At 34.1% G+C, this 71491-nt stretch overlaps 8 protein-coding genes and 2 pseudogenes across 9 annotated transcripts; 4 read left to right on the top strand and 6 right to left on the bottom strand.

Moving 5' to 3' along the window:
• The first annotated feature begins 6268 nt into the window (after positions 1 to 6268).
• On the top strand, positions 6269 to 10693 carry LOC141686554 (AT-rich interactive domain-containing protein 2-like). The gene is made up of 6 exons (XM_074491582.1): positions 6269 to 6334; positions 7533 to 8220; positions 8526 to 8548; positions 8600 to 8993; positions 9237 to 9261; positions 9590 to 10693. Exons 2-6 carry the CDS (start codon positions 7579 to 7581, stop codon positions 10399 to 10401), a joined length of 1896 nt encoding a protein of 631 aa, XP_074347683.1. The 5' UTR covers positions 6269 to 6334; positions 7533 to 7578; the 3' UTR covers positions 10402 to 10693.
• Positions 10694 to 13792: 3099 nt separating this feature from the next.
• Positions 13793 to 18335, top strand: LOC141686898 (uncharacterized). The gene is made up of 2 exons (XM_074491991.1): positions 13793 to 14076; positions 16644 to 18335. Exons 1-2 carry the CDS (start codon positions 13975 to 13977, stop codon positions 17883 to 17885), a joined length of 1344 nt encoding a protein of 447 aa, XP_074348092.1. The 5' UTR covers positions 13793 to 13974; the 3' UTR covers positions 17886 to 18335.
• A 731-nt stretch (positions 18336 to 19066) lies between these two features.
• On the bottom strand, positions 19067 to 21531 carry LOC141684675 (cytochrome P450 86A22-like). The gene is given in 3 exon segments (XM_074489755.1): positions 19067 to 20104; positions 20106 to 20609; positions 20611 to 21531. Coding segments are annotated over 3 exon segments (1566 nt in total). The 5' UTR covers positions 20839 to 21531; the 3' UTR covers positions 19067 to 19270.
• Positions 21532 to 21666: 135 nt separating this feature from the next.
• Positions 21667 to 24891, bottom strand: LOC141684676 (short-chain dehydrogenase TIC 32, chloroplastic-like). Its single transcript, XM_074489756.1, has 8 exons — positions 24656 to 24891; positions 23415 to 23646; positions 23241 to 23320; positions 22935 to 23088; positions 22588 to 22666; positions 22287 to 22371; positions 22140 to 22186; positions 21667 to 22018 (listed from the first exon to the last, which is right to left on the bottom strand). The coding sequence occupies exons 1-8, from the start codon at positions 24759 to 24761 to the stop codon at positions 21845 to 21847; spliced, it is 957 nt and encodes a 318-aa protein (XP_074345857.1). The 5' UTR covers positions 24762 to 24891; the 3' UTR covers positions 21667 to 21844.
• Positions 24892 to 25401: 510 nt separating this feature from the next.
• Positions 25402 to 27473, bottom strand: LOC141684678 (aquaporin PIP1-2-like; annotated as a pseudogene).
• A 285-nt stretch (positions 27474 to 27758) lies between these two features.
• On the bottom strand, positions 27759 to 29427 carry LOC141684677 (aquaporin PIP1-3-like; annotated as a pseudogene).
• Positions 29428 to 35100: 5673 nt separating this feature from the next.
• LOC141684674 (UDP-N-acetylmuramoyl-L-alanyl-D-glutamate--2,6-diaminopimelate ligase MurE homolog, chloroplastic) lies at positions 35101 to 40345 on the bottom strand. Its single transcript, XM_074489754.1, is given in 7 exon segments — positions 35101 to 35557; positions 36654 to 36818; positions 36980 to 37125; positions 37525 to 37700; positions 38003 to 38119; positions 38334 to 40014; positions 40016 to 40345. Coding segments are annotated over 6 exon segments (2316 nt in total). The 5' UTR covers positions 40193 to 40345; the 3' UTR covers positions 35101 to 35557; positions 36654 to 36799.
• Positions 40346 to 41945: 1600 nt separating this feature from the next.
• Positions 41946 to 45741, bottom strand: LOC141684246 (transcription factor EGL1-like). Its single transcript, XM_074489117.1, has 8 exons — positions 45349 to 45741; positions 44660 to 44914; positions 44245 to 44341; positions 44100 to 44114; positions 43962 to 44018; positions 43044 to 43862; positions 42493 to 42927; positions 41946 to 42259 (listed from the first exon to the last, which is right to left on the bottom strand). The coding sequence occupies exons 1-8, from the start codon at positions 45486 to 45488 to the stop codon at positions 42188 to 42190; spliced, it is 1890 nt and encodes a 629-aa protein (XP_074345218.1). The 5' UTR covers positions 45489 to 45741; the 3' UTR covers positions 41946 to 42187.
• A 4194-nt stretch (positions 45742 to 49935) lies between these two features.
• On the top strand, positions 49936 to 56605 carry LOC141684247 (uncharacterized). Of its 2 annotated transcripts, none has more exons than XM_074489118.1 (4): positions 49936 to 50332; positions 50429 to 50670; positions 55798 to 56186; positions 56276 to 56605. In XM_074489118.1, the coding sequence occupies exons 3-4, from the start codon at positions 55804 to 55806 to the stop codon at positions 56520 to 56522; spliced, it is 630 nt and encodes a 209-aa protein (XP_074345219.1). In that variant the 5' UTR covers positions 49936 to 50332; positions 50429 to 50670; positions 55798 to 55803; the 3' UTR covers positions 56523 to 56605. The 2 variants fall into 2 exon arrangements, with proteins under 2 accessions (XP_074345219.1, XP_074345220.1); XM_074489119.1 differs by having other exon boundaries at positions 49938 to 50332; positions 55798 to 56148.
• A 3901-nt stretch (positions 56606 to 60506) lies between these two features.
• LOC141684238 (kinesin-like protein KIN-14J) lies at positions 60507 to 68922 on the top strand. Its single transcript, XM_074489107.1, is given in 21 exon segments — positions 60507 to 60660; positions 61467 to 61513; positions 61830 to 61990; positions 62506 to 62630; positions 63357 to 63440; positions 63573 to 63650; positions 63746 to 63778; positions 63780 to 63839; positions 63930 to 63959; positions 64651 to 64992; positions 65077 to 65158; positions 65253 to 65348; positions 65435 to 65614; positions 65727 to 65833; positions 65951 to 66129; positions 66256 to 66420; positions 66527 to 66780; positions 66932 to 67095; positions 67397 to 68017; positions 68244 to 68342; positions 68581 to 68922. Coding segments are annotated over 17 exon segments (2697 nt in total). The 5' UTR covers positions 60507 to 60660; positions 61467 to 61513; positions 61830 to 61890; the 3' UTR covers positions 68015 to 68017; positions 68244 to 68342; positions 68581 to 68922.
• The last annotated feature ends 2569 nt before the right edge of the window (positions 68923 to 71491 follow it).

Raw genomic sequence — 71491 nt, forward strand, 5'->3', positions numbered from 1 at the left:
AATAATACCCCAAGAGGAAATATCAAGCATCTCAGAAGTTATAAAAAGAAAAAGGAAATGACATAATTAAAAAAAGCCATGACCGAATCTTTAATCTACCTTTTCTTAAATTTACATGTCTCCAATTCAATCATTTAACAAAACAGAGTCTCCACCTTACTTATCGTACTGTTCATTTTGCTTCGAGTACCCGATATGTAAATTTTTTAAAATTTTGCCGAGTCCGAATACGAACCCGTGTCCGACACCCATATCTGAGTCCGGATAACATAAGTCTCCACGTCATAACAAAATTTAAGGTGTTATTGGATCACGGGACTCCAACCCGTTAAACAACGGGGATGAGAACTGATTCTAAAACATTTTTGTACCAAAATTTAATTCTCTTTCCATTAATCGAACTGAATGTTATAATCCAAACTTCCCTTACCGAAATTTAATTCTCTTTCCGTTAACCGAACTGAAATGTTATAATCCAAACATCCCTTAAAGATTAACACAATTAAGAAAATTTATTGTGAATGGCTAATGATTTGTGTTTCATATCAATGTACCCCTTTATATTTCTTAGCAACGTATTAATCAACCACACAAACATTTGTATTTGCTACTCCATCTGTTTTTTTTATATGTCGTTTGACATTCTTACACACAATTTTAAGTCTTTTGACTGCATAGATAAAATAATATTTTTAAAAATTTTCTTTTTCTAAATTAAAGTTTTAGTTATATATTTTTATTCACAAAAAGAAAAAATTAAAAAATATTATTATAACTATGCAATCAAAGCACTTAAAAGTGTGTGTATAAAAGTCAAACGTCATATAATAAATCAATCACACAGACATTTGAGTAACTATTTGTGCATTATTGACAAGGAATGGTCATAGAATCGATCATCGAGGTAATCCAACTTAAAATGATTCCAGAGTCCAAACTATCACTTTTTGACCATAACAATACAGCTACATTATTAATCTCACACACACTAGTATTTTCAATATCATATCATTGAAGTAAAGAATTGATTGGATCCACGAATTATACAATAACACAATGAAGCTGCTTGATGTGGGGAAAATGAGAGATTCATTGAAAAAGTTGTCTCAACAATGCCATGGTCCATTCTAGAAAAATACGGCCCATTCGTCTTTTTACATGTAATAGCTTACTGCCCGTGCGATACACGGGTCTTGGTTAATATTTATATATTTCTAATTTTATTTTATATAATTTTATTAAAATTCTATATAAATAATTAAATACTAAATAATGATTATATAATTATAATTTCAAGTTAGGTTCAAATAGTATAAATAGTATATGATTGATGTGATCTTATTCATAAATAATAATGTAAATGTTTGTTATTGGTGAGCGAGATTCGAATCTGAAAACTTATATGTATCTTTATAAATAATATAAATGTTTGTTGTTAAGGAGATTTGAACCTGAGAATTTATATGTATTTTTATAAATAATAATATAAATGTTTGTTGTTGACGGGATTTGCACCTGAGAACTTGTGGAGTGTATTTTTTTAGTATGTGGATCTAATGGCTCTGATTATTTGATGAAGAAGATCTGACGGTCGTGATGCAGAGGGATAACCAAAATGAGAGCTCAACCAAACTACAAATTATACCCCATTCTGGTTATTATAGTATAGTATAGATATTAAAATGAATAAAAATGATAGTTTCATATTTTTTTTCTAAATAAAAGTATAAATTTAATATTTTAATTTAAGAAAGGATTTTTTTTTTTAAAAAAGAGTATGTGAAACTATGACTTTTATATATCTTAAAGTACGTGAAAAAGGATAAAAAGACATGTATTATGAAACGAAGAGAGTAATTAGTTTGACACAAGATATTCTTCGAAAAGATGCCCAAAATACATCAGTTTTCACCTTCAACTAACCAAAATGCCCAGATGCGTGCGAACCGCCCAAAATACCCACGGAATACGCATTTTAGGGATGCGTATTCAACCTTCTAAAATTTAATAAATGATACACATGTTCACCATGTATATTCACTTTTGCTTTTACAAAGGATACGCATATTTAACATGCGTATTCACAAAAAAATTGACTACGCATCCCCCACATGCGTATTCATTTGTTATATTTTTTAAAAATTGACTACACATCCCCACATGCGTATTTAGTGTGTATTTTGGACGGAATATCCCGTCAATAGGTATTTTGGGCAAATTTCCCGAAATGATGAATATTTTGATTTTTCACCCATATTCTTATACATTTTCATATTAAAGTCTAATTTTTAATTTTTTGATGGCGTCATAATAATATAGTCTTGATGTTTGATCAGACAAATCCTCTAATATTAATATTTACTAATGAGTGAAATAGCAATGTGAACTCGATTGTATCTAGGTAAAATACAATCAACTAATCCCAATAAGTATTTTCGAAATAGTTTCATTCAAATCAGTAATTTCAATGATCAAAACAACTTACTTAATACGTTAGTCAAAACAGTTAATTCAATTTACGATCACGGATAGTTAACCGTTAATTAGTAAAGAGGTCTATGATTTTCCGGTTATTAAAGTACTATTAATTTAATCGGCGCACGAATGTTATTGTTATGCAATTGGTCATCACTGAGAATACGAAAAAGAAGAAAGAATCTGAGTGTCACGATGATGAAACTTTTGTACTAAAGTGATCACAAATTATTAGGGACACAAGAACCCTAATGAGCCAAAAGATAGAAATAGTATAGTTTTTGCATTCCAAGCTTTGTTTGATTTGCCAACTCGTCTTTCTTTTGTGTATAGTTCGATCTTTTTATTCTACTTGTCTCCTCCGACCTATATAAAAGGCTTTCTTTGTATTACCGTCCATGTCAAGCTCAAGTCTTCGTTTGCTTTTTAGTTTTTACCCCTTTTTACCCCATCGTCAACGAATTATTGGTGTTGTGGTTGAACTCTTGTATGCTCTTGCGAGAGGTCAGAAATTTGATTCTTATAATGTGCGTGTGTTAAAATATGAGATATGATCCTGGTAACTCAGGTTTGACTTCCTCTTCCCAATATTTGATTCAGGTTTGACTCTCTCTTACCCCAATATTTTTAGTAATTATTGAATATATTGATATTGTATCTTGGTGAGCCCAATAAATGGGACGAGATCCTCACCGGATAATTGAAAAATCTGTATTATGGTGGGCCCATAAATGGGACGAGATCCCCACCTAATTGATCGGATGCTACACAAAAAAATGATAAAATATCTAGTAATTCACTTTTCAAACAAGAATAAACGGGTTTTGAGTGAGAGACAGAGGCAAGGGGCGGCCGGCTGGTGCGGCCGCCACCCCAAACTCTGGTATAATCATTAAATTAGTATTAAAATTTATAATTTTTTTTTACATATTTATATATTTAGTAGTAAAAAAAATTATTTTTAATTTTCGCCCCCTCAAAAATATATAATTTTTTGAATTTAGTATTAATATTAATGATATTTACAATAGTTATGACTTTAGATACAAAAATTAAAGTATATATTGTATATTAAAATTGTTAAAAATATTATTTATTAATTTATTTAATATATAATAAATTAAAAATATACATTAATTATTCTGGGAAAAAATTCGCCACCCCAAACATCGACCTCTGGCTCCGTCCCTGCGAGTGAGTGGGGATGTGAAGAACCGAGATATGATCTTCGTAAACTCAATTCCTAATACCTTGGATGCAGGAATGGTGCGCCTAGGACCCTCTATACTCGAAGTGTCACAAAAAATTTCACTCCTTTAAATAAACAAATATGAAGTTGGATGTTAAATATATGTTGGGGTCTCGTGAACTGATTTCGAGTAAGGTCTCTCCAATATCAGAGCCGTCATTGTAGTAACTAGCTCCTAATTATTTGGACCCATTATGCTCTTAGAAGAAACTAACGAAACATTGTACCAACTTCGAGTCACCTGGAGATTTTAGTTCAGTGTGTACAGTGAAGTATTTAATAAGTGCACCTAATTGTGATGAACTTGTGAATGATCGAAGTTGATTTATTTTATTGAGAAAATTGCACTTTGCATCCTATTATTTTGTTTCAAAAACAAATGTGTATAATAGTATTGGAAATTCAGTTTGCACCCCTCAACTTCAACCTGCCAATTCACTTCAACCTGCCAATTCAAAAAACACCTCTTCGACGGTTATTATTAAAAAAATAAGGGGTAGAATGAGAATTTCAGTAAAATATTAACTAAACCAATTTTTTATTTTTCAGATTATATTAAAAATTGAACTTATTATTATAGCTATAAAATAATATCTTTAATTTTTTGAATAATATTATATAGTAGGGTTTTGAATTTTAGTAATATTATTAATGCCAAAAATTATATAATTCAACCAAAATTAAATTCAAAATAAATTTTTTTATATATTTTATATATATTTAATTTAATGTAATTATTTCATTTTAAAGTGTTTGACGTCGTTATGATTTTAAAGTGCATTTAATGAAAATATTCTGATCAATATTAATATTTAATATACGAGAAATCATTTTTTTAAATATTTTAACTTATTTTTGAAATTCCAACTAAAATTTATTTACATTTTAAAATAAAGTTCCCTTTTTATCCCTTATTATTTTAATTATAATCTGCAAAATGGTGTATACTGAATTAGTACGTTGAAGTTGAGGGGTGCAAGTTGTATTTTCGAAAGTTCTGGTACAAAATTATTTTTTCAACTTTGTTTGAGGGTGCAAAGTGTATTTATCTCTATTTTATATTCAAAATCGGGATTTAACCTGATTTTTTTTGTAAGAATAGTTGGTATGTTCTTAAAAGGAACTAGCGAATTAGTGTAGCATAAACAGATTACACAAATGCAGTCAAATGATAAGGAATCGTTTTCTTGTATTCAAGTGTTGCAACTGCAAAGGAATTTTGAGGAAGTTCCTTCACAGATTATGTGATTCTCTAAAACTCGAAAATCAAATTTACTCGGTTACGTATTCAAAATGATTTCTCGAGTACTAGTTTTTAGCATCCGAGTATTCGCTCAAATCCGAGTCGATTCATCTCCACTTTTCAAGTACTTATTTGAGTATTGTCCGAATTGACCGAATTTTGGAACACTCGTAACCGTACACATTTAGGTTCTCTTTCTCAAATCATAAAAAGAGGCCGGAAGTTGAAAAAAAACACATTTTCAAGTTATGTTAAACGGGAATTTAGTCTTTGTGACGGGAAACAGTTATTGACTACGGATTTTGATAATCAAAAACTAATCGATTGGGATATTTATTTGTAATTTATCGGATAATTTTAAAAAATCATACATAAAATTGTTAATTTATTTAATTAATTAAATACTTTTGACCGATTTATTGATAATTTTAAAAATGGATTAATTTGTATAACAGAGAACTTCCATATATATTTTTTGCTAAACTTGAGTTGGGACTTGTGTGTCTAATACTCAACTCAAGTAGTTAAACATTTATTATCAAGTCAAATTTCACGTCTTTCTATATTTTTTGATCAGATGGTAAATTTTCTTGAATGAAGAATTTTTAGCATGTACAACCTAATAAAAAAAAAGAATTAAAAGTTTTTGAAAACATCACATTTTTTTTAATTTATTACGTGAACCCTAGGGTTTACCCAGTGCGCTCTGCGGGTTACCTACGATAAAAAAATACGCAATTTTCTTATTTTATTTGCAAATACATAATTTCACAACTAAATATAAAAATAAATAAATAATTAGAACATGAATCAAGTAATCACAACTGCAACATAAATTCGACTGTATATTTTCAAATGTTTTCGAGGGCAAGTAGTGAAGTTGCAAAAAGCTACTCCCTCGGTCCCAGCCAATTGTTATCGTTTCTGAGAGATTTTCCGACACGCATTTTAAGATGAATATATAATATAATTTTATAATTTTTATCTGAACAAAAATAGAATGCTTAAATTTTTGTTTAAAAAAGGATTTTTTTTTTAAAAAAATATATAAAATTATACTTTCTATTCATTTTAAAATACGTGTCGAACACTGTGTTAGAAATAATACTAACAATTAGGAGAGACGGAAGGTGTATTTAAAAAGAACAATATTTGTATCGAACAAAACACCTTACACGTTGTCTTTCTTAGGTGGGCCGAGTACACAATTTAGATTGGGCTCAAATTCTGTTTCTCGATCTTAACAACTAGCCCGTTATCAATTTCCCCTAAATTAACCCCAATTTTAGTGTGCCAACAATAATCACTATAGCGCTCACTCTTTTTTGGATTCAAAAACAGCTCCTTTCTGGGTTTGCATGCTACAGGTACTTTAATTTTTTTATAAACGTTACAACTGAATTTATATGTTAATTGCAATATCTCGAATAATAATAATACATGATCCAATTAAGTCCGTTTCGAGATTTCGTGTCACGTTCGGGAGAAGTCTGGTCCTGCTCTTAATGAATATGACAATATTTTAGAATAATATATTTGATCCAATTAAGTCCGAGTTGAAGTCTGGTGTCAAATGTGGTCTCGTGCTCCCGATATGACAATATTTTTTAGAATAATGTATATGATCCAATTAAGTCCGAGTTGAAGTCTCGTATTCAATTAAGTCCGAGTTGAAGTCTGGTGTCAAAGTGTGGTCTCGTGCTCCCGATATGACAATATTTTTAGAATAATGTATATGATCCAATTAAGTCCGAGTTGAAGTCTCGTGTCAAGTGTGGTCTCGTGCTCCCGATTTGACAATATTTTTAGAATGAGAATGTTTTCGAAACTAGGGTTTGGTAATTTGTAGTAAATGTAGGATTGATTAAGTGATTAAAGTCCCTGGATTATTGGGATATTTTGTTCTAAATTTTCTACTGCAGTACTTGCTTAATTTGTTCTATGTAGTTATTTAAGTCGATTTGTTAGTTCATTTTGCATGTGGTAATTATATTACCTAGTATGAGGTGGGGATTGCGATGCGAACTCGGAGGTGATCGAAACTTGTTCGTCGTATTATTGTAAGGGATTTAGTAATAATTAATGTGTGAGATTATAGTATGTGCATAGAAACATACCTAGGCTAAGATGATTTATTTTGGTAAGCCCGGTGGTGAAATCAGAAGAGGAATTGGAACTATGAAGTACCAAGGGCTTAAATACGCTAATAAATGATAAAATTATTGCTGATTTTTAAGATTAGTGTTAGTCAGGGCGCATATGCAAATTTAGACTGATTTTTTAAGAAAATTGAGTTTTATATAACTATTTTTGCTAAATTTTCAAGTTCACCGAGGCTTTAGCCTGAAATGATTTTGCCAGAAATAACTGAATCATGTAAGATGTGTTCTTAACTAGTGATACCATCTCAGTTACCTTTCCCCAACAAGGAGGGAAGTGTGGTCGTAATTCTATAGCAGATGCATTTTCCTATTTGGTATTTCCTTTGGTAGCATATTTGGTATTTGAATTGATTGTTTTGTTTTGATTTTTTTCCTCTTGTCGGCTTTCCTTTCACATTTCAAGAAAAAGTTATTCTCGAAGGAGGTTTAAGGAATAAATTTGAGGTGCAATGGCTGGATGGTCAAAATCAAAAGATGGCTTGGAGTTGAACAGTTGTGAAATTAATCGTGAGAGCGATATTATGTCGTGTGACAATTTTGATTATACTACCAAGGATAGTGTTTCCCATGACTGCAGTGATACCTTGAAAAGTTTATTTGATCAGGCTATTCCAATTTTTCTAAGGGAGATATCTGTAGGTAATTTTGCTAGACCTCTTCCGGCATTGTTGAGCAATGGGCAGCCAGTGAATTTGTTCCGGCTGTTCTGTGTAGTGAAAAGAAAAGGAGGTTTTTCTAACGTGTTAGAGAATGGTTTGTGGGATTCGGTTGCTGAGGAATGCGGGTTCAGTCCTGCACTAACATCATCCATTAGATTCGTGTATATTAAGTATCTTAAGGAGTTGGATGGATGGTTGCAGAAGGTGAATATGGATACGAGGTTGGATAATGGCGAGTACCAAATTTTCAAAAAATTAGCCCTGTTGATTGAGGAGTCAGAGGAGCTTAAGAGCCTGCATGTATGCAGTGATGAGGACAAGTGGAGGAACATGTATGCTGGTAAAGTTGAACATGAACTTGACACAACTGGAAAGCCTACTGATAATTATGGTGATAAGCATGGATCGCATCTGTCAGATGACAGAGGAAACGTTATATGAAGTGAATCATGCTGTAGAAAGTAGTATTGAATTTGAAAAAGACATATGTATACAACATGATAATAGTACTATGTTTTCAGCCAAACGGTTTGTTGATAACATAATCAGCTCTCAAAAGAATAAATTGTGTTCCGAGATTGAAGTCCATAAAGTGCAAGACAAAGTAAAGGCAAGTAGAAGCTATTATCCCGGCAAAAAGCTTGGTGTTCAGGATGATTACGATATCCTTTTGTCAGCTAGAAGTGTTGTTGATAAAGTAATTAGTTCAATGAAAAGTGAATTTTGTCCATTGCCAGAAGCAGACAATGTCCGGCAGAATGTAGCAAATACATATGGCAATGACAAAAAAATTCCTACTGACTCTCATCAGGTTGTTGTCAACCAAAAGAATAGTTGATAGAGTTGTGAATTCTGGAAACCAAGGAAATCATTTGTGGCCTTGGGAAGGCCTAAATGCAGTGCATGAAAGTGTGGGTAACACTAAAGTTGACTGTGGAAATATGCACATTCCAGATATAGCCAGTGTCGGGAACCCTGTTGTTTCTCGGAAGAGGAAAGGGGAATATATATCTTCCCTGGGAATGCTAAAGTGGATTACTCAAGTTGCGAAGAATTCTGATGATCCTGCAATTGGGCTACTACCCGAGCCTTCCAAGTGGACGAGTCATGGAAGTAACGAATACTGGGTGCAAGCTCTGTTAGCACGCGAGGCACTCTTAGTAAGAAGACCAATATATGCAGACCTTGAAGAATCTTCATTGCAGGTAAAATGAGTTTGTCTTTTAAGTCTCCATTGTTTCAAGAAACGTTACTCGAGACCACAGCTTTTTTTAATGGCATTGTGGTTGGGTTTTTTTATTGGATGAACCTGATATTTTTTTTTCAATGGGGGGACTAAGTAAAAATCTTTATATGTAATTAATAAGACCCAAATTCTGGTGGAATATAGTAAAACTATATTAAATTCAAAAGAAAAATTGACTGTAAAGTGTATATTGTTTTATCAGGAAGATTATCAGTCATTATTAAAATGTGAGGTTCTTATATAGATTTTATTATTTTTTACATGTCTTGTGAGTTGTGACTAATAGTAATTATGACTTTGATTATGGTCTTGCGATGTACACCATTAATTGAAGTTGATATTGTCACTGGATTTTTGTAAGGGGTCATTTATAGCTAGCTAGACAACTGAAATGCAAAGGCCAATCACACAAAATTTTATACTTGCTAGTTTCAGCTGTTATTATATCTTGCAATATAATTTTTGGAATAACTTGCAGAAGAAGCAGAAGATGCATCCTTCAATGTATGAGGATATAAATGTCATCCACGAATCCACAGAGAGAGTAAGATGTAGCAAAAGATTTCCTTTGTCAAAATTTCAGATGGATCAGGACTGCACCAATATCAATCCGTTGCAATCCTGGCCATGCTAGCCCAAGTAAACTTGCTAGTCCTAGCAGAGATGAAACATATAATGTTGGGAAAGAACTGCCATCTCCTAGGAGAGAAGGAATGCTAAGCAGGTGCGCATTGGATGTTTCACGAGAGGAGGCCCCAGTGTACCATGTTTCCATTGGTGTTTCTTTTCAAGCAGAAATTTCAGAATGGACAGATGTGGCTTCAGAGAGTGATTTCAAGTGGTTAGGCATTCAAATGTGGGCTTCTGACGATGAAGATAACAATACTGCGATAGAAAAGCATCCTATTGGCAAGGGAAGACAAATTACATGTGATTGTTCAGTTCCAGGTTCTTCTGCATGCATAAGGTTTCACATTGCCGAGAAGAGATTGGAACTAAAGCTGGCTTTGGGTGTGCGGCTGTTCTATCGTTGGAAATTCAATCGCATGGGCGAGGAAGTTTCACTATCCTGGACAGTAGAAGAAGAAAAGAGATTCAAGGCTATGGTGCTACAAGAATCTACTGGCCTCAACAATTTCTGGAACAATGCGTTCAAGCTCTTTCCTGGCAAAACAAGGGAGAATTTGGTAAGCTATTACTTCAATGTCTTTGTTCTCCGACGGAGAAGTTATCAGAACCGTGTCACACCAGAAACCATAGACAGCGACGATGACGAAACAGAATATGGATCTTTAGGCGATAGTGCCTATTTTGCAGGAAACCTTGCTATAGAGTATAATCCACCTAAATGCTCTGATATGGATTGAAGTATTAGGAATTTGTACACATTTAATTGCCTCTACGGATCTTCTCGATTCTGACTATAATTGCAGTTGATTTAAGTTTTTTATGTGAGCAGCAGCATCATGGCAGATGGTACTTGGTTTTGGAAACTGATTTTCCTGCTGGACTTACACTTTCAGACTTTCAGTTGGTATTGTTAATGCTTGTACCAATGTGCAGGTTTCTTTTAGAAGCATTGTGTTGGGTCTATTAGTCTATTTTCTGCTATCTCAACATTTAAATTGAACTGACTTGAAATGTATTAGGAGATTATGATCTTGGGTGTATATTTCCCTTTTATTTCATCCTAGGTTACTACTTTAGTCAATATAACTGTTTGTGTCAGCTGATCATAGCTGAAGCTTCAACATGGATATCTAAAGCTGAAAATGGTACACAGAATCGTGTTTGTGTCAGACACGAAAAGTACACGACATGAACTGTTAGGTCTATTTCTGAAGGACTCCAAGTCACTTGATTGCTATTATGATGATAAGGTATTCCTACAATTTGTCTGTACAAGAGGATTTTATTCATTTATTGAGATTGTCGGTGTCAATGACTCATGTTGGGACCTGAAAAAGATATTCGAGATCATTCATTTTATAGGCGCAATTGGGGATGATCATGTCCATCGACGGCATCGACATGGTCGACTCGACGGCATCGACCATGTCGACTCGACGGACTCTGAGAATGTTCGAGAGATTGTGTCAAGATGCTCAGCTCCATAATTTCACACAACATTCAGAGTATGAGGGAGTTCATAAGTTACCCAGATTTGATAAATTAGGTACCATGAGTGATGTGATTTTAGTGCCTAACCGTGAAAGTAGTTGAACAACAATGTTTTACCACAGGACACCAGGACAAGCATATTAATCTTTTATCGGCCTAAAGTGTTCTAAAAAATCCTAGATAAATTCCCGATTCAATTAATTAATTTCCGATTAATCCCCTAGAATTATTCGATCGATTTGATTTTTGAAATTCGATTAATTCTTACGATTTTTTTATTGGAGTATATATAATTATTTATTAAAATTAAAATATTATATTAATTTAAATATGAATAAGTATAGAAATTATAATATAATAAATACATATTTGATAATAAATAACTAATAAAATCATAATAATATATTAAATATAATTTAATATTATAATACATCCGATTTTCAGTTCGATTAATCGTTCTGATTAATCCCCGATTTTTAATTAATCCCAAATTGATAGTTCAACCGATCTTCCTCGATTTCCGATTTTCATAACACAGACCAAAGACCATTATTCGTGTCATTATTTCTTCACAATGCCTCTTTTTTAGTCTCATACTGCATTAAATATCCGAGAGTAAATAAAATGTACGCATAATATCTTGTACTGTACAAAAATCGAAATTTATAAGTGTCGATTATATTTACATATCTTTTGTCAGTTATTTTTTTTATTTTTCCAATTCGATGTATTAATCGTATCATAATTAAAGTGGTTAGGATGAAACTCGATGTATTAATCATACCGTAATTAAAATGATTCGGCTGATTTTTCAAATACTAAATAAAATAAAATATTTAAAAGTACAATTTTACCAAGTTATTATTTTTTGTCTAGAATTTGTATATAAATTTTATTTCTAACTTTATTTGCCCAAAACAATTTAGTACTAATAAATATTACTCCTTCTGTCCCATTAAATTCTATACGTTACTTTTCAATACTCATTTAAAACATAACTCTACAATATTTTTTTAATTTTTTTAAACCATACTTTATAAAAGCCTCGAAATACGTACAAATAGTAAACGTATAGAATCGAACGAGACGGAGGTAGTAGGATGGAACACACGTGTAATTGTTTGGGAGGTTAGTTCAGAGGGGCAGGTAAACTTGGTAGAAAGTGGGTCATTCATTCAGAAAGTAGTTAGATGATTCATAGATGCGCAACCGCACGTGCATTTTTGACAATAATTCTCCCAATTGTTTGTTATCATCATCCCTTCTTAGCCAACAAGACTCTTCTTATTTCATCATCAAAATTGTGTTGGACTAAATTGCCCTTAAGTTAATTCGGGGACACATTTATAAACGCTATGTTGATTCGACCTCAAGAAGTGTAAAGTTGATTTGGGGACACGTTTATAAACGCTATGTTTCAACTTTTTTAATAAATTTTGACGACAGTTAATTTATTCTTACCGAGTTTGGGATGAGCGAAAATTAAAGTCAAAACTTAGAACTTAAGATAATAAAATATAAAATCTGACCATTTGGCTATCTCATAACAATTTTTCAACTTTTCATGCCTTGATTTTTTATTAAAAAAATTATATATTATATATATATATATATAACACATGAAAACCGGTTTTCAACATTTTTAAAACATTATTTTTACATTAAAAATCAAACTCAAATTTAAACAAATAAAATCAAATTTAACGTCAACAAAATTTTCGAATTCATTTAAACGAATCGACCGACTCGAAAGTCGAGACTCGAGAGGCACCTGTATGGTAACGGTTGAGATCGGGTTTCGTAAGATCCAAATCCGATTCGTTATGTTTCGGTTCAGATCGGGTTCGGGCTCAGATCCGGGTCCGGATATTAAAAACAAAGATCCAAATCTGATCCAGTGGATTTTTTTCGGGTTTCAGATCGATTTCGGGATTAATTCAGATACTTAAAAATAAATTACTTAAAAATAAAGAAATTTATATTATTATACAAATATGTTAGGTAACACATTTTTTTCAATGTTAAGAATACAAAAATGATAGTGTATATATCGTCAATAAATGATTGGTGCGGTGGTCGAGATATTACTTTCCTAAATATATGTTACAGTTATGCTCACCCATGCGTGTGCGTTGTGTAACTAAAAAAATAGTACTATGTATATTTGAATAATTCAACTATTAGCTGTGAAATATAATAAATTTAATAATCGATAATTATTCCAACGTTCACTGTTATAACATTAAATTTAAATTTTTGATGTATACGAATCAGGTATTATTGTTATAAATTTATGTAAGATAAGAATATGTTATCTAGTTTTTTTCGGGTTTCGCGTTCGGATCGGGTTTGAAACAAATTTCCGGTTTCAGGGTCGGGTATCAATTCAGTATACCCATGATCCTATAGATCCAAACTCTTTCGCGTTTATAAATAAGTCCCAAATCTGGATCCAAATCCAAAAATTTGGATTCAGGTAAATTCAAACGGATCGAAACGGGTCGGGTATATGTCCGCTCAAGTAAAATTGTTATCCGGGGTCATGAGTCGTACAAGAAGGATACTCTTGTACTTTCACAATAAATATAACAGAATTTCCGTAATATTAAGCCCTGTAATGCACATAAAGTCATCGCCGTGCTCGACCTGCTCAAACTATAAAATACTCACAACACGTGTGTGTATATATCCGCACACACATAACCAGAAAAAAACACTCACAGAAGAAGAACAAACACATTTTATTGCACAAATATTATTCGAAATCGAAGTTATTTTTCGACGAACAAACGCCTAAATTCGAAAAAAAATCGAAAAAAATGAACAGAAGAAGCAATAATAACACATACGAAACTATAAACGCAGCTGCAAATGTGATCGCATCAGCTGAGAATCGCTCGCATCAATCTTCTCCAGTTCAGGTCAATCATATATATATATAATATTATCATTGTGTGTGTGTTATAATGAATTCTATGTTTATCTGTTTATGATCTGTTGTATATGTTTGTTTGTGTTCTTCGAATTCGTTTAATTGATTTTTTTTCATCGTGATTTTGGAAATTGTGTGTTAATTTGTGTTGTATTGTGTGTTAGGTGAAATTAAGTTGTGATTTGAGAAGTTTTAGTGAGTTTGAGTTTGCGGTTTTGTGTTGCGAAAATTTGTAATTAGGATGATAAGTTGAGTTTGCGGTTTTGTGTTGCGAAAATCTTGCAATTAGTAGATTGCTAGTTGAGTTTATAATCAATTAATGATGTATATTACGCAATTAGTAGGTTGCTAGGTGAGTATAAGAATTTGGATTCTGTTCAGTACTAAGGGAGAGAGGCGAGGTGGTGCGGATGTGTGTGTAATGTTATTTCCTGTGTTTTAGGCCTTTTTGTGAGGGACATGTTGTGTTTCGTTCGTTTGTGTTGACTAATTGTTTGTGGTGTGGTTTAGCATTGTTGAGGTTACTTGATATTTGTCGATGTTGATGTTAGTCTGAGCCTGAACCCCTCTTTGATTTTTGGATAGATCATTGATTCACAGAAACAAAACTTTTAAGGTAAAATGCTTATGTCTTATCTCTGAGCGTAGGAGTTATGCCTAATGAATAAGTCAGACACGCTACTGGCTCTTAAACTCATCCTACTGAATATTTCCAAATTTGGGTAACTGGGCTTATACCACTGCTGTATGATAGAATGTATTTCTAGTGAATGTGCGCATAGGTAGCAGAATGTTATAGTAGCTATTTCAAATGTAAATCATAATCTTTTTACGCACTCTAAATTTTGCCAAATGTTTGATATCTTAAATTACTTTGAACCATAAGGTAACCAAGTGACTTGTGCTGCAGTGTAACAAGGGACGTAAGGAGTATGTCACATCTTCAGATTAATAGTATATTAAATATACTCGTTTCTTAAGGTGTATACATCTGACTAAGAGATCTGAAATTAACCACCCCCAATATCCATAATTGGCCACTTTATCAAGCTTTGCAAAATCGTATCAGATTATCCTCATCAATATAGTAGTCCAAGTTGAATCCAATAAAAGCCCCATAAATAAGTATTTACATTTACATGGCTATAAACCCCCAATTTTATCGATAATATAACTCTTATTTTCACCATCCATTATGTCCTGCATCTCTCTCTACATCCCTTTCCTATCATAACACTGTGATTGAAAATATAATTTGAAAAATCAATTATAATATTTAGAAGCGCACATAAATATTTAATATCAGTAGGTTGGAATCATATATTAAAATTGATTTGATTAAACCAAAACTTCACCCTTATATTTAGTAGATTAAAGCTCTGTATCCTCTGAAGACTTGTAGAAAAGCTTATGCACTCCTCCCATCCAGTATCCAAGTATCATTCATTTTATTTCTGCAACCACGTCATAATAATGCTGAACAAGAAATTTAAATATTAATCTTTATTTCTTTGTTATTTAGGAGTATATTTGTATTTTTTTGGTTATTTAGGAGTAGATTTATTTGTAACTTACAGAGTATTATATTAGATGAATAGTTCATTATAAATATTCTAGATATGATAGAGATTAAGAAAATGATCTTTCCCCTTCATTATTAGGATATTAGTTGGTGCTTAAATTTTAATGATTAATTACGCCTATATAGGGAGTTGTAATCTTATATTACTGGAAGACTTTTGGTTGATAATTGAATTGAGATTCTTCCCTCTCATGTTTAAAAATCTTGTCCATGTCTCCTGTCAACTGGGCACTATTCATTGGATTGTCCACTGCTATCGTTCATGACACTGTTCATCAAGGTGTTATTTACCTGTGAAAAAAAAAAGAAATCCTCCATGGCGGCATGACCAGCATATCTCTTAATGCCAATTTGTAAATCAACCTACAATATCAGCCTATTATATCACATATTACCGGTCTCTAATTAGGCCTAATAAATGAAGCTTTACATATCACAGATTTACAGTTAAAACAAAAAATTGATGTGGGTAATTCTAGCCAGCATCTATTTGCCACTAAACTAATCCCAGTTAATAACTATTATGTAATAATTATATACCACTATATGTAATAAAGGGAGCACTTATGTAATTAATAAACCTACATCATTGAAACTTCGACTAATTTATCTTTACTAATACTCGTTAAAGAATTAACAATTTAATTCTTGATATAATGCTCCATATCAATTCTACTTCAATAATCTAATCATATTCATCAATAGATGTAGTAATTTCTTTTTTCTAATAGGAACCTTTTTTAAGGCTTCCTTAGGTGACCACAGTATATATGAGAGAGCATGTACAATTTTCACAGGGCCTCATACATCTCAATATGTAAACTAAAACTAGCTGGTGTTTTTTACGCCCACTTGTGTAGCTTCATTATGATCGGGAAAAAAATCACTCTCATTTTCGTCACATGCCTAGCTAAACCATAATACATGTGTATTCTATACGCATAGCTCTTACCACTATATTACCTTGAATGCAGAAAAAAAGATGGGGAAGCTGCTGGAGTTTATATTGGTGTTTCGGGTTTAACAAACAAAAGACACGGATCGGACATGCTGTTCTTGAACCAACAGCAAGAACAGAGGTTTCTGCAGAACAAAATTTACATCAAGCCCTATCTGTGATACTTCCGTTCGTTGCACCTCCATCCTCTCCTGCATCGTTCCTTCAGTCAGAACCTCCATCTACACTTCAATCCCCGGCTGGCTTGGTCTCTCATTCTGCCAATGTATATTCACCTGCTGGACCAGCCTCCATGTTTGCAGTTGGTCCCTATGCCAATGAGACCCAGTTAGTATCGCCCCCTGTATTCTCAACCTTTAATACCGAACCATCAACAGCTCCGTTTACTCCTCCCCCTGAATCTCTTCAGTTAACTACGCCTTCCTCACCTGAGGTGCCATTTGCTCAGCTTCTTGATCCTAAGCAACGAACTGGGGAAGGTAACAAAGTATATCCTTTACCTCAATATGAATTTCTGCCTTACCAGCTTCACCCTGGAAGCCCACTTGGCCAACTGGTCTCTCCCAGCTCAGGCATGTCAAATTCAGGGACCTCGTCCCCTTTTCCTGATTGCAATTCTACTCCTGGACGACCACACTTCCTTGATTTCCAGACTGACAACCCTTCTAAGTTCTTGAACCTTGCAAAGCTATCTCCACATAAATGGGGATCCCAGCAAGGATCTGGTTCTTTGACCCCGGATACTGTGGGTCCAAAATCCCATGACGGTTCTGTGCTTAAGTATCAGAACTCTGATATTTCTGCTCTCAAGAATACATCTAATGTGTCGAAAAATGATGAAACTGCAATTGATCATAGAGTTTCATTTGAGATCAATGCAGAAGTTGGTCGATGTGGGGGAAACAATCTAGTTGCATCCCCAAAGAAGGTTCTATCAGTGTTGGAACCTGTAGAGTGTATTCCTGAAGGAGAGGATGATTCAGAAGATCTAGCTAATGATAGTGAGTGTCATAATGGTGCAACATCTGATGAGACACAAAAGAGAGCTTGCCGAGATTGTGAGGATAGGGAGAAGCATCCATCAGTTACCCTTGGATCTTCCAGAGAATTCATCTTTGACAATGCAAAAGGTGGAAAATCTGAGAAACCAACTAGCATCGGTTCTGACTGGTGGGCAAATGAAAAGGTTATTGGTAAGGAGGCCATACCAAGTAAGAGCTGGGCCTTCTTTCCAGCAATGCATCCAAGTGTTAGCTAGCTGATGCATAGCAGATCCACATTCTCCAGTTAAGTGATTGAATTTGAATGTGCATATGAAAGGGATGAGGCTAAAGTGATATAAAAGATCTTGTGAATTTTGCGGTTTTGGATCACAGACTCGTATCCCAACCAACCTACCTGTTTATTGAGAAAATCTCCTCACTTCAAATCAGAACAGTCAGAAATGATATAATAGGCATAGAATAGAATACTCATCAGCTTCTCTATGTAGTGCAGACTATATCATACTAACTCCTGTCATTATACATGCCCATCTTGACTATGTTATGCAAGTATCGACACTCTCTAGATTGTATGTTATCACCTTGACTATAACTGGGCAGCTGAACGGTGTTTTTTACATAATCTTTTTGTTAGCTTGCAGTTGAAACAGGCAGGAAGTTACTTGTAGTGTGGATCTATTGTATGATCATTTTCAGCATTGATATATGTTCGTGTAAAACTGATGCTGCTTGTAGTTGTCATGTTTGTAAAATTACATTCCTTTAATTTTGTCGGAAAATTTGTACAGTTAGTGTTCAGGAGTGTTTTTGCACATACACTCTTGTCGGAGCTCCGGGGAGATTTGATTAGAACAGCTTGCTGTCCCAGTCCCGGAGTGTAATGGGTGAGACCAGATTCATAAAAGCTTTACCATTTCATTAATTTATTTTTCCTATGATCAGGCAAAATATTGCGTAATTTGGAGCTGAACACCGAAATTTGTTAATTTCAAAAATCCAGGTTTCTAACTGAACAAGTAGCATTATGCAGAGATTCCGGGTCCATAAATTAAGCAAGACAGTACTATCAGTTATTTTATAGAGATATATTACATATGTCGATAAGATCATAACCTAGTGATGAAAACTGAGATTATGTACAATAAATTACGCGATTTCTGCTCATTTATAATTTGTACCATTTGCGACTCATTTAAAATATACAGGTGTCGATGAGATCCTAACCTAGTGACGAAAACTGAGATCATGTTTACAATAAATCACGCGATGTCTGCTCATTTATAATTTGTACCATTTTGCGGCTCATTTATAATATAAAGAAAACACGTGTCTTCCTTTATATTGCATAAATAACAATTTTATAAGATTCAAGCGCAAAAATTATACACTTTACATGACCCTTTTAATCTTGTAACTGACAACTATTTACATATATGACATGTGCAATAGATATTAAAGCTAGAGTAGATATCAGTAACACATATGCACATATTTGTACACTATATGCTGAATTTATAGATACATGTAAATATATTATTTACAAGCGAGTCATATTGAAATGCGTGAAAAAATCAAAGGACCGTGCTTTTCGGGACGGAGGGAGTAAATAGATAGTAGAGGACGGATTCAAGCAGTGATCCTAAGCAATCTTGTTAACTATAGGAGTCAAGTCTCTTGGGTGCACATCAACTTTAAGACCATATTTCATGAACAATGTCAATGACATCTTCTGCTCCACACGGTGGCCAGGCGCCACCGTAAGGCGGTGGCGCAACAGCAAAGCAGCTGCAATTGACTTCATTTGTAGATACGCCAAGTCCTTACCTAAACATATTCTCGGCCCTGCATTAAACGAAACAAATTTAAACGGATCCTGCATTTCGAATTTTGTACCATCTTCGGTTAACCATCTCTCTGGTCGAAATTCGAGACAATCTTCTCCCCATATAAACTTCATTCTACCGGATGAGTATATTGAGTATGTGATTGATGAGCCAGCAGAAACAACTGTGCCATCAGGCAGAATGTCGTCGGCAATTACGTGTTTCGAGTCCTCGGGGACAGATGGATATAATCTGAGAGTCTCGGAGAGTGCTGCCTTGAGGTAGATCAATCTGTCAACTTCTTCAAATACTAGTGGCTCATCAAGCCACGTAGATATTTCCCTGCCACGTGTCTCCATCAGGACAGTACATATCTCCATCAAGATTTTTTCTTCTACTCTAGGATTCTTTGTTACCAGCCAGAAAAACCAACTCAGTGCCACGGATGATGTGTCACGTCCAGCTAGGATGAAGTTGAGTGCCACGTGTTGGAGAAATTGGTCAGAGTATGACTCCTTTTTCTTCATGAAACGAGACAGCAGGTCGTCGTGTGGGACCCCACCACCGCCATTTTGCTGACTAATCAGTTCAATCTTACGTGTAGTAATGACACTTGTCAAGTACTTGTCCACGTGTCCAACGCTCTCAGCTCAAGCTGACTTCCATTCCAAACTTGAGCCGTTTCTTCAGCTTCCAAATCATCTCAGGCAAGATAAATCGTTTCAACGTGGCTTCCGTGGCTCGATCAAAAGCCGAAGCAAAATGATTCTCGGGTAAGCCAGGAGAAAGAGTTTCAGGATCCTTACCAAAAGCCAAGCCACATATATTATCAAAAGTAAGCCTTAGCAATAAATCTTGAAGATCAACCGTCTTGCCTTCGAGCTGAGCAGTCTTAAGAATCGGACAAAACCTAAGCTTAATGGCTCGGCTAACCCACCGAGCCATAGCTTGGCGCAATGTCCTAGTGGTAAATTCCAGCGCAGCTGTCTTGCGCTGGAATTTCCACGTGTCACCGTCAGAATTAAAGATCCCTTCACCTAGCAAATCATGAAAAACACCTTGCCAATTAGGACCCTTTGGGTAATTATCAAACCTAACCTTTAATATATGCTCTAGGTTCTTAGGATCGCAAGTGACAGTCACGAGCCCTTGCTTTTCGCGCCAAGAATGGCACTGCAGCTATGCATGTCTGGTATGTGCCGCCACATGCTCGTAGGTTTTCAGCTATCCAATCATGCATTCTGTCGGAATTCTCAATCAAGCCTGGTAGACTACCCAATAATGGCCATACACGCGGACCTTTCAATGGCCTTATCATAGTCTTGAACCACATCAAATAAGCCGCTACTAGTGCAAACACCATCATGACTGTTGATGCATCCATTGAACACACTCCACAACTCACCGAAAAATTGTTGATCGGAAAAATTAAAATTTGATCAATGTAGGGTTTTAGAAAATTCAAAAGAGAAAAAGAATACAGGAAGAAGAGGTTGAAAGAATGAGTATAAAAAGAATACAGGAAGAAGAGATTGAAAAGCTTTTATATCATACGATTATATTTAATGACATCAGAGGTTGTTGGAAGAAAGCAAGCTTGCTATCTAACTAATTGCTGTAAACCACCACTCCCCCGATTATTTGTACTAAATATATACGGGTTCATGTACACGACAGACGATTGTTACAATATACCTTACTACGCATATTATCGCATGTCACTGATCTTCTTCCCTCTCCACCACAAAGATGTATATATAAGATATTCTCACCTAATTTGGCAGGAAAGAATGGTTGAGTGCAAAGGATGTAGCTACTAGCTAGCATTCAAAGAAGGGGGGAAGAAAATATAGTTGGGAAAATGGGAAGGAAAAAGGACATACATACTACCATATACGGTTGTTCTGAATGTCTAGATGGGTTGGTTAGAAGATGAATATAGTAATCAACAGTTTACCTTAGCTGGTTCCGCAGCCATGTTTGATATTGAAAATCGATGTGAATGTAAGAGGACCACGTTACTCTAATCACGCTTATTATTTTTTTTGTTCTTAGAATATTTTTATCCGCAGAAGTTTTGGCGAACAAATAATTTGTCGGTCAAGAGAGAAAGACGTTTTAGTTTAAATATATGCAATATAAAGAAAAATTCTACTATAGATTTCAGAAAAATTATTAGCATATTAATCAACTAATAAATTTGTACTCATAATTATACAGATAATTTGATAGTTATAATAATCACTCTAAAGAAAAATGTGCCAAATGGTTACATTTCTAAGAAAACACACACAAACACAATGTTATGGCACAGAGAAGTACATAGATGGTCAGATGATGGAGAAATTGCAAACAAATTCTAAACAGGTCAATATGTCATTTGAAGAAAACTACTTTCCTGCTGTCAAGTTCAAGCTGAAATCCCACAGTTTTTTGGCCAATTCCGGATCCTTAGCCATTGCGCTGGTGGCGCTGGGATCTGCTTTGTTACTGTCTATAAAGTATTCGCCACTAACCCCTTTAACTTGAGGATGCAATGCGACATAACATGTAGTTGCTGCTCCCTGTAGGAAACAAGAATCGGATTAGCTCGTGAAACATTTTTTTTATTCAAGCAAGATCACAAATTTAGATTTAAAATTAATAATAAAAATGTAAGTGCATATATAGAGATGGGAAAAAAACCTGGGCAACATTTTTGAGAAAGAACTGGCCAATGGTAAAGAACAACCCTGCAATAAAAGCAAGGAATCGAGCAGGTCAGTCATGCTACCACAAGAAGCATCTGAGAAGAGAGTAATATTTCAAAAAGGTAAAAATAAAAATACGTACAGCCGACAATGTTGAGGTTATTGGTAATATTGGTGGCAATAAGCCCAGGATGTAGTGAATTCGCAGTTATATTAACTCCATCTGCCTGTCAATTTTCAAAAAAGAAATTGAAATTGATTATCAGGTCATGGAAAGCACTATAAGATGACAGTCACTGGTATATAGCGCAATACTTCTTTGTGAATCTCGCTATTTAAATAACTGAACTACATCTCTGACTTGCAAATAAATGATACTCATTTGTCCTCCAAAACATATTTTTTCATGTTAATATCTCGATAATCAATAAAGTAAACATTACCTTTAAGCGCCTTGCTAGTTCATTAGTGTGCAATAAGTTACAAAGTTTTGATTGTCCATACGCAGCATTGCCATCGTAACTGAAAATTAAGCCAAAATATCAATGAAATGTAGATAGATAACAGTAACAACTGCAAGTCATCATCTCTAAGAAATCAATTAATGTCTATTGTCTAATTAATTTACAAGTGGGATAGATAAAAAGAGTGTCATTTGGTCAAGTATAATCTTGCCACCTGTTTTTAGAAGCCTCTTAGTTGTAATCATGCACATACTACACAGAATCACAATTCACAAACGATATTTGTCTTGTGTGTGCGCACACATTCTGAGTTTTGACATATGTACCTTGATTCCTCATTGATCTTATCAAAGCGAATCCCTTCTTTATAACCGCTCTTGTGTAGCACTGATGACAAATTAACAATTCTTCCTTCTATATTGCTTTCACGTGCTGTCTTTTTCATTGTCTCCAACATAAGATTTGTCAAATGGAACGGACCTGAGAAAAGGTCAAAAGAAAGTCCTTACATCGTTTTATACATTTAAGTATGTTCATAAGCAAAAGTGACAACCACTTAAACGAAACGGTGTGTGGGGGAGATTATCATATGAACGATTCTCTGGCCGCACGTTCATGACATAATTGCATACCCAAATGGTTGACTGCAAATTGCTGCTCTATGTTGTCTTTGGAGAGAGTGAACGGAGGTGCCATAATCCCAGCATTGTTACTTTTGACACCAAAACATGAGCAATTTAATTCAGGCAAGGAAAAAGAATTGGACACAATACTGCACTTAAAAAACCATCAAATAGGTATCTTACATGAGGATGTTCAGGGGAAGACCAGAGGAATTATATTCCGAGGCAAATTTGCTTACGGATGCCAGTGAGTTCAGATCTATTTCCATGACATCAATCTTAGCATCAGGGGCTTCTGCGAGTATTTGTTCTTTAACTTTGTTTCCAGCATTAACATTTCTCACTCCCATAACAATATGTACTCCACGCAAAGCAAGAGCACGTGCAGTTTCTATTCCAATACCATTTGATGCTCCTATTATTAAACATCGATATTTATAAGTACTTCTATCATACAACTTCTGCCAAGTTCTACATAGGTAAATTATGCCAGTCGCTTCAAAACATATTTCACTACATCCGTTTTACAGCATCCACTAATTTTTACTAAGTGAAGAACAATAAGTAAATTATGCCAGTCACTTCAAAATATGTTTCACTATATCAATTTGACATCTAAGAGCTAACAAACAAATTACAAAGACCTAACTAGTACTTCATATAACAGTAAATTATTAATGTGTATCGCAAAGAGATATATAAGAAGACAATTTTTGCTGAATCGATCTTGTTAAGCTTTTATAAAAGCTTCTAAAAGAGTGTAACAAAATAACGAGAGAAACCATTCCCGAAGAATTACATTCTTTTGATGCGCTTTATGTTAGGCTCTACTGTTGTTATGCTACCTAGTTTAACTCATCCATCAACTCAACAAGATGAACAATAAAGAAAGAATTTGAATTCTATCGCAAACTTTCTTAAGGCCAGCAACAGTTTTAGAGGGATCCTAACTCAGGCACACATGTTTCTACCAAGACTTCAACATTGCGAGAGAGGGTCTAACACCAGCTGGAGCACTATAGTTCCCAGTATTGGAACATCGACATATAGTGGCTTATCAATATTGGAACATCAACATCAATAATGGAGAGGGTTTAGCCATTTTGGGAACTTGCTAATAACTGGACCAGGGGAAGTTATTAGGCACTTACCTAAGATCATTTACATCATCATAGCTAAAGCTAACACAAGCAACATATCAAACACTATATGCAGATCACAAAGACAAGTCTACTAGTCAACAATCCAGTGCCATGACACAACAAGACTCTTACACTAAGTTACTCAAAACAAGCCCATCATTCATCAATAGATTAAAAAACAAAAGTCCCATATATATCTAAGTTACTAAAACAAACACAGTGCATACCAAAGATTAATAACTAGAAAAAATCATAAAAATAAATAAATATTTTTTTTAAGACCTGTAACAATTGCAGTAAGGCCAGTTCCATCAATTCCTTGAGTAACTTGCTGAGCAGTTGATTTACCAGAGAACCCTGATGGGCCTGCCCATCCAAATATCCACATTATATTTTGTTGTTGATCAAGATAAGCAGAGATAAGCAAAACCCAAGTCAAGAAATAAGTGAAGTGATGATCCCTAAAGCAAAACTGAAACAGTTACTACAAGTGATGCTCTGATGTAATGATATTTTAAGTCCAAAAGGTATGGCAACTTGGGCCAGCCAAAAGAGACCTAAAATATTAAACAATATTGTATGTGGATAGGTGTGTGAAATTATTATAGGCTACTTTTATTAAAGCAGGTGCCAAGTAATCTTTTATGTTTCGTTTGCCTTTAGTTATAATTAATTCGAAAATTAAAATCGCAAAATGTTGGAATTCCTGAAAACGTTCTCATTTTTTAATACCGGAAGATTCCAATAAATTTAAATGTTTCGAAATTTGTTTTCAAGTGTCGATCAAGTGTACCCATGCCGGCCCCTTTAGAGTGAAGAAAAGGGGATTGATTTCGCCCACTTTGAATACAAAGCGAAAAAACATTCAAATTTGTTCCTTGTCTCAAAAAATAATTGGTCCTTGAGAAGTCTCAAGCCCGTTAACTAGCCCGTTTTAGTTTGGGCTGCTGAGGTAACCCAACTTATGGGAAAAAGCCCATTTACAAGAAGCCCAGATAAAATGGACAATCATGCATAAACATGATGGAGAAATAAAAGAATGTCTTATTCATTAGGTTGCAACTTCAAGCTTAAATACAGCATAAACTGATAATGTGCATGCAAAATTAAATAGCTGAGAGATCAATCCTTCTTCATTACAATGGCAATTACAATGCACCGGGAAGAAAGACAAACGAGACGACTGAATAACGCGACATTTAGAAACCGAAACTTAAGATGTGCTCTTGAAAGGAATGGCTCTGATGACTATCTGGTGGTATGCAGCAGCAAGTGCAGCAGCCAATGAATGGACCAACCCAGAAGATCCACTGATACAAGAACAAAGAAGAAGTTAGTACTAGCTAAAATTCTACGAGTAGCGTGAATTTTTGAAAAAATCGACTAGTGCTTACGTGATCATCCCAAGCATGGCCTTTGTTGTAGATGATGGCAGCTCCAAGACTTCTGGCAGGATTGATTCCGGTCCCTGTGATGGGAATGGTGGCCAAATGAACCAAGAACACCGCGAATCCAATGGGAAGAGGGGCCAAAATCTGAGGCAGAGTTGTCAAATTATTTCATATGACACATTAGAATGCAACATAAACTACAGGCTATCTAACTATCTAAGTATGACAAACAGATGTTTACATTTGGAATAAGAGTTCTCCGTTGTCAAAACAAAGAATACTAATTCAGTAATTGATGTTTATAAGAAATGCTGAACGGTGCCAAAAGGCCTTGTTCTCGTCTTAACTTCTTGTACTAACATGACTCCAGATTTACGGATCTAATCACCCAAATTAGCATTAAAAACAACATGATAAGTAGAAACAGTTAAGTTAGCCGAATTGGAGTACATACAGGAACATGGGAATCTCTGGCACTTCTCTTAGCATCAGTAGCGGAAAAGACAGTGTAGACAAGAATGAAGGTGCCAACAATCTCAGCACCAAGGCCATCACCCTTGCTGTAGCCAGGGTTTACAACATTAGCCCCACCACCATTGAGCTCAAATTTCGATGATCCTTCAAATCCCTTGATAACACCAGCACCACAGATAGCACCAAGGCATTGCATCACAATGTAGAACAATGCCCTGGTCAAGGAAAGCTTCCTTGCTAGAAACAAACCAAATGTTACAGCTGGATTGATATGTCCCTCCTGTTAATTACAATCAAACAATACGAGGTTGAGGCCTCACTAAATTTTCCAAAACTAAATATTAAGCGGCTATATGATTGAATGAAATGAAAGAACAACATGAAATACCGTAAAATTACCTGAAATACCAGCAGTGCAGTAGACAAGGGCAAAGATCATACCACCAAAAGCCCATGCAATGCCTTGTATACCCACAGAAGCACATTTATTAGGTGCATTCGAAACGCCCATAACAGTCAAAACAGTGACATACAGAAACAAGAAAGTGGCTATGAACTCAGCAATGCCAGCCCTGTAAAAAGACCATGAAGTGAGTTCACCAGGCTCGTACAAAGGTGCTGGAGGTGGCTCTTTGTAGTCCTTATCTGTCTGTGCAGATATGCCTAGTGGTTGTCTCTCTGAGTACTTGTTAGCTCCAACTTTCACATCCTCTTCTTTACCCTCCATTGTTGTTCTACCTAAAGTTTTTTGTAACAAAAATTGAAGAAGAAGAAGAGGATGTGTTGTGAGTTCTTATAAACAGGGAATTTTATAGGCAAAAGTTGAGTTTCAGCCAGATCACTAAGTTGTTTAAAATGGAAATAAATCACTGATTCTTTTTGGGAGGAAGTGGCACAAATGTGGTCACTTACAAGTTCTAAGATATGTTTGTTAATAATACCTTATATATTGTTCTTATGTGTTGTGTTTATCATTACAGATTGTCATCATTATTAAATTTCTTTGTTATTACAGATAATATGTACTTAGAGGCTGATTGGTTGTCATTATAATAATGAGTGATTAAATAAATGACCTGATCTAATCTTGTTCCAGTATGTACTTCTTGTAATGTACCTCAACACAACTTCTGTTATTCATTAAACTTTGAACTTCTTGTAAGAAACATGCATATCCCAAATGACAGTGTATATAATTATCTGGAGATTTGGAACATGTTACTCTTTATCTTCAAGTATGATTTTTGATTATTGTGTCCCCATAATAAGGTATATAATACTGTGGAGATTTGAAACATGTTGTTATCTTTATAACTGATTTTCAAATAGTGTCATGAATCAAACTGTAAATTATCTTTTTAGTATTAAGTCTGTTTAATTTTTTAGCCTCCATTCTGTTCAACTTCTGATCATTGTCCAGATATAACAGCATTCTATCAGTATGAGGCCCTGAATCATGACTCAACTTCGAATCTTGAAATTTCAAGAAGTGGCCTAATGCATAAACATGATGCTGAAAATCGCGAAAGATCTCTCATAGTCTCATTTAAAATGTGCAAACTCAAGCTTAAATACAGCATACAATGATGATATTCATAATTAAAAAGCTGAAAACAATGAATACATATGACATTGACAATTACAAAACACTGTAAACAGAGACTGAGATCCAAAAGAGATGACAGATAGTTTTGGTACATGGAGACTGGAATTCAAGCTTTGCTCTTGAAAGGAAAGGCCCTGATGACTACCAGGTGGTACGCAGCAGCAAGTGCAGCCCCGATAAATGGCCCAACCCAGAAGATCCACTGATACAAGGCAAATGTTATTATTAGTTGTCTAGTTCAAATTATTAATTAGATAAGCACCAGATATTTTGCAAGTCTGGAAATTTTACACTGTTAAGAAAAACTCACTTGATCGTCCCAAGCGTTATCTTTGTTGTAAATTATGGCAGCTCCAAGACTTCTAGCAGGGTTGATTCCAGTTCCTGTGATGGGGATGGTGGCCAAATGAACACAGAACACCGCGAACCCAATGGGAAGAGGAGCTAAAATCTGCAGCATGGTTGCAAAAGCGTCTAGCTATAACTAGTATTCTATTTTTATTCACTTTGTTCATCACTTCTAAATCAAACATATAGAAGAACAACTGAACAAGTGGACTAATTCCTACAACATGAAATTGAAACAAAAGTACTTACGGGGACAGTTGAGTCTCTGGCACTTTGCTTAGCATCAGTAGCAGAAAACACAGTGTAGACAAGAACAAAGGTGCCAACAATCTCAGCACCAAGCCCATCACCCTTTGTGTAGCCATGATTCACAGAATTTGCTCCACCGCCATTGAGCTCAAATCTCGAGTTTCCTTGAAACCCCTTAATAACACCAGCACCACAGATAGCACCAAGGCACTGCATCACTATATACATCAATGCCCTGGTCAAGGTAAGCTTCCTTCCCAGAAGTAAACCAAAGGTTACAGCTGGATTGATATGTCCTCCTAATTGTTCCCATCAAACAACACAAGGCCTCAATTAGCTTTTAAAGACTGCAAACTTTTTTCTCTTCTTGAAATTATATTGGTCATCAAATAGCACAAACAAGTTGAAGACACCATGCATAAATTTATAACTACTAAAGAAACCAAAACATAAACTTGTGATGTGAAAAAAAGAGGGGGTTGTTAATAGTATAAGATCTTGTTCAGGGTCTTCCTCTACCTCGTTAAGGTTTTAGAGTGACCATTTTACTTAAAATGGTATCAGAGCTCGGTCAGTCTAATAAACTTACCTGAAATACCAGCAGTGCAGTAGACAAGGGCAAAGATCATACCACCAAAAGCCCATGCAATGCCTTGAATACCAACAGAAGCACATTTATTAGGTGCATTCGAGACGCCCATGACAGTCAAAACACTGACATACAAGAACAAGAAAGTGGCTATGAACTCTGCAATGCCAGGCCCGATAAAATGACCATGTAACCAGTTCACCATGCTCATATAAAGGTGCTGCTGGAGGCTCTTTGTAGTCCTTATGATCCGTATCGGTTTGCACAGATGTGCCTAGTGGCTGCCTCTCTGGGAACTTGTTAGTTCCAACTCTGTCATCCTCTTCTTCACCCTGCATTGACATTTTTACTCAAAATTTGGGCTTGTTTAGAGAAGAATTGTTGTGAGTTGTTATACAGAAAATGTTGTGCATTTTATAGCTGAAAAGTATAGCAAAATGCAGACCACAAATGTATTCAAATTGAACTAAATTATTGGTTTTTTGGGAGGGAGTAAGTAAGAGCCACAGTGGTGATCTTGAATGTGTGACAAGTTACAAAATATGTTTGTTTCTATGTGTCCTGTTTATCTTTTACTTATTGTCACTATTATTGCATTAGATTTTTTGGTGTTTCATCTTAAAAGTCTTTCTTATTTTTTTTAGATTTTATAATTTTAAATTGTGATTTGATATTGTCATGAGGTCGACATAAAACTTATCAGCTTTAATGTTTTTTATCAAGTCAAACTCGAGTCGGTCAAAATTTGACATGTTTAAAGTAAATTAGAATCAGTTTGATTTTATTTTTACAATAATAAGTTCAGTTCGAGTTTCACTTGATTGTACTATAAAATATTTGAATAACTCCGGTTGGGTTTGAAGGAGTGTAACTCTTTGGGGCGTTTGGTTTGGGGTAATTAACAAAGGGAAAGAGATCCAGTTAGACTAATTCACTTTGTTGATGTTTGTTTAGTAAAAAATATCATCCCCGCCTCCCCCTAATATTTGCTTTCTCTTTTCAACTTTATTTATATTTTAAATTTTGCAACCCAAAAAATAGATAAATACGTAAATTATTTTTCAAAAATAACAAATAATTTTTATTTAGTTTTTATAAATTAAAAAAAATGATATATAATTTATATGTTATTTTTTTTAAAAAAAATAAAGATGTTATAAATTATTTTTTTAATGTAAATAAATTATATTGTTATAAATACAAAATAAATTGAATCCTTTTACATTACATGATATTAGAAAAATCAAATATCAATATATCAAGTAATTTTTCCGTTTCCCTGACATCAACCAAACACCCCCTTACTGTATTTGAAAACTCCCGTTGGACTTGAAGGAATCGAATTCTTGAACTTCCGTAAGTTCGATTCGAGTTTCACTTGATTGTACGATAAAGTATTTGAATAACTCCAGTTGGGCTTGAAAGAGTCTAACTCTTGACCATATTTGAATAGCCCCAGTTGAATTTAAAGGAGTTTAATTCTTGACCTCCCACAACGGGAACAAGAGTTCAACAACTACGCCAACTTGACGGAACCGGAAGTGGCAAAGAAGAAGAAGACAAATTCTACTATTCCTGGGTAATCCTGAGAGACAAATCATACTCACGGGTTGCTTATTTTAATTAGGGAAGTGAAGTCTCGATCGTAACAGCCTTCGGATAATACTTGGGCCGATAAGGTTTTGTGGTCTTCTGTAATTGGGCCCTGACCGACTTCAAGTTAGGAAGCCTGTTAACATCAGATCATAGGAACAATTGTCCTTATTAATGACTTAACCGTCACTGCTCTTATGAAATCTAAACCACCGAAACAAAATCTAATCAAACATATTCGGTATATTTCTTTATGTCATCGACTCATCGTACTTAGAAACTAATTCACCCTCCGGTTTTAGTTCATCTTGAATTATAAACTTCGTATTTTCATGATAATTCATCGTAACCTTTATTCAGCAGGCACCGATTCTCTCGTAATTCTGGTTCCGTCAGTGGAATATTTGTTTATGTTGTATGATCCGCTAATCCTAATTATGCTCATTTCAGTTTTGCAGGAGTATGCAACTTCATTTTTGACAGTTGACAGACCAAGAATCTTTATACAGATCATATTGTTTATTACAAGATATATAAATTCCAAATATTATAGATTTAGTGAATCCATTTGGAAAAAATGAGCTGTTCTCTTCTTGACTTCTTGCTCAAACATTATACTTGGTTCACAACTGATAATAATACTACAACTGAGATATACTACAGTTTACAAACAACTCACACATCATCTATGTGAGGGGTGACATAAACATTCAATTTTATTCCACATTAAATGTTCATGCATTAAATGCGATTCTCTTACGATAAATGTTAGAGTCCCCAAATTCGTTTCCATTTAGAGTTCATGAACTTTCGTATTCGTGTACCTCCGTTTCGTGTCGTTCTCGTGTCATGTTTCGTGTAAAATTTAACATTAATATTAATATAATTAATTGAATAAATAAATGTAAATGTTGAAATTTTATGTAAAAATATATACAAAATTATATGAAATATATACACTTAAATCATTTGTACTTACAACATTACAAAACTATGCATTATTTTTAAAGTATTTATTATAATTATACATATTTATACTTACATTTCTTTAATTTAGATATTAATATTTATAATAAATATTAATATTTAATTAAAAATAGATTTATGTCGTGTATTTCGTGTCGAGTACCCAAAGCGTAAACACAAAACCGACACAATATCTCAGTCGTGTACATTTTCGTGTCGTGTACTCAAAATGTAAACACAAACACTAAATTTTCGTGTCATGTTAAAAAATGTCGGGTCTAGTCATGATCTAGCATTTCTCCTTACGGTGACAGATCTAGTAGAACAATAACATGAATTAGAAATGCCATTTCGAAATTGTAACACCAAGAATCTAAGATCATAAGCTCAAAGCATGAGAGGCTAAGCAAAGAAATTCAGGCATTTTATAGCATTACAAACAGGTTTTAGTAAAATCACCATCTCTGAGATCTTGTATACCGTATCTGACAAGTTCTTCATTAGCTTTATAATGCATGCTGTTTCGGACACTGTTGGCAGCAATGTCATCAGATAAAGAATGACCATTCCCGGAAAATCCTATGGTTCCTCCATTCATCCTCCAGGCTAATATGTTATTTCCTCCGGAAAAAATATCTATTTGGCTCGGAATGTTTAAAGAATTCTCCAACCTCTGATGAACTGGAAGCGGAAAGCCATTAGGCATGCTGGAATTTTGAGTGCAGTGTTGGTCATTAAGCCTCATATATTTGGTTCCCATTTGAGCAAAACTTGAAAATGGTACTTCTACTTGGGATGCCAGAAATATAACCAGAATGATTTAGCCCGTTTATCATCAAATTTCGTCTATCACAGGCCAAGACTGCAGTATTACTATTTCTGTAAGGCGATGTCAGTGGTCTGCTGTTCTAATAGTTTCCCTGATGGGGGAGCCGGTAGCGCCATGTAAGAGGAAGCAGCAAAGTGATCAGATTGATTAAATGCATATATTGATTGCTTCGGTAACGATCTCATATGTTCTCCATTTTCCTTCCTGTTTGAGTTGTTGATGTTTTGTACAGCTTGATCATGAAAAACTCGCTCCTCTAAAGCATTGGAACAGTTATTAGAGTCAGGAATCCAACTGCTTACTATAGACCTTCCCAAAGTCCCATCACTGCAATCCCGAGGTCTCATGTCTGACTCAGTACTCTTTGCATGCAATGCTTGGCCAGTTCTCTTTCTGCTCTTTGGCTTTGTTGTTCGTCTAGTATTTGACTCGACAGACAGCAACTTCTGCATGTCTTCTTTCATTTGTGCAAACATCTGTTCCCTTTCGACTCTAAGATCTTGTAATATTGATTGTGTAAAAATCTTAAAATCATCAAGTAAAGCAGGATTTAGAACACTAAATTTTCTCTTTTTCTTACTGACTTCTTTCCTGGAACCTTGCTCGGTCTTTGTCTCTGTCTTGCACTTTTTGCCTCTAGCCTTTGTTGTATCCGTCTTTCTCTCTGTCTTGCTCTTTTTGCCTCTAGCCTTTGCTGTCGATTGTTTCTTTGGCCTAGATTTTTTTGAAGGCGCACCTTCACCTGGTTGACCTTGATCAATCTTTTCATGATCTGGATCATCACTTATTTCGTCATTTCCAACAATGATCAAAGCAGAAGCCAGATCATGCTTTGGTTCACCTTTACTACATGATTTTGAATTATCACTTGAGGAATCAATATCATCATCTTTACTCCGAAAATTCCATATCTGCTGAAAATTCTGGTCTCCGCTCATTTTCAAGTCACAGGTATCAACAATTGTAGAGCTTCTCTACCATGCTTAGTTTACGTCTGTAAAACAAGTACAAAAAAAATTCAGCATTTAGTGAAACGCCAGGAAGAACCTAACTAAAGAGTTGCGAAAAATCACTCTTCTTATCAATTGCAATTCCTCTCATAAACAAATAAAAGAGTAATGAAGAATAGCAGATAACAGCTGATGAGCTCACAGTCTCACACAGTACTCTTAAAAGAAGCTAAAATATAAAAAATATCGATGACAGAAAAACTGGATGTTCAGATTACTGAAACAAAAGCGCAAGATACAGTCTTTCTATCTAATCAAACATTACTAATAGCTCAATTCGATAACAGACCTAATTTAACAATCTGGACCACGTGATTCGCTGACTCAAATCCCTGATCAAAATTATTAGAACAAATACCAGCATGCAACAGTAAATCATAGAAGGAACCTTATGCAAAAACAAACAAGAAAGACAGAACATGCATGAAAACCATATACTAGCACAATGTAACAACATACTAACAAGCCCCAATTGATGATTTTATCTTACAGAAGCACAATAATTAAATTGGCAAAAAACCTGAATTAAACCCTGAAACACAATCATCAGTGCTGTACAACAACAGAAACACATTGCATTCAAAGAAATGAATATAATCAAACTGATAAATAATTTGAAAATAGATAAATATAAAGAAACAATCATGATTCATAAACTAAAAATTTACCACTAATCAATAGAAAAGAGATTAACCACTAATCTACCTCTGTTCTGATTATCCCACATTTTGACTTATCTGTTTAGCCCATTTTTATGCATCATCTGCTGAACTTTCACTCTGCAAAAGGAAGAAAAAGATTGGATTTTCAAGAATATTTGAATTTATAAAAGTGCATTGATTTGTGGATGCTGTTGAGAAGAGTTGGCTGATACTGAGAAGAGCCATATGTATTTTGTGCCATGTGTGTTGCTGTTTGCTAGCCCCTGCATGGAAATACCATTATTATAATTTTATTGTTGATAGTTTCAAGAAAATCACAAAGATTTTTGTGTTGTTATATGCACCCAGTGTTGTAAAGTTGGGAAATCGGAATTATTCGGTTAAGGTGCCGATTTGCGATTTATCGGACAATTTTTAAAAAATCGGATAATTTATCGGCAATTTTTCAAAAATCGGTCAAATCTGATGAATATTTTTGACCGATTTATCGACGATTTTTGAAAAAACGACCGATTTCTATGACAGAGCATGCACCTCCTTATATAATAAACCAACCATTTTTTTTGCAACAATGAATCATGAGAATGTTTTTTTGAAAATTTTCAAATTCTTTCTATATTTTTTTTACACTTTAATTGATCAAAACATTCAAGTTACAAAAGTAGGAAGTGAACATGCAACAAGCTACGCCCGCAAGACCTTAATGAAACCCTGTTTTTAATTTATATTTACATATAACTTGAGATTGAAGTACTGCATTTTGAGGTGATTTTTTTATCTTTCGATAAAATTTCTTAGATGAAAAATGTAGAATTATTGACAAACACAAATTTTAAATAAAATGGGATATAGCTGCGGCTACAAATTGGACCCCACATGAAATTGAAAAAAAATGGTTTCAAATTAATTATGCTTTAATAAACAGAATTAAGGTTAAAAAGATTCATAAGCACCCTGTATATAATAATTTTTTTATATATAAATTAGAATCCCAGGCTATGAGAAGAATATACGTGTAGCACTCCTTTTTTTGACACATATAATGCATGTTGAGAAATTTCAATGAATTTATACAAAAAAGAGTTTTATAGATGCAGAAACAAATAGGATGCTAACTAATTTTCAACAATGTAACTATGAGTTCTGACAAGTGAGAAAGCTTTGCAAGACTGTAACCTTGTTCAACAACCTCGAACAGATGTTTCATGAAGTACGAAGTCCAGTTCTAATCATAAAGGAATGCGATGATTCAGAACATAGCCGTCTGTTCTTCAGTAACATGTAAACTATAGAACAAATATACATTGAAAGTCCAGAACACCAGTCGCCAAGAGAGAAGCATTCGACAGTTCTAGATGACACTATAAAAACTAAAATATCTACTTCTTACAAAATTTGTACCTTTAGTTAGAAATGTCATTGTTTCTCAAGGATACAACAGTTTTATGAAGCAGCCAGGCTGGATAACTGCACGGTAAATAAGAAATTCAACTTAAAAGAAGTAACATAATGCACCATCGGACTCAATTAGAAAGCTCATAAATGGATCTGAAATGTGTTACAATTTACAATTTGTAGTTTTGTACTGGTTCATTGTTTATACCAAAAATATCTTCAAGCAGAAATTTCATCCAGTACCACAAAAGCAACTAAACCCTCCCTTTAGGCCTTTCAGGAAAAATGTTGTTTACAATATTATTGCATTCCCTTCAGAAAGGCTGCTCACGTCTCACAAGTATTCAAGTGATTTGAGGGGGTTCAGTTAATAAGTGCAGGGAAGAAATTGGCCAATTAATTACTTCACAGATGGTTATGATTTCACACAATAATACAGATGCGCGAACACAACATTTGGATATGGACTCATATATGAACATGCATAAGGCTTATAAGTTAATGTCAAACCCCTTCTGCAATACAATTATGCTGGTCAATGCTTAACAAAAGTTTTATTTATTTTTTGCTTGAGCAGGTGTTTTAATTCATTCATACATATAGTGTATTTCTCTAGCTACGAATTGACTTGTGCCATAAATAACATGTCCTCAAACCTATTTGCAGACAGTGAGTAAGTCAACCTCAAAACCTTGAAAGTATATTACTGAATTGGAGAATACATTAGAAGCTGCCTCACATGGCTAGAGCAAATATTAGACCTTCATCAAACTTCTAAAGACTAGTCGACCCGACTAGTCGCCCAGTCGACCAGACAGTCGACCAGTCCGGCAAATATCAGTTTTTTCCCAGTCGACTCCTCCAGTCGACTACCCATTCTCGACTACTCGACTAGTCGCGACTAGTCGAGCGCCGTGACAACCATGTATGAAACATTACTTTTAAATATAATAACTGTAAGCAAACATATTTTTTTGTTGAACCTCTTATATTTCAGTTGTTTCCCTTAAACATGCATCTTATTCTTGACCAAATAAATCACTATATACATCATATATCATTCAAATTTAGTGGGCCTAACAAACAAAGTTTAAAATGCACAGAAGAAATATAATCTGATTAAAAATCATGATGTATACGACCAGGCTGTTCGAAAGAAGCCACTAACCTTGGAATTGTGGTTATATCTTAAATTCCACATGGGATTGAAAATCCCTTTCCAATTTGAATTTATAAAGAGCCCACATTCCAGCCAGAGGCTCCAAAGCTTCAGCTAACATCAAGATTTCTCTATACCTTTCTTTTGGCTAGAACTCAATGACTCTCCGGCAACCTGTTTCAACATTGTGATAGAACACATAATTATTCAAATATAATTATAAAGAACTTATTTGATTTCGAGTTCTAGAGAAAAAATTAAGAAGATATTTAATTTTCAAGAGACTGGAGACTTGTACATCATTATGCATGGCAAATAATAGAAAATCAACTTACCGCCATGGAAATTCACTTGTGTCAATTCCTGCTTGGTGAAGTTCATCAACATACTGCAGTGCTTCTCGGCATTCTTCACGATCATCAAAGAACTCCTTTTTGTCACCTTCTATCTCATATGTTTCATGGCCTTTTCCAGCAACCACCTTCAACATATGGACAATAGTAACATTAAAACGCAAAAAGACCTTCCCAATCTCAAACATAATATACAATCTCAAGAATTGATCCATTGTATCAAGAGAGAGCATGTAAGGTAAATTATGACTGGGGAATAGTGAATTTGCTGCTCGTCAAATTTACTGAAGTCCAAAGGAGTTTGTTTAGACCTATAAGAAAAGCACTGTGCCTTTAATTTATCTAATGGATAACTTCAAATAACCATTTTCACTTCCTAAAGACTCGTACTTCGATAAATTGTTTGATTGTATCCCTGACTCCATGTAAAACTCGAGTTAAGTGGCTTAAAAAACTGCCCACAAATATATTAATTTAGTAGTCAAAAAAGGTTATAAAAAAAATTGAAATTTGTTGCTTACACTAACCACCACGTCGCCTTCCTCGCCCATGGCAACCGCAGCACGTACTGCTACCCGTCTAATGTCATGAAGAAAAAGTCTGTTACCATTGGGAAGTGGCGGGTAATAGTCATTTTCGCCATGTTTCAAGTAATCTTGCATGGTCATTCCCACACCAGACAGCATGTCATCCAAGATGTCCACTGGTAAAAACAAACACGAAGACTTAGAATTACTAAACAAGGAACACTTCTTCGATACTAATCGGTAGTTGGAACAGAGGGAGTAAACATATAATTAAACACTATCTCATAGCGTAATAGATCAATCCACTATAGTAAAATCTCCGTTGCCTCGTCTGAGTCAGACATTCAGAGTGCCACGTGATTAAGATAACTTGTAATTCAGAGATACAAGTTGCAACATGCCAAAAAACATAATGCAGGCTATAGCTTAAGATTAAACGTCGGGCATATGATAATTCTTTATAGATCAGAAAACTTACACGGATCCTCGTTTCTTGGATTGTCAGATGTTAACAAAGTCACATCACTTTTATCTGTTGCAATCTTAGTCATCAATGGCCTCTTCCCTCTATCTTTCTCTCCGCTACACCCGAAAACTTCACATTTACATGATAGTTTGGTCAGACGATAAATTATGCATTCATCAGTTAAGGCTTAGCTTATTTTCTGACAGCAAAGCTTATTCACATTATTAGAAAACCCATGCAAAGTATATATATCCACGTCAATCAGGTTGGCAAACAAGAAAGTAAATCTAACAATTCCTATCTTAATCCGCAACTGGAAGTCCAAAACATTTAAAAAGAATACCTGTTATGACCCTCCTTGGACCAAGCTCCCGTACAAAATCGAGGAGTCTAGATAGACCATCTGGAGTATTTGCATAGTCTACAATTACCCCAAAGGCCTGCTCCTCATCTATCAACTCGCATCTACCAGGCACTGAATCAACCTCTTCAATACCTCTAACAATATCCTCCAAAGGTGCACCAACTGCAATTCCGACTGCAACAGCTGCTAGAATATTGTAAATGTTATGCCTCCCCAGCAACCCTGATGAGATCTCCAATATACCTTGAGGTGTGTTAACTAACACCTGTGTCTCAAACAAGGAGAGTTCATACTTTAATGGATGAATATCTGCATTCTTATTCTCCATCGCAAAAGTCACTATAGGCACTTCTGGGTTCCCTAGGGAAATAAAGAAAGCTGCATTTGGGTCATCAATGTTAACAATTTTCCGGTGCCTTTCTGGGTCCACCATCCTCGAGAACAACTTTGCCTTGGCATCCCTATATTCTTCCTCGGACCCCTCAAAATCCGAATGATCTCTAGTCAAATTCGTGAAAACTGCAATATCAAAATCGATTTCATCACACCTCCCTAAAGCAAGTCCGTAAGAAGAAGCTTCCATAACAAGGGCTTCTGTCCCATTATGCTCCATCTTCGCCATCAATTTCTGAACTAGAACAGCATCTGGTGTCATATGTGGTGAATCCAACTTGTTATCCCCATGAATATAATACGCAACAGAGCTTAACATTCCAGTTCTTACTCCCATAGCTTCATACATTCCCTTGATTAGATATGAAGTAGTTGTCTTACCATTTGTTCCCGTTATCCCTATAACTGACATCTTCTTCGACGGATACCTAAAAAATGAAGCAGACAATGCTGCAAGAACTGCACTTGTATCTTCCACCAAAACCAAAGCCTTACACCCTAACGTATCTTCTATATCTATCTCCTGACTAGCCACAACCGCAACAGCCCCTCTCTTATCCGCCTCACTTAAAAACAAATGTCCATCATTCTTCTTCCCAACACAACACACAAACAAATCACCCGACTCAACCAACCTCGAATCATGTTGAATACCCGTAATCTCAATTTCTAAATTACCATAAACCGACACCGGAACAACCTTACTCTCATCTAAAAGCTCAGCTAATGTCATTCTAAACTTAGGATCAACAATTCTAGCTTTACCACTACCAAAACCATCAAAATCAACATTAAAAGATTCATTATCAGACAAATCATTTTTACTTAAATCATCATCACTTACCTCAAGATCAGAACTTTCTGACTCCGAATCATCCACATTAGCAGCCAAACCTTGTAACTCATCAATTTCCTCCAGATCATCAGCTTCTTCAGGCTCCAATTCATCGACCACTTCACCAACTTTCCCTTTCTCTTTCTTAGGATTAGGCTTCAACAGCCCTTGTTTAACAAACTCTTTTCTTTTCAAGGCGATAGCTTTATCGATTTCGCCAAACAAATCATCCCCAGAATCATTTTCCTCAGCTAAATTAGGATTATCTGGTGCATCTTCCACATCAGCAATAGCATTAAGAAAAATAGACTGGTCTTTCTTGTACTGCTCATCTGCGATTTTTCGAGCCCGAGAAGCTTGGCGACTGATTTGAGTGTACTTGTTAACACCATGAGTAGAGTCTTCAGCAGCTTCAGGAGGGTCATTGTCAGAATGGGGTTGGGTAGAATTTGCCATCAGGGCCAATGGCAAATGGGGTTAGAGAAAGATGATATTTTTTTCGAAAAATTGGGAAATTAGGGTAGTGGGGTTTCAAGAATTTGGGGGGAAATGAAGATTTTAGAGAGATGGGGAGTGGTGGAGAGTGGGTGAAGATGGTGTGGAGTGTCATTAGAGAGAGAAAGAGAGAGATGGGGAGAGAGAGAGATGGGGGGGAGAGAGAGAGGATATGGATATAGAGGGTTTTAGAATTTGGAGGAGAATTAAGATAGGGGTTTTACAGACAAGAACTAAGAAGTGTTCATTTTGGACAAATGATTGTTTAGGATGTTGTTTTGGGTTAACATGAATTTCTGCTCAAGTCTTTACTAATGTCTTAGATAATATTGAAATTTTTATAATATGATATATTTAAAATTTAGAAGTATCTATTTGATATAAACGAGAAGACAAATGTTAGAGTTCCAAAAATATTTCTAAAATCGTTTCCAAATACCGAGTTGTCATAGTGTTATTGGTTATTTACTCACTAATAAAATGAACCGTTCGTGTCATTTGAGAACTTTGAGATATTTTTCGGGATATATAGCATTGCTCAAGACCACAATAATGATAAAGATGTATATAGATTGGTTAATTTGTAAGTTCTAAAAAAATTGCAAAAAGTTCAAATATGATTTATAAAGGGGGATAAACTTTTGGTAAAAAATTTCAGAAAGTTTTGAAGGAAATGAAGAAAAGAATTTTAATGATAATTGTTTATATTAATTGAAGAGGAACATGAATTAAATAACAGGAACACCATTTTTGTTGGAAGCATATAGAGGAGATATGCAATCATATGAACCATATAATTTGAGTTTAGGGGCAAAGAGATTCTAAATAAAGCACCACTAAAACCATAACATTTTGGTGAAAGAATGAGCAAAAAAAAATCTTTTTGTTAAATAGTATAAAATCTTGTTCGTGCCTTATCCGATACCGGAAGATTTTAGTCTTACAGTGACCGGCTACTTGACGTGATATGAGCCGGTTCACTTAGTAGGCCTCAAAGGAAGTTTACATGATCAATTTACATATGACAATTCTTTTTGCCTTCTCCAATTATATATACATGAAGAAATAAACAGCAAATGACTAGGGCAGCCAATTCATAATAATTTTTAAGAGAACCAGCTACATAACATTTTGCAAGCTTCTAAAATATACTGGAAGGAGCTCTAAATGACCTCATCATGCCAGCTGAATAACCTCCTTTCGGTTGATAAAATGGATCGCTTTCGCTTCTAGGTAAGGATGAAGACATGAAGACCCATGTCCAATCTCAACAAAGATAGGAAGAAAAAATCGACTGTCTTATACTATGAGAACGTTGAGAACGTTGATGATGACGATGAACAATGGATACTTACTCCCGCCAATGATAGTACTAATCATGAGGCATTTCAATTACCTCATGAAGAGAAAGCGGAAAACTTATCAGTTCACATTGTGTGATTATGTACTTCCTCCAATGACAGTGCTGATCACTGAGGCATTTCAGGTTGTCAAGTTTGATATCATTTGCGCTGATTTCTTTTATGTTTTCTCACTGGTGTCTTGTTTTAAAATAAAGATCTATCACGCGTTCTGATAGGACATGGGTTTGAAGTTTGAACTCGTGTAGAGCAGCAGTAGAGGCCCTCTTCAATAAACACGAGTGCCTTTGGTGAATCGATCAATATTGAATCTGTTTTGAAATATCTTCTACTAACATCTTAAGGTCTTGGAAGACTCGTTAACTTAACATGGTATTAAAGCCCATGTAAGGATGTTTTTTTTTGAGTTTGAAACATTGAATATTGCTCCCAACATATTGCCTCTTTGCAATCAATATACCTGTAGATTATAGTCACCTCTTAGTTCTGTCATGATACTACAATCTGCAGTCTGCAGTCTGCAGTGTAGAACAATGAAATATTACTTCCTGAACCAATAAATCTCAACAAATCAACTTTGTCGACGATGAAGAAAATTAATCATTGCAAAAAAAAACTGCTTTTATTGGGCTGAAGCTACATGCTCTGAGATATTTTATTGAAGCAACACTCAAGATTTTCTGATCAAGATAAAAAAATAGGACCTTGAATATACAAAGGCAAACTTCAAATTTGCATAAAAATGTCTTTCAGGAGTTCCTAGTGACTCTTCGAAGTGCTTGTCTTATTACTTTTATAGATGGCATTGTCGATTCCTTAACCTGCGTTATAAACATAATTGATCAGTAAGATGTAATAACAACTTTGAAAGCTTAAAGCAATTTTGAACCAGTGGAGTTAACTGAAACTTATTGGCACTACTACATATGGAACATTTTAATGCAGTAGAAACTTCATGCATTTCAGGTTCCTTGATTAGATAAAAGGAATGCAGATGAGCAGGCAGTTTAGTTTGCCTATTCTAATATAAAAAAGAGTTGTAATTAGAAGGAACCTTAGAATTAATCGTCAAAGAGAGGCTTCCATCGATATTGGAAGATTGAACCGAGTGAGAATCCAAATGAAGATTTCCTATTGTGCACATGATATCTACAAACAACTCCTGTCTCCAAGGACATTTAATCTCTATTAAGATGCCAGTCTCTGTTTTGGAAACTTTCACATCGTCAGTCGTATTGTCTACCTGATGAAACTGGTTTATACCATTCATATTGTTGGTAATGGTACCACAACCCTTCCTCTTCTTCAACACCAGCTTCTTGCAGTTATCTACTCTCTTGTCAGAAGTGCTCTCTATTACATTGCAACTTCTTTTTCTACTTCTTGCTTCTACGTCTACAAGCTCTTTCTGAGATTCCAATCCCTCAACCTTTTTCTCTAGATTTCTAAGATATTCTACAGTGTCATCTAGCAAAGACAGGTCATCAACCTACACACACAAAGAAAAAAACAGATATCTGAAAAATGAGCATTCAAAATGCCAAGTGCGTGTGAATAAGTGTCACTATGTAAACTGAAATGAGCTCCGTCTAGGGTTTTAGCTACCTTTGCAGTTGAAGGTATTATCGATCTAAGAATCATAAATTTTTCCTGCATCTTTTCTCTTTGCCTTCTCTCTTCTGATCCATGGTTTGCATCAAGTTCTTGCATCTCTGGTTCCCTTATTTTACCATCGCTATGCATCAAAGAAACTTCGTAGAGTACCTTTTTCAGTAATCTTTGTGAAGTTCCACCTGACTTGTGTTTAGGCAAGGAAGAGCTGCCTTTTTTCCATCTAACAAAGCATGAGTCTCTTATACTGCTTTTAAGACATGGTCCCATAATCAATTGGTGGGAAGTCTTCAAAAGGGTGGACACAACACCTCGGTAGTGGATATCATCTTCCTGAATCTCGACTGAGGTTAGTTCCATATCCTTGGAGTTTTGAAGGTCAAGTAGATGGTCTTCACTAACCCTTTTTTCTTGTGGAGGGGCAATTTTTTCGGGGCCTATAAACGTTTGGGATATACAGTCACTAGAATCTCCAGAGTTGAGCACACAGGTACTAATTTCATCATCCATTAATTGCCAGCTTTGTAGTTGAGAGGTGCCATCATTGATGCGTCCAGTCATTATTGATTCCTTTGCCTGATAGTTTTGCTCAAATTCTTCTGAACTGCCATTTGGGGAGGACATGTTGCCTTTTTCCCATTCGGTGTCTGGATTAAGATTGGCATCAACAACATTCCGATCAAGATGTACACATTTCGTGTCATTGCCTTGTCTAGTACTTTCAGAAACATACCCCGAATGGTTGGAAACAACTGCGCCTGGAGTCTCCAAGAATGATGTTATGTGCTGGACAATACTAGGATCCTCTGAAACCTTCAGTAAAAAAAACAGGAAATATGATAACTTTCATTGTACTAAATCAAGTATCTAGGTACCTAAACTTGTTGGCCAAACAAATTATATTCAACTTACCAGCTCAGTTGTACCAAGTTCAATCACGCCATCTGAATATGGAAAGCATACAACTGTCTGAAACACAAAAGACGCGATGATGATGATGGTTTCGTTAGTGGTGAACCTAATTTCTAAAAATTAGATTAGAGGCAGTACCTGAATCGATGCACTCTGAGAAACATCAAGGATCCCGGATATAGAATGAGAAACAAAAGAAAAGGAATCTTATTCAGTAGCTAGGACACATCAAGCACATATAATTATATAAATGTGGTCCAGGAGGATCACAGTATATATATACCTTGGCTAGCAGAGTGCGATTAAACACTTTGCTATCTGCGTAATTAGCATTTCCCAACCAAGTAGTTTGATTTTTAGCTAATGATCTCCCAGGCAATCTGACAAGTACAAAATATTAACTTGTTCAACAAACAGAAAAGAAGATGTAAACTTGACAAATTTTGTTTGTCAACAATGATTTCGGTATCTTAACTTCATTTTTCAAAGCTACATTTGGCACAGATTTTGCAAATATGCAAGAAAATAAGTTGGCCTGCCAGAGCTTATTAGGGAACTCATATAGGTTTTCTAGTTAATTCTAAAGGAAGCTGTGCCAACAAGATCTCCATGCCATAAGTTGCTGTAAAATTATGAAGTCAACTTCACATGATCGATTAAATAATTCCAAATCTAAGTAAGATGTAAATTTGAATTACCCTTGGCCAATACTGAAGACAAATGACATGCAAATCAAGAAATACCACTCAGTATCAGTGAGATCTTCAGGAGATAATGCAGCAGAAGCCCTTGCAGATTGTGGGTTGTTTTCGGCATCTAAGAGAGACTCATAAAGTTCTCTCAATTGCTCAGTCCTTTGTAATCCAAGCTGATCAGCATTTAACTCTTCAGCTTGAACTGTTTTCCTTGTCTTTATATCTCCATTGTAGTACCCATCATCCCACTCCAGTGCCCTAAAGAATTTTTTTGCCAGACATTATTCACATAATATCAGATTTTTTTCCATGTGAATCTACATTTTGCTTACTGCATACTAAAAATTACTAGTAATCAGAAAATTTCCTTGCTTGCTGCAGAAGAGAAACACTCCTAGGTATTGATTTGTATCTGTAGTATATATGTTTAAGTCAACAAATATGAAGAAACAATGCATTAAATCATCCACCTACCCTACCAACTTACCAACTTTCTCTGTAAAATTATCATGAAACAAACACAGCTCACAAATTCTATTAGCAAGGACAAGAATCAGCACTCAGACATTTAACAATAGCACATTCTCCTTGTATTTGACAAGGTTCGAACTCTCTGAAATCTCGTAAAAGAAGCGAGGGAGATACTGTCGTACAATTTAAAGAAAGAGGTCAAAAGTTGATCTGATGCATACCTATTCTGTGTTGATGAAATGGACCAGAATATTGCATAGCTCCATTGAATCTTTTTGACAGCAAGAGCAAGCTGCTTTCTTAGAATCTCTGCCATTCTTTTCTCATTCAGAGCTATACAACCACAAGTATAACTTCTCATTCAACTTCTGTACATAATAAATAAGATGGAGTAGTAGCAGACTAGCAGTGGCAATAAAATATACATTGCTTATTATCATGAACCAGATCCCTCCAATCAATAAAGAGAAAGATTTAACATGTGCCACTAAACATGAAAATATACTAGTTGTATAATCTTTTTCCAATCTTTTATACCAACTACTAAAAAATAATATAAATTGTGTGAAAATGTGTAAAATCTAAAAAGTGCAGTTTGAAAGTAAGCATGCAATTATTCAAGAGAAGAAGAACAAAAGGAAGAAAACAAAATACTATAACTAGCTCAAGTGTTCTATAAATAAATGGTTGACTATTAAGAGTAAAATTGAAAGAAGCATGTGAGTATGGGGACACATGGAGGAGAAGAAGACAGGAAAGGAAATTTAATGGAGTAATAAATGTTAAATAGCTTGAGCTCATATAGAACCTTCCAAAATAAAAAGGAGAAATATTTTATTCCATTAACTACTTGATATATATGGAAACAATACTCAAAATACACCAGTCAGCTTTCAGTGCCCAAAATGTCTGTGTGCGCTGAGTTCCGCCCTAAATACCCACAGATTACGCATTGCACACATGCATATTCAGGTTTTTCAAAAAATGTAAAGAAGACGTATTGCAAGAATGCGTGTTTCTTTTTGAAATTAGTAAGAATACGCATCTCTAAAAATCAGAAAAAAAACACACATTCTTGCAATGCGTGTTCTTTACAAATTTTAAAAAATTAGAATCCGCATATAAGTCATGCGTATTAAGTGGGTATTTAAGGTGGAACTTCCCGCCAATCAACATTTTGGACAAATTTTACAAAATATTGGGTATTTTGGTTTTTCATCCATATATATATGGGGCTATTAGCTATATGTCAAAAAATATTTAACCGCATATCATCAACTCTAATAATTTGGAAGAAATGTTAAGTATTTAAATTTGTATCCCAAAACAATTGTCAAAATGTCAAAAAATATTATGACATATGAGTAATTACATCAACATGTCAATATATTTTGTGTTTCACATCATTTTGTAATTTTTTGTATATCATTTTGTGTCATTAGTACTACTCATTATACAATTACTAAAATAGCTCAAAATGACAATCACCCATACTCATGGTCCCTGATAAAATTAAATTTACATTTTTTCATTATTAAATTTTTTTAAAATATATAAAAGTACCCACTCAAAATTCAAAAATATAAAGATGTCTTATCAAAATTTAACGGATGTCCCTCTAAATCAAAATTCTTGGATTCGCACCTATTCATATCACATTAATTTAAAAAAAATTGTACATTTGAGTATCGAGCACTATAATTTTTAATATCTAATTTGATAACTCTAATATAATAATATTAGATATACTTCAAAAAATTCAAAACTTTCTAAATCTAATATGCTACTATAATATGAGATGTTAGTTGTAGATATTGACATTAATTTATATTTCGAAAATAAGAATTAATTGATTGAAATAGTGATTGTTATTTATATATTAGTTGAAAATTTAAACAATTATTGATAATTTATTGAATTGGTCAAATATATTTTATTAATTTATCGAAATCCACCGATTCTGTAACTATGATCTATAATTATGATAGGGAGAAAAGAAAGAAGATAATCTTTGGGACATGTAGCAGATATATAATGGTGGGATGGTTACCACCTTCCTAAAAAGGAATACTAAAATCTTCAAAAATAAAATTTAAACAATTATAATTTTATTAAAATAAATAAATCAAGTATCTAATATAACTACAAACTCTATAAATTGTCATCCAACTTAATATCTAATTGCACTCGACTTCTTTTTTACCTCTTTTGTAAGATACCAAACACTTTCAAAATTAATGTTAGTAATCAAATTGTAATGTAACAATAATATAATTAACAAATCAAGAAAAAATAAAAAATATTTTTTTTAAAATAATAATTTCAACCTATCTATCTATACTATAATATTATAAGTAAAACATGGTTTTATTGGTCGGTTGGTAACACCTTCCTAAAATATTTATTTTCACCTTCCAAAATAAAGTTAAAAAATAATAAAATATTTACCTCTTTCACAAGAAACCAACCGCTTCCAAACTTAATTTTAATAAATCATATTCTAATATTAAAAAATAGTTCATATTTTTAATTCTTATTTTAAATCCGTCAGTATCACAATACATACAAAAAGTTAACTTCTTTATTTTCAATAATACATAATTATTACCTTTTATAATTTATTTTTATATAATAAGTAAATTGCAAATATTATAATTACCCCGTATGACACGAGTTATAGGCTAGTATTATATTATTATAAGAACGACCTATATCCTCTATTTGCTAGTTGTTGGTCAGCTGTTCGGTATAATTGTTTGTTACGACAAATAATAACCGTCATATTTAAAGTGGGAACCGTTTGATGCAATAATAAAATAATTTTATATTAATATATAAAATGCTCTCATTAATTCAGGGTTCGAACTCTGTCAACAGCTTATTATATTTAAATTTTTTTATTCTTTATTTTAATAATTTCTACAGATTCAGGGTTCAAGTCCCGTGAACAACATATTATATTATATTATTTATTTTCAGTCAAATCTCAATTTATCACAAAATATTTATTATTATAACTTATTATATTCTTTAATTTATTTTTCAACTATTGAAAATATAAATCAAAATATAAATAATTTTAAGATAAAATATATTATTTAAAAACATTAAAGTGTTAAAAGTAATCAGTGCATCGCCCGGATCATAGCCTAATATATTTTATTTGCATAACATAGATGAATTTTGAGGTTTTTAATAAAATTGTGAACTCCGTAGAACTTTAATATATATATATATATATATATATATATATATATATATATATATATATTCTGCACCTCTCACAAATAATGTGGGACAACTTATCCAAGAGAATATCACAATTAAATTATATTTGTGGTTGATATAATATAGTGACAGGAGTTATTTCTACGCTTAATTATATATTTTTCATCTATAACAAGAAACAATCGTAATATGTACAAATCAATAACGGCTGAAATTAGTAAGCCATCTAAAGAAATCTCGATAGATTACAATATTCGAAACAATCCAATGAAGTAAATTTTTGGGTGCCCCAAGCGTTGTACACGGTTGGTCGAGTTTGGAGATTTTAACAACTCAACCCAATTAAATCGGGTTTATATATTTTCAAACCAATCTATAAAATATATATAATTTACTCATCTAACGTATTTCGGTTTGGATCGGTTTGTGTAACACCCCAGTCCCACATCGAGGAGATATGGGGCTTCTGTTCAGTTTATAAGGTGAATTATTACTATTAAGTACACTAACAAATCATGATCTTTTGGGGGTTCGTGGTGGCTTGTCATAACCCAAGTTGGCTGCACTCAGAACAATATATTTCGGCTTATTTTGAACTCATAATCGGGATTTGACTCGATTTTTGAAAAATGTTCGGAATTTGACCCGGACTGTGATTTGTATGTAGTGTACGGGTTAATAAACAAATAACTAATTTTTGTTATAGTTTGAATTTGGCCCCTTTTCTCCCGAACCTACTTACATCAATTTTTTTAGAGTGGTAAACTTGTAGTAACAGCGAAGCCCGGCATATTCTTAGTAAAACATAAAATATCATTTTATTAGAGGATTAACTAATACGATTGGACGAGCACGGTTGGATAGCTCAAGTGGTTAATAGTTTATCCTCCGTCGTCCTAGATACGGGGTTCGATCCTCGCTCACCCAAAAATTTCTGAGAACAGATACTCATTTACAATGATATAAGCCATATTTGTCAAAAAAAACTAATACTATTGGACAGTAAAAAAATCCAATCCATATTGAAATTTGAATTAAATTAAAAGAATTAGAATATTGTAATCCGAATTGAAAAAATTGAGGCCTTGGGCCTGGAGTGGACTATCGAGTGTATACAAGTTTTTGGTGCCACTGCTGGGGACATCGGTGTTAAATTTTAGTTTATGTTCTTAACATCAGTGGTCGTTAAAGTTCACTGACTCCGATATTTTACTTACTTGTTTACTTTGTTTGTGTTTCAGGCGCTCTAGAGAGCGTGTATTTGAACACGTTCTCAATCTCATAAGGAAACACTAGGCAAAGTTGAAGAAGAGGAAAACAAAGTTTTGGAAGAAGAGGAAAAAGTTAAAGAAGAAGTTTTTATTTCAATGGGAGAACCAGCAGTAAATCCGAAAGCCTTGGTGGATTATTCTCAACCGAAAATCAATGACATTCAGTTTAGCATTGTCAGACCAGCCATTGCGGCTAATACTTTTGAAATCAAGTCTAGCACGATTCAGATAGTGCATAATTCAGTCCAGTTTGGGGGTTCTCCAACAGAAGATCCCAACATGCACATAAGAGATTTTATCGAGACATAAAAATTAACCCCATCAAATTCAATAATTAATAATTAAGATCTTATATTTTCCCAAACCCTAATATTTTGAATTGCAATCAACGTAATAATAAACCATGTCGTCGAAGGTGGATAAAGAATTAGGTTTGAGTTTGATATGGGCTGGTGAAACGATGCACGAGACGATTATGAAGGCGAAGAGCAGAGACATGGCTGGACGTGGCTTTTGGAATTTCAATTACGATTCATCGGATGAAGATGATGATTCGAATTACGATTCAGACTTTTCAGATTTAGATATTCCTGTTGGCGGTCCTTTGACTCTTTACCCTGGCCCCGATTTTGAACACTATCGACATCGTCATGCTCATCTCCGTGATTTCTCCAAAACTGCTATCCAGCAATATAATCATCGAACGGTATGCATCTCTTTTTATTTATTTTTTGATTCTTTATCAATTATTTGATGATTTTATACCCTCTAATACGCTATTATTCAATTTTAATTCATCCAGGGCAATAGATTTGAGTTTGTGGAATTGGTGAATGCTACTGTGCATACAATCGTTGAATATGCCCTAATTGTAGTTGTCTTCGATGCTTGTCAAACTGATGATGATGGTACTGTGCTCACTACCTCCTTTAGAGCAACTGCCCGCTGCCACTCTCCCTCTAAATCCTTAACTGATTCTTATGACATCGAAGACGTTGTTCGCTTGCCCTCCGATTCTGATGTTTCCGGATCTCAGAATCCTCAGTAATTTGATTCCTAATTTTGTAACTTTCTTTTTTTATCACGCAGTTTACTTTTATGTATACTGCTATTATGCTAGTACTTTTTAATTTTAATATTTGCACTTGAACCTTTTTTAAGTTTTCACCTTTTATAAGTTTTCTTTTATTGCAGAATTTAGAATTCCTTGTTTTTTATAGATGTTTTTTTCAATCTTTAATTGTTATAACTTACATATTGTAATACGCACTCTCACCTCCGTGTCTTGTCCAATGAATGTTGTCTAGTTTATACAGTTTACAAAGAAAGGCTAAGATCATGCCTCTTTCTTGGTTTTTGAACAACATATATAGTCCTTATTTTGTTTTTCTCTTAATTGTTTCCCTAGCTATATGGCAAATAGAGTTATGAGAACATATATTGTAATGTCCAAGCAGGTTATAGGATTTTCGCATATTATGATACATACTTGGCTACTCGCTTTTGGAAGATGTTAATTAATGTTCTTTTCGTTCTTTTTCCTGTTTTGAACTATATGCGACTTTCTTTCTGCATTGTTCTTCAACTTCATGCGGCTTTCTTTGTTATTAAAGTGGTTAACATGAGGTGATGGATATTTTTTTAAAAAAGTGGCTGCCTGCTGTGTATAGAATGTTTTGTTCTACCATATGTTTTAAGATGTGTTTGTGATGTCTATATATATAGGTTTGTTTTTTCAAAGTTCATAGGTAGTGATTCTTTGTTAGTTGTTGCTTACTTTCTTTGTTAATAGATGAAGAAATCATTGAAAATTCAGTAATCTGTATAGCTAATTGTTGCTCAGAGAGTATTGTATATTAATCTAGATCTACATTTTTTCTGAAGTACGCATTAGTCGCTAATAAATGGCTCTAAATATGGCCCTAGGCTAGGATTCAGCTCTTAGTACTTCAAGAATTTTGTTATAGTTTATAGGTCAGACTTCAGATCATAGATCATACTAACTTGAAAGGCAGAGGAACTGATCAACAAGTAGAATATTCAAGAGGATTGTCACCTTACTGTTTGGGGATTGGATGTTGTCTACTGTCTTTTCATCCAAGTAAATTGATCTATTTAGTTTCGGGTTAAATATCAAGTAGGTATGAATGCGTCCAAAAAACTCAATTTGACTCAAATTGATAATCAATTAACTTAATTTGATCATCCCGATAAAGTCAAAAATTGAAATTACCCAAAACTGAAAAATGGTAAACATAAGATGGCTGAGCTCGTTATGGGCTTCAATATGTTTACTAAAACTTTTCATTTCGCTCACGGAATCATGATAGGCTTTGATTCTCCTTGAGTTATTTTTGAGATTTTGAAGATTAAAAACGAGATTTCATCGTGATTCCGTGAGTCAAATAATAAGTTTTTATAATAACCATATTGAAGCTGAGAACGAGACCTACCCTCGCGTGTTAACATTTTTCAATTTTGGCTAATTTGAATTTCCCACTTTAACGGAATGATCAAATTAAGTTAATTGATGATCACTTTGAGTCAAATTTGCAACGAGTGACCTACTTGAATTTTTTGACGCAATCAATCACCTACTTGATATTTAGTTTCTGCCATATTTGTATTTTTTCACTATTAATAGACTATTTCTACTTTACCAGTGACTCCAGGTCTTTATAAACAAGATACAAGAGAACAACTTACCATATTATAACCTCTGTTTGCAAAAAAAGGTTACACAGATTATAACTGAAAGTTTAATTGCTTGTTACAGTACAAATACATAAAAATGAATCATACTAATGAATCAAGTAACACTAATGACTATTGTTTGTACTTGTATTTCCTAATCATCAACAAGCTACTAATAGGAACTAGGTATGTCTTTAGGTAACAAGTAAAGTTTGTGTTTCTCTTAATTGTTTTCTTTGATGAGTATATTTTAAAAGTAAAAAGATTATTTGATAGCTATCCAAGAGAATATCACTATTAAATTATATTTATGGTTGATATAATATAGTGAACGGGAGTTTTTTCTATGCTTAATTATATATTTTTCATCTATAACAAGAAACAATCTTAATATGTAAAAATCAATAACAGATGAAATTAGTAATTAGCCGTCTAAAGAAATCTCGATATTTTACAATATTCGAAACAATCCCATAAAGTAATTTTATAGCAAGGCAGTGGACTTCATTGCCACGACTTCTGGTTCATAAATTTTATAGCTGAGCCATTGTATACCATTTAGGGATGGCAGAAAAATCCGATCCGATGGATACCCGACCCTTTTCGACCCGATTGGATTTTACCGAACCCGATATTTTGGATTTGGATTTGGATTTGGATTCATTTTTTAAACCCAAATGAGTTTGGATTTGGATTTGGATATTAGGTATTCCGAACCGAAACCTGATCCGAAATCCAAACCCGATCCAAACCAGATCCAAACCAGATCCAAACGCGAAACCCGAAAAAAAATCCAATATATATAATATTGTATATAAATAATATATATGTATTTGGATTACTAAGATAAGTAATATATATTTTTAATCCATTAGCCCAGGGGTAGGCACGTGTATGGTAGATGGTGTATCAGTATTATGTGTATCCCTAATTCCCTATCACACATCTATTATTCAAAACACCGCCGCTGTGACCATTAGTGCTGTTCGTGTTCGTGTTCGCCGAGCTGCAAAGGAAAAGATTCATCATTCATCAAAGGACAATCTTTCCCAAGTGACTAGACCTGCAGCTTGGAGCAATTCCCACGTGATCACGTCCCCTTTTAAGCATGGCAGATTTTTAGTTTCTTATTAATTTTGAATTTGAGATGGTTATAAATCTCATTGTCTTAACTACTTGTAATTTCATATTGTGAACTACAGAACTAGTGTTTACAAGTCCAGCTGGTGATTTACTATGTTTTGAAGTGTTAAACTAATGTGGCATATCGGTTGGATTTTATTTTTTTAATTAAAATGCTAGCATCATGTTTACAAGTTAAACTAACAGTGGTATTGAGATGATATCATGGAGTACGAGCAGGTTGACTAGATTTTCGGGTTTGGATAAACCCGAACCCGGTCCAAAATCCGTGGATCGGATTTGGATTTTGGATTTTGAAATCCAATTGGGTTTGGATCGGGTTCGGGTTTGGTAGAAAAAATCGGGTTTGGATTTGGATATCTTAAAAATCCAACCCGATCCAACCCGTTGCCATCCCTAATACCATTAGTTGTTGGTAACCGGTGATATCAAGTTTAACACGGAAATTCCCAGGAGAAGGATCATCGTTGCTTTTCCAAGAATTGAAGGACCAAAATAGATCAAATGCCAAGTTCATCCCTGTCTTGCTTCCGATGTTCATGCTTGGTAGGAAAGCATTGTCAGGAAAATCAAAATTTTGCCACAGAAAAATCTCTTTGATCAGGGTCATTGTCCGTTCTGATAACAAGATTTCCAGTGTTCAATAACTGCACCACAGGATTCTTTCAAGATTTTGTCGAGTTTGATGACCAAATTGTGGTGTTTGAGCCGTTAAAAAGTTCGAGAGTCCCTCACTACTTAATGTTAGTGCTCCTGATGCATTAGTAAGGGGTGCATTCGATTGGCATGGACCATGCGGTCACCTCACCTGCCTTGTATCGAATGCTTAAGTATTGATTCATTGAGCTTCCAAGACTAAAAAACCAAGTTCTTACACACCACCAGCTGAAACAATAGTTTCTCCGTTTTTAATGGTCTGGTTTGCAGAAAGGATGTCTCCTCCTGCACCGGAACATCCATTGAAATTATAGCTGAAAAAGATTAAAGTCAAGTATATAGCTATCTAACTCATGTTTATAAGCCCTGTGAAATTTACTAAAATTCACTGGCCCGTTTGGAAAACTGGATTTCATTTGAAATTCTGGATTTAATCAAATAAGTTGTTTGAGAATTTGGATTTCATTTAAAATCCAGAACATTCAAATATTAGTATAAACATGAGAATTTGAAATGACAACTCAAATCCTATCATTTGAAATCCCTCGTTTGAAATGAAATCTAAGTTTCAAAACGCCCTCTAATGTAATGCTCTCACCTAGATGAATGAATGAATTTACTTCTAACTACAAAGCAGACACAGAGATACCTCTCATCTACAGAAAGTTAAGACATTCTTCTCTAAACAGCCATTAATTACTATTGTCATGCACATGGTGAGGTAAGGCTGCGTACAAACCGCGATTTCTCGTATGAAATAATAAATATTTACCAAGCGGTGGCTCGAGAAAGCAAACACATGGGCACAGTGTATGTCCAGTCTGCTGTTTGCTTTCTTGTTCTTGGATTTTGAACAGCGGATCAAAAGCACAGCTCATCGTGTATAAAAGATTCAGACTTGCATATTGAATTAACCAAAATTTTAAACTTTCGTAAAGTTGGTTCTAGTTTTTAAGGGGGTGTATGCATAGCTATTACAGGTATGATTAATGGACGAAAGTGTGCATAAAACATCTACTAAGCGTAATAACACAACTCTTGAAAAGCTTAATAACACAACTCTCAGCTCTACTAAGCTATGTAATGGGCGTAATAAAACATCTGATAAAACAAAACATTAGCCGAAAAGCCCTATTTGGTAGAGAGGATTGAACATTACTGCATGCGCTGCATATTTATGATCTTAAGGATGTGAAGGCTCGTCATAAACACCAATGCCATCAAAATGTGAAAATCGCTTACTAAGACTACACCTTTTGCAATAATACATCTCAGCAAATACCACTCATGTTTGAAGCAATCTAAAGACCGCATCTATACTCTAAATTCCGGTGCTAGCTTCGGTGTGTAAAACATCATATTTCTCACAATTTAATATGGATACTAAAGACAATTAATGCCCTAAAGATGGGCGCATTGAGGCAATAATAATATTTATAAATTTATATATATATATAAAGAGAATGTATATACCTCTATAGGCACACCAAGTGATTTGGCAATAGTTCTGGTGTCTATAAATACTAAAGCTCCGTCTTCTATAAAAAAAAATTCTCTAACCCTAACCCTAACCCTAACCCCTACCCCTGTCCGATAATATATATTTTGTTATCGGTTTTGTTTTTGCTACTGTCTGATAATATATATTTTGTTATCGTTTTTGTTTTTGTTAATTAGATTGATATGTTGCTGAAGAGGAATACGGAAGTTGTGGGTGGTTTATGGGTTGGAGGAGAAGCACGTGCGTTTTTGATTAATGTTTCGGATTCTGATGAAGATTCTGATGATGATGATGATGATGATGATGATGATGATGATACTAACTACGGAGGAGGAGTAAAATCTGCGCGAAGTGGAGGGATTCGTGTGGTGAATCCACCTCCACCTGGTTATAAGTCGAAAACAAAAACTATACTTGGTGTTCGAGACATTATTTACCCTGGCCCGGATCTTGAACATTACATATATCGTCATGCTCATCTCCGTGATTTCTCGCGAAAAGCCATCAACCAATATAAACATCAGACAGTATGTATTCAAAATCATGGCAATAATGAATTAATGATGTATGCCTTTTAATTTGATTTTTACTAGTTATCTAGTTAGTTTTAATTTATGTTTATGTTGTGATTATTATTGTTTATCCTTGGCACAGGGTAATACATATGAATTTGTGGAACTGGTGGAAGCGGAACTGGTGGCCACGACCGATGAATCTGACCATATTGCAGTTACTTTCAAAGCTCGTCAAACTGATGATGATGATGATGATGATGATGATGATGATGATGATGATGATACCACGGTTACAACCTCCTTTAAAGCAGAGACCCACTCTGAAAGTTTACTCGGTTCTTATGACATCGATAAGGTTGTTCCTTTGCACTCTGATTCTGATATGACCTCGCCTTCTGGATCCTGAACCTGATGTAATTTGAATCCTTTCAACTTTTAATTAGATGTTACTTCAACATTTATGTTTGCTTTTAACTTTGATATGATTCACCTTGACATTTTATTATCCTTTTGTTTCATTGCAAAATTCATAATGTTTTGTTTTATTAACCATTAAATTGGCTTACAATAGTTGGTTTTGACCTTGAAATAGCCACATCTAACTTTCTCCCTAACTTCGCAATGAAATCACTGAAAATTCAATAATCTGTATAGCTATGTGTTGCTCAAACAGGAATGTATCTTGTATCGAGATTTACATTTCTCATGTACATATTAGTCGTTAATAAATGGCTCTAAATATGGCTTAGGACAGGAGGCTAGGATTGAGCTCTGAATTTCACCGTTAATAGACTATTTCTCTTTTGCCAGGAACTACAGGTCCTTGTAAAACAAGTTACAAAAGAACAACTTACCAGATTCTAACCTCTGTTTGCAAAAAAGGCGAAGCTAAACCGTCAGGTTATAGGATCAATGCCCTTATCGGTCTCCTGTGATGTAACTTCTTGCGATTTTCATTCTGCATTACAGTGACATTGACTGGATTCCGCTTACAGATTAGCAACAAGTACATATGGCTTTTAACAGATAACTCCTACACTGCTACTATTTAACTGACCTCCTATTTGAAACCTTTGCAATACTATATTAGGTTCTTTAAGAGGTAAGGCGATAGTTTTAAACGTTGTGCAGAGGACAATGATCATATTGCTTACATATTATATATCATATCTTGCTTGTCAGTTGTCATAACCTCTAAGGTGTTGATAACTCCATAATCTCTTACAACTTGCAATACTTTTCTCGTTGAGTCTGCATGAAAAAGTTTGAATTTACAGATAATCTTGTATGGCAGGAGTTGATTATTAAAAGATAATTAACAGAACTATGTTGTCAATGTATCCTAAATTAAGTGCAAAAGTCAAACTGGACAGATTAATTGGGACGGAGTGAGTAATTGTACAATGTTATCGCCTAAACATTTTAAAAGCATTTACTTTTACAAAATTCAGAATGTTGCATTTACTTTTACAAAATTTTGAATGTTTTGTTTTAATGAATGTTTTTCTTTACACGTCTATTATCATGTTTTTTACTCAGCGTTATAATTTATTTTGAAAATTTTCTTTTTTTAATAAAAATTTAAACATTTAATAATTATTTAGAAAGAAAAAAAAATAAAAATAATTTATATAATTATAATAAATAAAGTTCTAACAAATAGCTCATATGTTAACGATTCACCAGATTTCATTTGATGGCCAAGATTGTTTTATTTTGTTTCCCTCTCAAGCCTTTGGCACAACTAAATTATTTATTTATCAATTAATTTTAAATGTAATATATGCAGTACGGAATACAGAGAGTAATAGGCAAAATATTGAGCAGTGTTGGTCAATGAGAGAAGAGTTGCATATTCTATACGTGCTTCGTTATGTTAATAAATAATCCAAATTAAAATTATAATAATTCAAATACTCTTTCTATCACGTTCATTTTTATATACTTTCTTTTTTTATGTCTCATTTAATTCTATATATTTCAAATTTTACTTAAAAATGTAAAATTTTAAAATATAAAAATTAACCCTATCCACTTACATTCACTCATTTTTTTCACTACAACCACTATATATATATATTGATTGTACCCACCACTTTACCCATTATTCTTATTTTTTCTCATTAAATTACAAATTTTATTAATCTCCGTATCCAAAATCAATACTTATATAAAGGAGAAGACGAGAGCGTTTAGGTGCGTCTCTCAAATCGTCTCATTCTATTTTTCTAATTTTCTCAATTTTTTGAGTTAATAAATATCAAAAATTATAATTACCTTTTATTCTCCTAAATATATTATCATCATCCGTAATATTGTCCGAAAACTTTTATAAAATCTTTTATTAATATTTTTGAAATCAACTTATCATTATATTGTCCTAAAAATTCTGTTTTCTATTTAAATCAACTTACCATCTTAATATTTCTGCGAAACGGTGCTTAGTAAACTAGTTTATATACAAATCAATGGCACTGACTAGCATGCAGTTGCTTGATAGTACTTGATAGTCGTTGATGTTCGAAAAATACTAACAAAGATATAACTAAGACCTTTCAATTCATCCAATTTTTAAATTGAAATTTTTAAACAAAAATAAAAAAGTTATTCCCATTCATTTATTTTCTTTCTTTAGAAAAAACTCACGAGCACGAATATATAAATTTGTTGTTTAATTTTTCTTCCCTTATTTTTATCATATTTTCAAACTTAAATTGGGATAAATCTCAATTTAATTACACAGTCCAAGATTTGTATACAGGACTTAAACTTTTTTTTGGCTATAATTAAATTTAAAAATAAAAAATAAAAATATGACTTAAGTTGTATCCATATAAACATAATTTTAAATAAACTAATATATAAATGAAAATCCATATTTATTCCAACAAATCATAACAAGAAAAAATATAAAAAAAGTGAAGCAAATATAAAATGTTGAATTAATAAAAAGGGAATATTACTTCTAGAGCAAATTTTTTTATTTCCAGGATTGAAAAAATATGATGAGACGAAATTACCTGTCATATTATTTTTTTCTCTTGCTTTTATTGTATACTAGCTTAAAACCCGTGCGATGCACGGATCACACAATTTTTTTTTAATATTATATATTTTTTTAAAAAAAAATTGAATTCAATTTTGAATTTTGTTCATTTAAAACTTTAAATGATATGAATTCATAATAATTATATTAGTGGACGTATATATTCATAACTTTTTAGAACATTTAATCTTATTTAAAGTGATAGCATTGGTAAGAAGAGAAATGTTATTATAACGAAAGCATTATTTTATTGAGGATAAAAATATAATATTTTCATTATGTTGGGACCTTAAAAAATATTATTTTAGCATTTTGATTACTTAATTGATTAACAGTAATTTTATAAAAGATATTTGAAAAAGACAATATTACTGATTGAACGATATAGTTTTATTGATAATTTTATGTGTATTTTTTTTTAAAAAAAATATTTATGTTTTAATTAAAATTTGATTTTTAGTTCACATCAATATGACACAAATTATACTTAATCTAATATTAATTTGATTTATCTCGTATCAGTGGTTTATATTATTTATTTTAGCCCGATGCCCAGCCAAATCAAAGTAATTATTTTTAGTTTAATTTTAATTTTTTTAAGTGTGGATCAATAAGATAATTTTGTTTTCATGAATGAATAATTAGTATATATTATTTTATTTTTGTTAGTCGAATCGTATTTTTATTTTAATTTTGTGCTAGTTTGAATCAATTGTATAATGTATTTTTTTATCCTGGATAAATAAAATATATTATTTTGTTTATCCAAGTTCATTTGTATAATTTTTTTAGGAGAATTGATATTATTATTATTTTATCTTAGTCAGAGTCACATTATATATCAACCAAATCTTAAGAATTATATTTAGTTTGTTTAAATTTAATTTAGCCTGAAGTAACAAATTAGAATGATATAGAACTCGATATGAATTAAAATTTAAATTGGTAGAAGAAGTTGAATTTAATATAAATTATAGTGATATAGAGTTCGATATAAAATAGAATTGAAATTGGTAAAATAATAGAGGAAGTTGACTTCAATATGAATTAGAGTTGATCAACTCAATAATTAAAATTAGAATAATTAAGTAAGGGTAATTAAATAGATTCAGCAAGTACCAACCGACCGACTACCAAACTTTTAATGTTTCGTCTATTAAAATATAGTATATATATATAGGGATAGTTTTGTCTTTTCATACTTTATTTATTCCGGAAATTAAAAATAGCATTTTCCAGACCAAAATATCAAGACATACAAGGCGGGAATACATACAAAATTCCAAAAAACAAAGATAATCCAACAACCATATACATACACAAATCTATCTCTATCATTTCAAAACAAACCCAAAAACTAAAAACACTTTTCAATTCACTTTTTATTATTTTTTTAAAATTTAATCTTTTTAATTATTCTGTTAAATCTCTCGCCGGCGCTCATTTTTCACGATCTGTAGCTGAAATTCATCTCAAAGGTTCGTGATTTTAGCCTCATTTCACCTAGGGTTTCGTTTTGTTTCGATCTGTTTTTGTGATTTAGTGAATTGATTGTGTTTGTTTGTGTAATGTGGGTTTGAAATTGGGGTTTTAGGGTTTATTGTGGTGTGAATTAGTGTTTTAGGTGTTGATTTGGGGTTTTAAGGGTGAAAGATTGAAACTTTCGTGTTGTTTGAAGGTTATTGTAGTGTTATTCGCTTTTTTTGGTGTTGAATTGGGGGTTTAGTGGTGAAAGGTTGAAACTTTCGTGTTGTTTGAAGGTAATTGTAGTGTGATTAGCTTTTTTAGGTGTTGAATTGGGGGTTTAGGGGTGAAAGGTTGAAACTTTCGTGTTGTTTGAAGGTAATTGTAGTGTGATTAGGATTTTTGGTGTTGATTTGGGGGTTTAGGGGTGAAAGGTTGAAACTTTCGTGTTGTTTGAAGCTAATTGCAGTGTAATTCGCTTTCTTAGTTGTTGAAATTGGGTTTTTAGGGTTTATTGTGGTGTGAATTAGTGTTTTAGTCGTTGATTTGTGGTGTGAATTTTGTAAGTTAGATGATTTGATATTGTGAGATGTTGATTTGTGGTGTGAATTTAGTAAGTTAGATGATTTGATATTACGAGATTTCCTGATGTGAACATTTGAATGTACTAGTATCTTTTTTGAGAATTTATTTGTGTAGCGGAAATTAGAGTTTGTCTTTATTTAATTGTGTGAGTTGTGGAAACTTAGTTGTATTAGACTAAAGGTTATGGTAGTAATTTGGTGTGTAGATTTATCATCTTTCTTTTATGAATTGCTAGGGTTTTGCTGAGCACTGTACGTGAGTGATGGGAAGTACATTGTGACCGTAGGTACTGCGTGATTCAATTATATTTCTGAACTATTATATTTTCAGACGAAGGTTGAAGTATGATATATGAATGCATTTAGAAGCATATATCTCAACCAATTCCACTATTTAGTCTATGGCGCATTTCATCCTGAATTGCTAAGAAATAAACCTACTTTTTAGTCATCACCACTGAATTGTGCTAGTCGTTAAATATTTGTGCTTTGCTACGTTGAACATTTTAAGTCGACAAAGAAAGTTAAGGACCGTGTCATAGTTTGCTATAACCTGATTTTGATGTCACATTCTTTCTTTGGGCGTGTATGACTTGTAGGGATTTCTTGCTTTATGCCTATAGCAGAGTTACCTGGACCGATATATCTATCTAGTTTGTCATGAATTCACGCTCAGAAGCGGTATCAAGTGAAAATACGGAGTCCAATGGCTCAAATGAAGCTCTTCTTGGCGTCGATGACTTGAAAGGTTCAATTGAAGGTATAACTATGTTTTTCATTTTTTTTGCTTTAGTATTTATATTTTATATAATTTTAATTTGGAAATTATATTTATCCATTCAGTCCGAATACAGGTATAGGCACCTACTGTTTCGGATCAGAACTTCCATATATAGACAGGACAGAAGTACATAGAATGTGAAAACTTGTTTTCTTCTAATAAGAATAAGATAATTTGATTACATGCTGTATTCCATGGCATACATGACTATTTAAGCGCACAAATGCTCCCCTTAGTCTTATAAAGAAAAGAAAGTCACTAGTCATTGCAAATATAGGTGCTTTTAATTGTAGGTGACTTTGTTCCCACTCGAACACAAGCTAAAATAGCCTCTCCCGGATATATCACTTGAGCCCCAAATTGTTAGACCCTAACATTTTAATTTTTAACTAGACAAAAGCTACTGCTGGTTTGCTAAGTTGAACGAGTATCTTTTATAAGAAGACTGTATGCTTACTTTGCATATTAATACTTTTTTTTTGTGTGGAGTATAGGCCCATTGACTGCTGCACTTAATTTCGGGAACAAGTCCCGTGATCTTTCCAGATTGATGGTTGGATATTTTGCTGATGTTTCTGCTACAGAGATTTCAGAGTTGTTGAAATTGAACAATATAGAGGTAATCATGATAGTTACGTGTATTTCTTTATCGTATGTTTGGAGATAATTCTGTATACTTGTATGTGGGGATTCTAGTAGCACATAATGTGGTTATGCACTTTTTTTAATGCACGTGCCGTACTGTACTGAATCACCTTTATATATATTTTTTGACCACTGAACCATGTGTGCTGCATTCTGTTGGTACTGCACTGAACCGCTTTTCAATATATATTGTCAACCACTGAACCATTTATACTGCATTGTGAGTTGTGACTGCTGTCTTGCCATGAATTTATTAACTAGGAGAGACAGTAATTGATGTGCTTTACTAATGCTTCAACACCAATCACAATGATCAGACTGCAACTGTTCATTCATCAATCTTTTGCACCATTCATCAATCTTTTGCAGCAAAACCAAACCGGTCAGGGATCTGTTCGTTCATCAATCTTTTGCACCAAAAGCAAACCGGTTAGGGAACTGTGCATTGCAAAAAATCATCTGCTTGTGCATTGCAAAAAATCATCTGCTTGTGCATTGCAAAAAATCATCTGCTTATGCCTTTTACCCTTTCTCTGTGCATTTGGTTGAATTAGTCATATCTGATTGTCTCCTTGTTGGCTTAATTCACATATATTTGAATTGTGATATTCTCTCCTTATTGGCTTAACTCACATCTATACTTTCTGCAACACCTGATAAATTAATGATACCTTGTGTTTCTGATAACTTTGATGTGCAGAATGCTTCTACTCGATCACTTTTCAATGTTGCTAAGAAGATTCTGGATGAAAATATAGAGAGAAAAAATGGAGATATTCCCAATGTATGTAACTTTATATTGCACTCAGAACTTTCATAGCGTGGACCAAAGATATATTACCTGAGTTATTTCAGTTATATAGAGAAGTTCCCTTCGTTAAGTTTTGTATTTGTAATTATGACTTTACATGTTCAGCGTGTAGCCTCTTTATTGAAAGTGGTAGTCCAAGAGATGGACCAAAGGTTTTTAAGGCAATGTGAAGACTTAAGAAAGGTGTACTTCATGATTTTCAACTTCACAAATTAGCTTATGGTCATTCTAAAATTTCGTATATATGATTATATTAATATCTTAATACTCTACTGCAGCAAAAGAGCACTTTCAAATGTCGTGAGGAGAAGCTTACAAAAAAAGATTACAGTACTGGAAACACTCGCAACAGGGACCACAGAAGAAAATGAGGTGCTCTTTGTAAAATGTGCCAATAGACTAATGTTTTCCTATTTATTTAAGGTTTTAACTTTTAAATTGACTTTCTGATTTTATGCGTAGGTTGTGTTGAATCAGCTTCAGAAAATAAAGGTCTTTTTTTTGTCTACGAGCCTTACTTTTGTTTCCTTTCATGTAAAACCCATTCCTCTGAGTTGGTTAGAATGCTTGAATAGTTAAACCACAATGCATTACTGCAAAGACTATCTCACTTCCATTTGATTTGTTATTCTAAAGCAGTATGTTGGCTGCTTTCCAGCAATGTACCTGGTCTCATTTGTTTGGTATCTCATATTTGTAATTGTGTCTGAGTCCTGAATTGTACAGATGTCACCATGTAACTATTCGACTTTTAGTTGTTACGGACTTCAGATTTAAGTATTTGCAAATGCCATGGTCAAGTTTTACGAGTTCTTGCACTACAATACCTCCACATATCACTTTAGTGCAGATGTGGGCCTTAGCGATATAGAGGTGCATCTTTAGTCCACCATAGCTAAGGAAATTAATAGTATAATTTTTTTTTTATGAAATCAAACTCTATACTCAACAGTGCTTTTTCTCCCTGATTCATAAAAGAATGCTTGTTTGTTTAAAGACTGGAGTGTAATTTATGGGATATTATAGGTGGGATGAATCTCACTCTGAGCTATTTGGATGTTGCCTTTCTTTAACATTTTTAGGGAGTAATCTTTGTAGTTTGTTATCTATGATTCTTCTTTAATAAACCTTATCTTATCATCTTGCCTGTTTTCTTTCTTTCTCTCGCTTGCTGCATGCACAGATTGAGAAGATGGAAATAGAGGAGAAGAAAAAGCTTGAAGAAGAAGATGTAGTTAGGCTACTGAAGCAGAAAGAATCTAGTGATAGTCAGGTCATAACACTCAAGGAAGAACTAGACTTGACAAAAAAGACTTATGAGAAACATTGCTTTCAACTGGAAACCCAGGCGAAAGAAGCTAATGTTGAGTTGCAGAATAAGATAGTTGAGCTGGAGGGTCTTTTGGCTGATTCAAGGAAGAAGGTGGAAGAGCATCAGGCATCTGTACAATCAAAATATAGGAGATGGAAAAGGAAAGAACTTGGCTATAAGAGCTTCCTAGATTTTAACTCTGGATCCCTGCAGGTTTTTGCTAGATTAGTATATAAGGATCATGATTTTATAATTTTTGTGGGTTATATAATCTTATAATATGTTATGCCTTTTCAGGATTTAAGGATGCTTTCTAACTCCTTGAAGCAAGAGATTCGGAAGATACAAAATTTTCATATGGAGGAAATCAATCACCTAGGTACCCTCAATAGCCTAGTAGTATGTTGAATCATTTTACATCCATTGTACTTTCTGGTATATAATTATCTTAATTTTTCTTATCTTTTTAACAGGATTGAAGCTTACGAACCTGGTTGAGGCTGCTCAGAATTATCATGCGGTTCTAGAAGAAAATAGGAAGCTGTACAACGAAGTCCAAGATTTGAAAGGTTTTTTGATTTCTTTAACTATCATTGTCGAAGTTTATACTCACAATAATTCTATGTAAGATATTTGAATTTTTTTTTTTTGGCAGGAAATATTAGGGTTTATTGTAGGATCAGGCCATTTCTTTCTGGACAAAGTCGGAAACAGACCACCATTGAGTATATGGGCGAAAATGGTGATTTGGTGGTCAAGAATCCATCAAAACAAGGAAAGGCCGGTCACAGGCTCTTCAAGTTTAATAAAGTTTTTGGTCCTGCTGCAAGTCAAGGTATCACTAAACTTGCTCAAGAAAATTTGAGCCAGTTTTTAAATAAATCCAGTTAATACAGATGTAAGTTTGACTTCTGAAATTCATAACTTATAATAATATATCTTGGCAGAGGAGGTTTTTCTAGACACCCAACAATTAATTCGGTCAGTTCTAGATGGATACAATGTTTGTATATTCGCATACGGCCAAACAGGTTCTGGAAAGACTTACACAATGGTATGTTTATTGGATCCAATCATAAATCACCTGTTGACAAGTTTTTTATTAAAGATATTCCATGTGTCCGATATGTTTCCTCGAAGCATATGCTATAATTTTTTGTTTCTTTTGCAGACAGGGCCAAATTTATCATCCAAAGTGGATTGGGGAGTCAATTATAGAGCCCTGAACGACCTCTTCCATCTGTCACAGAGCAGAAAAAGCTCAATCACGTATGATGTTAGTGTCCAAATGGTGGAAATATACAATGAACAAGTGCGTGATTTGTTAACGGGAAACAATCAACAAAAAAAATATCCTTCACCCATGCATTTTGAATTAACACTAGTTCTGTTTTACTCAAATCTTCCCCAAAGTTTTTTTGTTTAGCATCAAATAGACATAAAAGTGCAATCCTAGTTTTCTTTAACTTGCAACACCCTAGGGATTTGGAATTCTACTCAACCAAATGGTTTGGCGGTACCTGATGCCAGCATGCACCCCGTGAAATCAACTTCGGATGTCCTAGAACTAATGAATATTGGATTGATGAATAGGGCTGTTGGTGCTACAGCCTTAAATGAAAGAAGTAGCCGATCTCATAGGTACATATAAGTGCAATCCTATATTCTCTGGAGTTACAGTTAATATTTGCTAGATCATTAAATGTTCTCGCATCCCCAAGCCTTATGTTGTTTCCCATTGTTGCAGTGTTCTTAGTGTTCATGTTCGAGGTATGGATTTGAAGACCAACACTATTCTGCGTGGTAATTTGCATCTTGTAGATCTTGCTGGGAGTGAACGTGTCGATCGTTCTGAAGCCACTGGGGACAGGCTACGGGAAGCGCAACATATAAATAAATCATTATCTGCCCTAGGTGATGTGATATTTGCTTTGGCACAAAAAAGCCCGCACGTGCCATATCGAAACAGCAAATTAACTCAAGTACTTCAAAGCTCTTTGGGTAATTACTTAGAAAATTACCACGCATCTGGTTTTTACTTCTAAGAAAATGTGATGTAATGAAATTTTAAAGTATGGTAGATCAATATGTTTGTTACTTTGTTCATTGTCGTTATCTTTCTCACTTACTTTTTCCATGATGTACTCTATAGGTGGGCAGGCAAAGACACTTATGTTTGTGCAGCTCAATCCTGATGTTGAATCCTACTCTGAAACCATCAGTACACTAAAGTTTGCTGAGAGAGTGTCAGGTGTTGAGTTAGGTGCAGCCCAGAGCAACAAAGAGGGAAGGGGTGTAAGAGAACTTATGGAGCAGGTTAGCTAATTCGCTATTTTCTGTGATATCTTTTCTAGAAGAAAATACGGGCAAGAAACTTGTAAGCACATTAGGTTTCTTCCTGAGTCTCATGGGTATGGTAACGATGTGTCTAACATGGTTCAAGGAAATTGGTGAACTTTATAAGTTCATGTTAGCTTACGAAAATAAGATTTCAGGGCTGCAGTTCTTCAAAATTGATGTAACTATGGATAGGTGGTCCTCGCTAAATTTGTTTCCCGGTTCCTCTGCATATAGTTTCACTTGTTAATCTTGTGCCTTTTTCTGTTGATGTTTATAGGTTGCAGTTTTGAAGGATGCAGTTGCAAGGAAGGATGAAGAGATTAGCCTTCTACTGGATAAGGCCAACTTAAGTGCTGAGAAACGTGCTTTGAGCTTACCTAGTCTTGGGTCTTCCTCTCCCAGAAGACACTCCATAGGCACTCCAAGGCCTAGCCGGAGAATATCAGGTGGTAAAAGTCCCAAAGTTATTGGAAAAACAGCTTCAGATATAGATAAGAGTTCAGAGTACAGTGACAAACATTCTGAAGCAGATTCTCCGCTTTCAGATGACTTAAGACAGCACAAGGAGTTTTTCGAGCAATCAAAGCCTGCTGCAGAAAATACTACTCTAGGTCTTACTGAAGAAGTTGTATCAAGACTTCCTTCAGTACATAAAGGTCATTACACTAATGATGAATTTGAACTCCTTGGATTTGGGGATGCAGATTCTGAGGAGAGATTAAGTGATATATCAGACGGTGTTCTCTCCATGGCAACAGAAACTGATGGTTCAATTGCCAGTATTGTAGAATATACTCTCTTTCCTGAAACTTCAGTATTATCATCAGAGGTTATAGCAGAAAAGCACAGAACTACCAGCCGAGATTTTAGTAGAGAGCGTAAAGCCACCAGCTGAGAAGTGAGTGTTGCATATTATTGAACTTGTCATCTTCACTAATTTGTCAGATTTTGTTCAGTGAAACTAAAAACACATGTGCCCTTTCCCTGCCCTCTCATCTTTGTAAAATGTCAAATACTTGGTAGAACCTCTTATAATCTTCAATAGCAAGTACATTCAATGCGTTATTTACTGTCCTAAAGTTATGCATCTTTTTTTATTAAATCTTATCATGTTCATATCTCAGGCCCAGTGTGTCAGCTAGACTTCCAAGACCCTGAAAAAAAGCCATCACAAGGATCGTCTCGCGTGTCATCAACTAGAAGCTCCTCGAAAGTCTTGCCAAGTATTCATCTATATTCCTTTCGAAACATAGTCTTTGTATTAAGTTATTAACATTTTCCACTTCATCACTGCGGCGGGGGAAATTTTCTGTTATTGGTATATTGCTCAAGGTTTTTTACAGCCTACGCTTTTTTTGCTGTGGGCTGTATTTGACCTAGTACTTCTCTTGGACTCATTTGCAGTAGTAGAAACTATATATCTGAATATGATTCCTTCCCTCTTCTCTCTATGTTCTTCAGGTTCTAAAAAAGCAGCGACTGGTAGTTCCTCCATTCACAAGTCAAACAGCGCATCCTCTTTACTCAAGTCCAGCAGGCGGCGTTTGTGAAGCAAGAGAAGTTTTAGGATTGATTAGGTTTCTGTATTGGCTTTCATTCCTCCTGAAAGCATGAACTCATTTGGTGAAAATGATGTAAAATTTACATTAGTAGCAGTAGTATTACTAGACATGCCAAGTGTGTGGAAATGCAAGTGAAAAGTAGATTATCATATATTAGCATGCATGGGAACATGCTAAATTGTAGACAACTTTTAACACCAAATTTGGGCATATATTTTGATGATATGATTTACATCTTGAACTTCAGTCCATTTTACTTTACTGTTAAGTAGTACTCACTCAGTCCAGGATGGTCCATCAATTACTATCCCTCTTTTATGATCTTCCAAAATTGATTACACCTCCTAATATTCAGAATATAGATCTAGTATTTTCATGTACATTTCCAATAAATTTTGGTAGGTTTTGATAATTTCTTGAATATTTTCATCTTCATCTTTCTTCTTCTTGTCTTCCTTCTTTATGATTTCTTTCATCTTCTCATAAACCTTGTTCACAACTTCTTTCTTCTTATCATCCTCCTTTGACTTCTTCCTTGTCATCTTCCTTTTTTCTCTCTGCCTCTTTATAACAGCATTTTTTCTACCCGCACTTTTTCTCGGAGAACAACAGTTTTTAACCGCACTTCCAAACGGAAACCAGGCTACATTAGTAAACATGTCAAGTGAAAAGTAGATTATCATATATGAAGGGTGGTTGTACTAGAGGTGGCCAAACGGGCGGGTCGGCTCGCCCCGACTCGCCCTTTTATTCGTCTAAAATCGATTCGTCTCGGGCCGATTTCAACTCGGCACGAACCGTAAAAGTTAACGAGGCGTTCACGAGTTCAGAATTTTGAATCGTAAATCGGCACGGCACGGTTCGGAAATTCGGCACGACACTAGCTCGTCTTGGCACGCGCAATCAGCCCGCCAACTCGCCTCGGTTCGTACATACACCTACAATAAAATACACAAAGTGCAATGAACCTCACCTCTCTATATTCTTATATCTGTTTTATTCATTCCAAATTTATATAGTGTTTGTCAAAATATGAGTATATATTCTAAATTTATTATAGAAAATTGAGTAAAATAATTTGAAATTAAATATTTGTGATATTATGATTATATTTATATTAATTTTTTTAATAATAATTAAGAATTAAATATTTTCTATTCTTTTAATATCTTTATATTACAAGATTTTTCAATACTAATTTTCAGAAAATGATGTGGAGAAAAAGGTGGTTGCTTGGTGCTTGTTCCATACATTTCACGTTAGGAAAATCAACTTTTTTTCTCATTTTTCAAGTTTTGTCAACAAATAAACATGCCTACTAGACTTCAGATTAAAAATAATATACACACAACTCGTCTGGCTCGCCCCGCCCCGAACAGCCGAGCACTTTATCCACACGCCTGCCACCTGCAAATCTATACACTTCACCGGCTCGTGTAACTCGTGTAACCCGCGAGCCGTACACGGACTCAATTATCTCGAATCGGCCCGAACTCGGCACGGCTCGTCAACTTATATGTGCCGTTCACGAGTTCAGAGGTAGCCAAACCGGCCCGGTGAGAAACCGGCACGGCTCGCCCAGACCCGCTCGTTTAGCCACCTCTAGGTTGTACTGCCAGTTGTTGATTAAATCCCTCTATTCGCTCCCTTTATAGCATATTAGCATGCATGGGAACATGCTAAATTGTAGACACAACTTTTGACACCAAATTTGGGCATATATTTTGATAATATAATTTATTTATCTTGAACTTCTATTATTTCACTTTATTAAGTAGTACCCACTCGATCCCGGTAGTCTCTTAATATTTTTGTTCTTGAGATAACAAAAAGATATTAATATTTTTTTATTTAATAAAATGATAGTTTTCGCTAAATTTGTTTTTATTATTTTATATGTTTTGAAATCCAGCTAAATTATATGAGATTTTGAAAGAATTTTTTAAAATCCAAAACTCCGATGAACTTAAATTTTACTCCCTCTGTCCCAATTTATCTGTCTTGTTTGACTTTTTACGGTCAAATTGACTCAATTTTGACTGAAAATTTCACATAGTGGATTATCGAAAGTATTTAAAAATTAAGGATGTTTAATGTACTAAAATATGTATTTTTCAGTTTTTCAAAATAATGAAAAAATAAGTTTTCATTTACGGTCAAAGTTCAGTCAATTTGACCATAAAATATCAAACAAGACATATAAATTGGGATGGAGGGATTACATCAAATTCACTAAATACATCCTAAAACTAGAATCAACAATAATCTTCAAAAATCCCTCATAATCTTCCAAAATTTCAAAAATCCATCAATTATTATCCCTCTTTTATGATCTTCCAAAATTGATTACACCTCCTCATATTTAGATTCAGAATATAGATCCAGTATTTTCATATACATTTCCAATAAATTATGGTAAGTTTTGATAATTTCTTGAATATTTTCATCTTTATCATCTTTCTTCTTGTCTTCCTTATTTATGACTTCTTTCATCTTCTCATAAACCTTGTTCACAACTTCTTTCTTCTTATCATCCTCCTTGACTTCTTCCTTCTTATCATCCTCCTTGACTTCTTTCTTCTTGTCATCTTCCTTTTTCCTCTCTGCCTCTTTATTATGAGGAGCAATAGAAAGCAATTCTGTGTAGTATAGTTTTCTCAACTTGTTGACCAAAACAACAGGATCAACAACTCCTATTACTGTGAGCTTTCTATCTTTCATATCTATTGATATGGAGTCTATTCCTAAAGAACAAGAAAGAAATTTAGTTTTATTGTTCTAGACAACTTTTTCTGATGAGAGTGTTGTGC

Source organism: Apium graveolens, chromosome 9, assembly GCF_009905375.1.
Source record: "Apium graveolens cultivar Ventura chromosome 9, ASM990537v1, whole genome shotgun sequence".
Classification (NCBI taxonomy): Eukaryota; Viridiplantae; Streptophyta; class Magnoliopsida; order Apiales; family Apiaceae; genus Apium; species Apium graveolens.

Coding starts and splice junctions, on each gene's coding strand:
- LOC141686554 (XM_074491582.1), top strand. CDS start 7,579: ATGGCTGGATGGTCAAAATCAAAAGATGGCTTGGAGTTGAACAGTTGT. Junction 8,549..8,599: donor CAGACAATGTCCGGCAGAAT/GTAGCAAATACA, acceptor GACTCTCATCAG/GTTGTTGTCAACCAAAAGAA. Junction 9,262..9,589: donor TTATCAGTCATTATTAAAAT/GTGAGGTTCTTA, acceptor AGTAAGATGTAG/CAAAAGATTTCCTTTGTCAA.
- LOC141686898 (XM_074491991.1), top strand. CDS start 13,975: ATGAACAGAAGAAGCAATAATAACACATACGAAACTATAAACGCAGCT. Junction 14,077..16,643: donor ATCAATCTTCTCCAGTTCAG/GTCAATCATATA, acceptor CCTTGAATGCAG/AAAAAAAGATGGGGAAGCTG.
- LOC141684676 (XM_074489756.1), bottom strand. CDS start 24,761: ATGTGGATATTTGGATGGGCAGGCCCATCAGGGTTCTCTGGTAAATCA. Junction 23,321..23,414: donor CTTCCCCTGAACATCCTCAT/GTAAGATACCTA, acceptor TGGTGTCAAAAG/TAACAATGCTGGGATTATGG. Junction 22,667..22,934: donor AAGATCAATGAGGAATCAAG/GTACATATGTCA, acceptor CTTAATTTTCAG/TTACGATGGCAATGCTGCGT.
- LOC141684246 (XM_074489117.1), bottom strand. CDS start 45,488: ATGAGAAGTTATACTTGTGGTTGTATAGCTCTGAATGAGAAAAGAATG. Junction 44,915..45,348: donor ATTTCATCAACACAGAATAG/GTATGCATCAGA, acceptor AAAATTCTTTAG/GGCACTGGAGTGGGATGATG. Junction 42,928..43,043: donor TAATACCTTCAACTGCAAAG/GTAGCTAAAACC, acceptor TTGTGTGTGTAG/GTTGATGACCTGTCTTTGCT.
- LOC141684247 (XM_074489118.1), top strand. CDS start 55,804: ATGTTGCTGAAGAGGAATACGGAAGTTGTGGGTGGTTTATGGGTTGGA. Junction 56,187..56,275: donor GGCAATAATGAATTAATGAT/GTATGCCTTTTA, acceptor TCCTTGGCACAG/GGTAATACATATGAATTTGT.